The sequence below is a fragment of the Cryptomeria japonica genome, chromosome 11 (genome assembly GCF_030272615.1).
Source record: "Cryptomeria japonica chromosome 11, Sugi_1.0, whole genome shotgun sequence".
NCBI classification, from domain to species: Eukaryota; Viridiplantae; Streptophyta; class Pinopsida; order Cupressales; family Cupressaceae; genus Cryptomeria; species Cryptomeria japonica.
Window position 1 is genome coordinate 195,930,740 of NC_081415.1, and position 72,089 is coordinate 196,002,828.

At 35.4% G+C, this 72,089-nt stretch overlaps 2 protein-coding genes across 2 annotated transcripts; one reads left to right on the forward strand and one right to left on the reverse strand.

The window, feature by feature from the left end:
* Positions 1–29,016: 29,016 nt before the first annotated feature.
* Positions 29,017–30,562, forward strand: LOC131044011 (bark storage protein A-like). The gene is made up of 5 exons (XM_059214500.1): positions 29,017–29,084; positions 29,360–29,515; positions 29,613–29,855; positions 30,133–30,312; positions 30,407–30,562. The coding sequence occupies exons 1-5, from the start codon at positions 29,043–29,045 to the stop codon at positions 30,560–30,562; spliced, it is 777 nt and encodes a 258-aa protein (XP_059070483.1). The 5' UTR covers positions 29,017–29,042.
* An 18,414-nt stretch (positions 30,563–48,976) lies between these two features.
* Positions 48,977–49,916, reverse strand: LOC131860129 (uncharacterized). Its single transcript, XM_059214501.1, has 2 exons — positions 49,727–49,916; positions 48,977–49,257 (listed from the first exon to the last, which is right to left on the reverse strand). Exons 1-2 carry the CDS (start codon positions 49,914–49,916, stop codon positions 48,977–48,979), a joined length of 471 nt encoding a protein of 156 aa, XP_059070484.1.
* Positions 49,917–72,089: the final 22,173 nt, after the last annotated feature.

Genomic DNA, 72,089 nt, shown 5'->3' on the forward strand with positions numbered 1-72,089 from the left:
ATTATTTGCAATATTTCATCCAAGGCTAACCCCTAAACCAGGATTTGACTTAGGAAAACCCCTATTCCAAACCTATTTTCCCTTCTTTCTGTGTTCAATAAATAGGTCTAAAGTTGTACTCATCAGAATAGGATTTATTTGCTGAGACGAATCAACCCTTTTCAGTGTGCGAAAAAGTAGGAGGACCAAGGCGCCCACTACCATGGTCCTAACATTTTTAGATTTTTTTAGGGATCAAGTCCGAATCTACATGTACTACTCAGATTCAAGTGCATGTGACAATTTGACGACTATAGCTCACTGTTTCCTCATATTTACCTTTATTTTTAGCACTTTATTTTATTTCAGCATTTCAACTGACAAAAGAGGAAACCCCAAAATCAAATTAATCCAATCCATTCAGTATTCAATCCTTATATGATTTGTGATTGAATCTAGTGGACTCCCTTCCTCTTTTGAATGTAATGTCCCCAAGTGAAATTAATTTAGTGGTTTCTCCCTTATATGTTGCAAACCCTAATTCAATTTTCCACTTTGCACCTGCATATTGAAAGTTCTACTACACCAACCTTCCAAAAACACTTCAACATCTTCATCAGACCACTCAACAATACTAAAACACCCTCTTCCCAATCATCTGCAACACGTGGTGATATCAATAATAACACAAGACAAGTTGACATCAATGGCAACATAACACAACCATGAGAAATTTGAAGATGATGAAAACTAGCGATTTGTGACATTTTGTCTATATATTCTATTTTATTTTTAAAAAATATTGGAATAAAATTCCATTTCTTTTTTCATCTCCTTTGATAACTACTTTTTAATAGAAAACACCATTTTTAAAGAACGAGTTGCATGTTGTCACATATAACTCTTTCCTACAAGGGATAAAATTATGATCCTTTCAAATTTAGATTTGTAACACTGATATGTAATGTATTTATTTGGCTTCATAACATTTTGTTGCATATGGATTTTTAATTGAGTTTTGAAGTTTAACAAGTTATAATTTAGACATAGGTGTATGACATTGTACATAACTTGTTCTGTACGTATCAAAATTCATTTTTTTTTATTTTTGGTTGGAACAAGGACATCAATACCTATTGGTGTAAATAATTATTCATCTTGGATATTATTACATTATACTTAAGTTTACTTAGGAAATGCATTTCATAGTAGTTTGGGTATGAGACACTTGAGTGTTTGTGCCATATTGGGATAGTGTGTGTAGGAGAATTTCCACCTTTTGTGGAATTATCTTGTTGTTACATTCCACATTTAGTGGGTGATCCACTTCATGTGGAATATTTTATTGTTTCTCCTACCTACCCACACCTATTTCCTACCTACCCTTGTTTCTTATTGAGCCACATGTCATGTTTGTGTGCTCACATATCTATATAGCCTTGCCTATATGAGTAGGCTCATATTCATTGTATGATACGAACTATTGATGATCTAGTTGATCGGTATTTTCATCTTGATAGAATACAATTTATTTATATCATCTATTTTGTTCTCTCTTATTTGTGCTTTCCATTTCCTCTTGATCTTGGAAAAATATCACATGGTATCAGAGCCATTAGACTGTCATTGGTTTGCCAATTGAGAGAAATTTGATGTTATTTGGGGTTTGCATTTTGGATATTTCTATTGTAGGTTATTATGAAGCTTGATGGGTCAAATCTGAGGTCACCATTGGATTGAGGAGGTCCAAGAAAGTTAGTTTTGCCTTTGTTTCATCCAGATCAGACTTCAGAGGCCAAATCTAGAGGCATATGAAGTTTGAAGCCGCAGCAAAAATTTTCCAGAAATTATAATTTTGCAGGAAATTTTCAAATAGTGATATCTCACTCATCCGGACTCCTTTTTTTGAGCAATTTTTTTTGTTTTAGGGTAGAATTTTGTGATCTATATAATGGTGTAGGATTGTTTAGATTTTCAGATAAAGGTTTTTTGAAAATCGTGAAATCACAATTTTTACAACTTTGGAGGCTTCATTTGTGCTCATATGGACTCCTTTTCAGGTGCATAATTTTTCATCTACTTTCATAATCTGCTATCAGTTTTCAGCAATTTTGGGTAGAAATTGTACTTTGATCATATGGTCTTATTTGGCCAATTTGGCATTTGTATTGCATAGATCTATCTTTCTAATCTTTTTCTTTGTAGTTCTCAGTCTATTGGGGCAGTTGTAAAACAAAATCAGAAGTCCACCTTGCCATTTTTTGCAAGTGGCATATTGTACACGCACTACATATAAAGTGCCAAAATCATCATTTTGGGGGGGGTACTTTGATTGAGTGAATTTGGGCGGTGTCTCTTGTGCTTTTGTGCTCTTGTGTTCCTTCCTTTTTGCTACTATGGGTTCTTCTAAGTTTCCTCTATTAACTCCTCATAATTATGCTACTTGTAAAATTGATGCATGGAGTAAACTTATGGAAAAAGGACTAACTCATTATGTTGATGGAACTATTGTTGCTCTCGTTGATCCTAAGATTGATCCAGTTGGTCACTTGGATTGTCTCACTAAAAATATCATGGAAATTGGTACCTTAAGAAAGTATGTATCAAAGGATCTCATTTTTCATATTGAGAAGTGTACTCTAATCAAGGATGCTTGGCAAAAGTTTCAAGACTTGTATGGTCAAGTTGATGAGATTAGGGGATATCAAATTGATAGTGATCTCACCATGTTAGATCCCAAGAACTTTGATACTATACAAGATTATGTCACTAAGCCAAATGAGTTGAGGGAACAACTCAAGGATTGTGGCATTGATAAGAAGGATACTCAATTGATCTTCAACTTGATGGGCAAGCTTCCACAAGAATATGCAGCATTTGTTTCTAGTTTCCAAACCCATAGGATGGCAATGGCTTCAAGCTACACAATGCCTACATTTGATGCTTTCACTAAAATGTTGATGATGGAACAAACTAAGTTGATAAGAATGGGCATTCTTAAGGCTTCTATGTCTCAAGCATTAGTGGCAAATCAAGGGAACAAAGGAAATCAAGGAAAGGACAACTCAAACAGGAAGAAATGGCAATCAAAGCCTAAGGAAAAAGCCTCACCCTCTCCACAACAAGGAGATTCATCCTCTTCCAAGAGGGATAACTCACCAAATAGGGAGAGACCTACTTGTGCCTATTGTAAAAATTTTGGTCATGAGGAGTGTCGTTGCCATTCTAAGAAGATTGATTAGCTCATACATACCCTCAAAAAGCATAACATTGATTTGCCTAATGTCTACAAGAAGGATGATTCTTCTTCTTCTTCTTCTTTTGATTTGTGCTTTCCATTGCCTCTTGATCTTGGCAAAATCTCACAATACCTAGTGTGTTCATATTTTTAGAAAAAATTAATTAATTTAGTATTTTTCCTCTTGTATAGGACAAAGAAGTTGATATTCTATTAAAAACCTATGTTTAGTAGAACTAAAAGAAATCAAATATAAATCAAGTATATTAAAACTATACTTGTTGGAAACTCGTTTTGAGGACTATAATCCTACAACTAGGTTTGTCCAATTGATTCCATTTTGATCTTTAACCTAAGCCTTAAAACCAAAATATCTTCAGAAAATTATAGATGAAGGGGGGAAAGTGCAAAATAAAGGGGTTCAAATGAAGGGGGTTTGAATGAACCCCCTTAAATACCTTTGAATGAAGAGGGGTTCAAATGAACCCCCCTAGAATGATCATTTTTTTTGTTGAAAGGGCCTTCAAATGAACCCCTCCATGTTGACGTGTTCATTTAAACGGGGTTGTTCGAGCAAACACAAAATAAACCTTCAAGCAAAAATTTCCCTTTTTTCAAAGGGGCTTAATTTTTTTTTGGCAACCAACAAGTTTTCTTCATGACAAAAAGTGTAACCCACTATTGTGCACTCATTATACTCATATTTGCTCTTCAAGAATAATAATTGCTCTTGAATTGTATGAATGAGATGATGAAATGAATTAGGAATGATGCCTTATATAGGGTTCTCATGGGTTCTCATGGTATATTTTAATTTTGGCCAACTTACAATAGTCATATCCAAACTTCAAGGATATACATGGAAATGTCAAGGCCAACACATTACTCTCCCAAAATTTCAGCCAATAAGCATCAAATTATGTGGCTAAGCCAAATAGTGCAATCAAAATAGACCCAAAATTTAAGGGAAGCAAGATGATAGGGCATTGATACTAAATATATAATTTATATTAGGAATGACAACATTTAAGTGAGAAAAAAAGTGTTTTAAACCTTAAAATAGGATAAAACCCAAATAATCTTGAAATGATATGAGAGAAAGGTCACAATTAAAGTAAGGGACTAGATAAGAATGTGTTGAAGTTTTAAAGTAAGATAGAACTCATATATATTTAAATTGAGGATTAATTCAAGGAAAAAAAATCTCCCAAAATGTTTAGAGGAATGGAAAAACTAAAATGATAATTAGGAGAGAGAAAAATTGGACTTAATAACTAAAGGTGTACAATTTACAACACTATGATAGATTACTTTTGGAGATAGTCATTCATGATTTGGTGTATCTTGGACCTAAGCATTTTGATTCCTCACTCTTGGTCTACTTGACAAATAATTACTTAAGATTTCCCATATTTTATTTTAGAGACTTTTTTTTTAATGTTTTTTGTTCTCATGGATATGGATGTTGAGCTATGATTATTAAGTTCTAGAGTGTTTATTTAAGGACTATTTGACAAGTTTATCTCCTTATGAATATGAGTTTATTTATGATTTTGTTCATTGATGAGGAGTTTAGGATATGTTATTGGGCTTATTACTTTTTAAAATGGATGAGTTTGATCTTCCTTAGTTAGAGAGGCTTACATCTATCTTGGTGATATGAGATGTATATATTTTGTTTGGCCTTGGAGGATGGACGGTTTAGAGTTTTTGAGGCTATTCATTTGGGGCTAAGAGGGAGATAACAGTTGATAAAATTTATCATTTAGAGGTGTATGTAGAAGGGCATGCTACATGCTTTGATTTATAGCAAATGTTTATATTCACATGACATTGGATTTAAGGTTTCTATGGAGATAAGGTGATCACGATTTTTATGGTATTGCTTCGTTGATTTTTTATTGATGACCATATGAGGGTAACTTGATCTCTTTCTTTTTTGAGTGTGGAGATCATGAGGGCATTGTGGAGACTAGTATTGAGAGTTGTATTGCAACATTTAACTTATTTACAAATTTTACATTTCTTTGTTGATGTTCCTTCGTACTACATGATATTGGTTATGCCTTCTATGCAATGCTATTGGTAAACTTAGTATTCTTCAATATTTTTAAAATTTTACATAAACAATATATTAGGAGTTCTTGAATGTGTATGTTCTTCATTGATATGTTTCACACATGGATTTTATGATTATGGTTTATGGGTTAGATACGTTGTTGGCATAATTTCTAATGATGTTTAAAGATACCTTTGAGATATGTATGATTGGATGGATTAGTATTTTTTGTGGTTTCTATTTTTGTCATGTGAGTTTTTTTCATTTTACAACAACTTGAAGCCTTTTTTTATCACTTGGATTTAATGCTTATGTTCTTTGGATTGGTGCATATTCACCTTGACTTGCCCATTTTCTTCTGTCGATGGCATGTTGGAGGATGACATGGTTTTTTTCTTGATATGGTGGACATATTTGATACAATTATAAATATTTTGATGCAGCATGAGAGCATTTTGGAGATTCATTTAATTTCATGTATGATCATGATGACATATTTTATTCATTAACCCTCATACAATGTATATAACAAGTGAGAGAATCTTAGGAATAGGTGTTTTACATCTTGCACAACATGAACTAATTTAATTATGTAAAATAAATATTTGTTTGAGGTGCATCTTAGGTGATCTTTTTAACGACACTAATTTTTTTCAAGTCACTTATAAAGTCATATACATACCATTGGGTTATATATGTTATATGTGGATTGCAAATAAGAAACCTATTTAATATTTGAGAAATTTAATATAAATAAATAAATTGCTAGCTTAAATTTGAGTATTACATTGCATAAACCAATTGCAATTTCTATAATTGTCAGTTGGTATTCCTGGTTGGTTTTGTAGTTTTTAACTGCCTCCTTTGCATCGTATTAATTTTCTCTAAACCATAATGTAATCATAAGATCATCAATAAAACATTATTCTTCTCCTTCATATGGTATGAGCGCAGTTCTTTTCTATCGTTGCGGAGTAGAGAAGAGATCAATGGGCAATAGAGAAGAGGAATGCAACGATAGCAATAGTTAACCAACTTCGTCAAGCAAAACATTGTCTTAGTTGTGTTTTTGATGTGCCTGCTAACAACAACTACTTTGCATATGTTGATTCCCTAGTGGAGAAACTAGAAATTCAGAAGAGATTCTCTTTGAAGGTTAACATTATTGTCATTCTGTGTTGAATTGAAGATGGTTGAAGAGTGAAAGTGATTGCAACCTTTTCAAATTCTTTGTCAATATCTTCTTCATCCTCATCTTAACTCGTCTCTTGCATTATCGATGCTCTCCATGGTGTTATCGAATCCTGATGTTATTAATTCTGTTGAACCTCTCTCATTCCCAGTCGTGTAAGGGAATGTAGCGGTGAACATTTTGTTGTTTAAGCCAGCTTCCTTGACATGGGTAACCCTTTGATTTGCACATTTCCTTTTAATTTTCTCATGGGATTGCGACAGTAAGACATGGCATAGAATTGTGGAGTGTGCCTGCATGAAAAGACTATGTTACATGTACAGACAATACTAGCAGTGCGTAGAAGGAAATCTGTAGATCAAACTCGTGATTAACAATTTAACCCTAAATCTCTATGTTGGAAAGATCATGTGAACAGGGTCTTATGTTCCGTTGAAGAGATCTTTAGTCCATTGTAGTATCTGAATTGATGGTGTATTCTTGTCATCGGTCGTCATAAATTTATTATTTTATATAGTTTGATTTGGTTTACCTTTCTTTTGGATTTCAGATATTAAGGTGTTAGTGTCATTGCTTATTTGCAAAGAATTTACATATTGTTTATATCAACCCTACCCTTGTTTTAAACCCTTGTTTATTCACTACTTGGAAGATGTTATGAGAGCATGATTGGATAGTTCGGTGTTGGTTTTTTTATTAAGTTGATTTGGTTGCATGTTACTTCCAAGCACAATAATGATGGAGTCCATCAAATCAAAGGAGTTCCTTGTTCATATTACAAGACAAATGTTTTTGTAGCTTCTATTTTTGAGGTAGATCTTCGATGGTGTGAACAAAGAAAAAATAAATATTTTGCATCAATTTGATTCATATAAGACCATTGGATCATCTAGAAGTGTAGTGTAGTCACTGGTTAGGAGGGACCTCAAAGAGATCAATCTAGACCAAGCAGCAAGAGTAAACACAACGGAAACAAGAGGATATGATGGAGGCAATGCAAAACTAAATGAATTAGATCATGAAAACTGATTACAGATAATCGGTAACATCTGGGATACAAGATTCAGCTCACTTGCCTGCTACATACATGCTCAATTACAGAATCGATCAACTTCGGACCTCTAATTCTTAAGATCTATCTTATAAATTTCCTGGAATTAAATTCTAATGCTCAATTACAATGATTTATATGATCTAGGGAGATCTGGTTGGCCCAAAAGGGATCAAATGCCGAAGAACAAGATCAAACGTGTAAAACCAACAAGTCAGCCTCCACCAAAGAGATTCCTTCAAAAAATCCAAAGGCTGAAGTGTGGATCAAAGGGAAGGTCGACCACATGCCAAGGAACATTGGAATCGGCGAACTGGGGCTCCGCAAGCTATGGAAAGGATCCGTAAGATTCACCAATATAGGTCCAAGCACCCAAAAAATAGTCTTGGAATCCGGAAATGATAACTTGTCGAAAAATGATCCAAATACTTCATGGTTTAGGAATAAGGAAGATGATCATATCCTCAAGAAAAATCTATCTTCGCAAGATCCGGTCAGCCAATGTAAGAAAATGCAAAAAGAAATGTTGAAAGTACAAGACAAAAAACAAACTGGAAAGGAAATGTTTTTGGTTGATGCAAGATTGCCAAGAACCAAGGATATTCCTGCATCAGACATCTAAGGTTGTTGAAAAAAAGAGTCTCTCACTTCGCTGGGGTCAAAGGAAAACCAAGGCGGTCTACCTCTGCCCTGAGAAATCCAAGATGAATCTTCAACTGATTTGTCCTTCCATTTCATAAGATACTCGATGTACTAACTGCTTCAGGTACTAGGCCCAATCCTACTATCTAAAATGTCTTCAATTTGCTATGGTTCCTTCCAGGGCAACTATTTCTCCAAGTCTGCAATACTATCTTCATTGAATTCTGATTCATGATATTGATTTAGATTTGCAATGTTGAATATAGGTGAAATACTCAAACTATCTAGTAATTCTACTTCATATGCATTTCCAGAATTGAATTTCCTAAAGATTTTGCAAGGTCCAAACTTCCTCATCTGCAACTTGTTATATGTTCCAATTGGAAATCTTCCTTTTCTCCCATCTTTTCATCGCCAACTTCAAATTCCTTATGTCTTCTTTTCTTATTTTCTTTCTCCTTATACTTGGTGTTCATATCCTCCAAATGTTGCTTAACCTAAATATGTAAGGCCGCCATGTGATCTGCAAATTCTTCTGCTTCTGCACTCCTTGTGTCTTCATTACTGATATCTCTCAATTCTAATATACCTCTAGGGTGTGCTCCGGTAACAAACTCAAAAAGTGTTCTTTTGATACTCCTATTCACTGAATTATTGTAGGAAAACTCTGCTTGTGCAAGAATCAAATCCCAATTTTTGGTTTTCTCTCCAACTAAGATTCTCAACAAATTTCCCAAGCTCATGTTTACTACCTTTGTCTGTCCATCAGTCTGTGGATGAAAAGTAGAACTAAACTTCAAATCTGTCTTCATCTTTTTCCAAAGTGTTCTCCAAAAATAACCAACAAACTCAGTGGCTTTGTCTAAAACTATGCTCTTAGGTAATCCATGCAATCTCACTACCTCTTTGAAAAATAAGTCAGCTATATGCATTGTGTCTGATGTCTTCTTACAAGGTATGAAATGAGCCATCTTCAAGAATCTATCCACCACCACAAATATAGAATCATTTCTTCTCTGTGTCTTAGGCAAAGGCAATCTAAGTATGAAATTCATGCTTATGTCTTCCCAAGGTCTCTCTAGTACTGTCAAAGGTTTATACAATCCCACATTCTAACTACTACCTTTTGCAACTTGACAAACTCTACATCTCCGCACAAATTTCCTAACATCCTTATGAACCTAAGGCCAAAGCTAATGGTCACTCACAAATGCTACTGTTTTGTCAACACCAAAGTGTCTGGCTAATCCTCCACTATGATTCTCCTTTATTAGATTCTGCCTCAAAGAACTCTTAGGTAAACACAACTAGACTCCTCTGAATAACATCCTATCCTGAATGAAATAATCTAACCATTTTCTTCTATCTACCATAGTCGGTGCTCTACATGCTTTCCAAGGTTCTACAAAATCTATCTAATCATCATACAAGGTCTTCAACTCTTCAAAACCTAATAGGGTCACTCTCATCTCTGTCAAAAAATTCCTCCTTCTACTTAATGTATCAACAACTACGTTTGACTTCCCACTCTTATCCTTCAACACAAAGGTGTAACTCTACAAGAACTCTACCCATCTCATATGTCTCCGATTCAACTTACTCTAACTATTCAAATACTGCAAGGCTTGATGATAAGTATGCAACACAAACTCCTTAGGTAACAAGTAATGTCTCCATTTCTTCAAGGCTTGAACTATGGCATAAAATTCTTGATCATACACTGAATATCTCCTCCTGGCATCATTCAACTTTTCACTGAAATAAGCTATTGCTCTCCCTTCTTGACTCAATATTTCTCCAATTGCATTGTCGCTTGCATCACAATCCACTTGAAATACTTTGTTGTAGTCTAGTAAAGCTAACATAGGCTATTCAATGACCTTCTACTTCAGCAATTCAAATCTTTTTTTTTTCCTTCGGTTGTCCACTTGAATTCCTTCCTATCTCCTCTCATTGTCTTAGTCATAGGGCTACAAACTGAACTGAAATTTTTGATAAACTTTCGATTGAAACTAGCCAATCCATGAAATGATCTAACCTCTCCAATTCTTTTTGGTGTATGTTGACCATTTGGAGGAATTGATAATGTGTTGCATTGATGTTTTGGCATTGATGTCAACACTAGCTATTTTGGATGCTTTACCGGTATCCTTCTGGACCTGGTAAGTTGTTTGGTTTCTGGTTGGATTAGATCATGATGATCCGGTAGACTGGTATGTTTTGGATTATGGAATTGGCTTAGATATGCTACTCAGATTCATGATCAGTTAGTTGGTTTTGATCTGGTGATTGGATGCTATCATGTATGCTAGTAAGCTTGGTTTGGTATGTTTTGGATTATGGAATTGTCTTAGATATGCTACTCAAATTCATGATCAGTCAGTTGGTTTTGATTTGGTGATTGGATGCTATCATGTATGCTAGTAAGCTTGGTTTGGTGGTTTGAAGATCTTTGATGTTATGCATAAGTGGTGTTGGTGCAGCTTCTAGTAGAGATTCACAATGCTGATTGTGTTCGAGACTTGGTTAATTGGGATCATTACTTTAGCGTGCGTGGACCTAAATTGGGTCCCCGTTTATCTAGGTTATAGACTGACTTAATGTAATGTATTGATTAGACCTCTTGATGTGTTTTCGAGATGTCTTATGGGCTGGATGTTATTTGTTTGGTCTCAAGCCGACATGTTCTATAATTATATAATTGTTTTATTGTCTGGTGGCCGACCTTATTGTTTGTGGTCAAGGGTTTGTATATATATGATGTAATATCTCATTGTAGATCATATGTAAGGATGAAAAGGATGTATAGGAGCGAATAATGTAATAATCATTCATGCAGAGGATTTGGTTGGTCATTGGTGATTGAGTTGGGTTTAGTCCTCTAGTATTGAGCTTAACCAGATTGTACTCAGGCATAGGAGATGTTATCATTTCAGTTTATTCTTTCTTCCAGATTGTAGTTTGGATTTTTATATAGTCAGTGAGACTCCTTTTGTGATGAGCAGTGTGCTCTAGCCTATTGGCCTTCCTGCAAGTGCAAGCCCCTAAATTTGTATTCACATACTTATTGCAAAAGTATATTCTGACTGTGGGTAGGCTTCCCACCATGGTTTTTCCCTTTACCGGGTTTTCCACATACAAATCTGTGTGTCATGTGGATGGTATTTATTCTCTAATTGTTTCTTGTACTTAATTGATATATCTTCTATCTCGATAATTGGTTTATGCATTCTGGTATTGATCTTTTGGGTTCTGGCATTAAAGTTTTAATTGCTTAAGGTTCTAGTAATCTGGTGACAACTGATTCACCCCACCCCCCCACCTCTCAGTCTGCTACTATCTTTCAGAGAGAAATTCCTAGGCTTGATGGAAAAAATTACAGAGTATGGAAAATTCAGATGGAGACTCATTTGAGTTGTCTTGGTAAGGAAATTTGGAAAATAACAGAGAATGGAGTTACTCCTTTTAATTCAGCATCTAGCAATCTTCCTCCGGAAAACTCGGATAAGGAGCTTGAGAATGATTGTAGAGCTAGAGAAGCCCTCTTGTGTGCACTTCCTAATTAGTAAATAATCGGATTAATTGACAAATCAACAACAAAGGCTATATGGGACAAGTTGGAGACTCTTAATAAAGGTGCCCCTATTGTTAAGATTGCTAAACTTGATGCTTACCGAGTGAGATATGAAAACCTGAATATGGAAGAAGATGAAAGGATTATTGCATTCATGGAAAAGGTAAATGAAATTGTTATGGGAATTCAATGTTGTGGTTGATCTCTGAGTGAAGATGAAATAGTTTCTAAAGTTTTGAGACCTTTACCACCAGCTTATAAGATGAAGGCTACTGCAATTAATGAATTGATAACAATGGCTAATACTTCTATCAATAGAGATACCTTGGTTGGGAAATTATTTGCTTTTGAGCTTGAATAATTTGGACCTTCTGGAGTTGTGAAGTCTGAACCTACTTTTCATGCATCTACATCATCAACTGACAAACAAGATTGGAAAGCTTTGTATGAAAATAGATTGGATGATATGAAGAGAGAAGATGAAGAATTTGAGCAACTTGAAGCCCTATTTTCTAGAAGAGTACCTAAAGGACCGGTAGGAAGTAAGTATGAAGGAAAAGCACCTTTTAAATGTTTTGCATGTAATAAGATAGGTTATTTTGCATCTAGATGTCCTGAAAGAAATTCAAGATTTGAAGAAAGAGCTAGAAGGCCTTTTAAGCCGAACCCTAGATATCAAAACAAGTATAAGTATAGGAAAAATAGAGATAAATCATGCTAAATTGTGGATGAGGAAGGTGTGATTGATTTTGATGATGAACCGACACAAGACTCTGCTAGTGGTTCTAGCAATGGAAAGGAATGGGTGTTCCTAGCTATCAAGGAAGATGTTCTGGCACTAGAAGAGAATGTACTTGAAGAGAAGGCACTTGCTGTTAAAGTTGAAGATAAGGATGAATGGGTAATTGATAGTGGATGTTCACATCATATGACTGGAGATAAAAGGAAGTTTCTATCTTTGCAAGAATTTGATGGCGAACTAGTTAGTTTCTATCTTTGCAATAATTTAGCATGTATGATGGCGAACTATATCATTAGATGGTAGGCACTATACTGATAATGTTTATTATGTTGAAGGTTTGAGGAATAATATTTTTAGTGTAGGACAATTGGTGGATAAGGGATTTAAATTGCATTTCAAGGATGGAAAATGCAAAATCATTAATAGATCTAGTTTGGAGATTGCAACCAGCACTCAGACAAAGGTAATATATTTCATTTGAATTCCGGTGAGAAGACATGTTTGATTGCACAAATTGATGAGAGTTGGCTATGGCATAAAAGGCTATGTCATGTGAATTTTGATTGCATGGTAAAGATCAGTTCAATTAAGGCAATTAGAGATATACCTAAGATTGTTAAGCCCTATAATCTGGAATGTAAGGAATGTCAAATGAGAAAACAGGTCAGAACCTCTTTTAAGAGTATACAAGACAAATCTAATGATATTCTTGATCTTATTCATACTAATTTGTGTGACCCTGCTAGAATTAAAAGTTTTCAAGGTGATAGATATTTTATGCTAATCATTGATGATTATTCTAGAATGATGTGGGTTACTTTTCTAAGGGAGAAATATGAGGATTTTGAAAAGTCTAAAATCTTTAAAGATAAAGTTGAAACTGAGATAGGATTGAAGATTAAATGTTTAAGGTCAAATCATGGTGGAGAACTCACATCTAGTGAGTTTAATAACTTTTTTGAGAAGCATGGCATAAGGAGACAATTTTCTGCTCCCTGACACCTCGGCAGAATGGAGTTGTGGAAAGGAAGAAAATAACTATCATGGATGTTGCTAGAACAATGATGATGGAAGCTAATCTACCTCATATCTACTGGAGAGAAGCAGTAAGCACAACAGTTTATACATTCAACAAAGTACATATCAAAGGAGAAATCGGTAAGACACCTTATGAATTATGGTTTGGCAATACACGGGTTAGTGCAGGATCAAGGGGGGCCAAAAAGTGGCGATGTGAAAAAAATAGCCTTGTTCACTTGCCTAAAAATGCAAAAATCCATGTTGACTTTTTGCTTGACCTGGGTGTCAGTACACCTTGGCTTGGTAATTACGTATGCAAATCGAATATCCTATTTTTATTTGTAATTTTAATTTAAAAAATATATTGTATAATATATAATATATAATATATTATTATATTATATAATATATTATTATATTATATAATATATATAATGTAATAATATATTATATAATATAATAATATATTATATAATATAATAATATAATAATATATTATATTATATATATTATATATATTATATAATATAATAATATATTATATTATACGTATTATATAATATATTATTATATTATACGTATTATATTATATAATATATAATATAATATAATATAATATTATATATTATATAATACGTATTATATAATATTATATTATATTATATTATATATTATATAATATAATACGTATAATATAATATAATACGTTTTATATAATATAATTGTAGACACCCAAAATTGTCCAGTCTAATTAAATAAATATTTTATTTATTTAATTATCTAAGTTTAATTCTTCTATTAATTAAATAAATCTTTATTTATTTAATTAATTCATTTATCCTCTTCTAGCCTTATTTCTCATTTAAATAAATACATTTATTTATTTAAATTATCCTTTTCCTAAATTAAATAAATAACTTATTTATTTAATTATCCCACTTCTTCTATTAGTTAAATAAATCTTTATTTATTTAATTAATTCATTAACCTTTTCTACCCATGACACATGTCATTCATCTCTTAATTCATACACTACCTACCCCTTTCATTATTTTATTATTTCTTTTACCTACCCTCTAATCATAGCCGACCTCCTTTTACACCTCTCAATCTGATCCCTCCATTTCATATAGTGTCTTCTATATAAGGAGATGCTTCCTTCATTATCAAACCCCCCATTGACTGCTTGACTACACTACGCTTTTGAACATAGGCGATCCTACTTGCAACCACATTTTGTTCTTTGTTGAGCTCTTGTGCACATAAAATCTGAGAGCAAATATATCAAGCAAAATCAATGGAGATAGGAAGAACGGAGATCCAAACCCTATTGGACATGTGATGGTATAATCTTTGTGATTTCATTTGATTTGCATTGTCTTAAGTAATCTTCATATGTTATGGTAGATCTTTGTTGTTGTTAGGCTAGGGTTTTGTGGTTGAATTCATTTAGCCTTTCAATATCGTTATTATTGTTATCCATTTTCACTATAAACATTTTGGCATGCCCTGTGGGACATGGATTTTTGTTAGATCTGTGTTTTTTGTAGATTTTTCTAACCCTATATTGGTGTTTTGTAAAACAATTTGGAGAATAACCTTGTGCAGCTAGGGTTTTGGACATAAAATCAAGATCTTAGAGAGATTTGATCATATCTCACAAATGGCTTGGAAATTTTGCACCAAATTCTTTTTTCAGGTTGAAGAAATATCAGGAGCTCTCAATACAAAATTCAAAATTTTTGGAGCACACTTTCATTTTCTATGAATTTTTTATGATTTTTCATAAAAAATTAATTTTGAGAGCAAATGAGAGAATTTTTTGGATTTTCTTACATTTTTGGAAATCTCTCACAATTATACAGAGGATCTATTCTTTGTGATTTTAATTTTGATGCAAAATATTTCCCTAAAAATCGGATCTTTAAAAATTAGGGTTTTTTCTTATTTTGATTAGATCTCACAAATAGCTTCGAATTTTGACATCAAATTTTTTGTGCAGGACAAGAAAAGTATTAGAAGGATTCAAAAAAATTTAGATTTTTTGGATTATTTTGTCAATTTATCTGAATTTGTTATGAGTTTTCATAAAAAATTAATTTTGAGAGCAAATTAGCGAATTTTTTGGATTTTCTTACATTTTTGGAAATATCTCAGAATTATACATAGGATCTATTCTTTGTGATTTTAAATTTGATGCAAAATTATTCCTCAAAAATCAGATCTTTGAAAATTAGAGTTTTGCATTATTTTACTCATATCTCACAAACTGCTTGGATTTGTTGCAGAAATTTTTTCATGCAGGTTTGGAAAACCATCAAGACTCTCCAGTAAAAATTTTAGATTTTTTGGATCAATTTTGCATTTTATATGAATTTTTTATGATTTTTCATAAAAAATTAATTTTTGGAGCAAATTAGCAAATTTTTTGGATTTTCTTACATTTCTGGAAATCTCTTGAAATTTTACAGGTGGTATTTTTTTATGATGCATCAGATCTTTGAATTGGTCAACAAAATGCATTGTTGAAGGCCCCTATTTCACAAAGTCTTTTGGATCTAAAATTTACCTAACTTGTGTGCTTGCAGGAAGGGGTGATTATTTCAAACAATCCAAACTACTAATAAATCTTTGTTGCAGGTCCTTGGCAAGGGTTTTTGGATTTTTATTGTGTGCTTTGTTTTCATAAACTAGCAAACACTTCAATTGGTGCACTAAAATTGAATCATTGTCTTTTGTGTCTTGAGCAATAGGCTCTTTTTGTTTAATCTTTAAAGGGCCTGTCTTCCCGTGTGGTCATTAGGACTACTAGTGAGAAGAGAACGACCCAAGTGGTAGCGAGGAAAACCCACCTCTTCCGAACCACTATAAACAATTGTATTCATGGTGAAAACTATGGATAACATGTGCTGATTAGTTCATACCGACACTATGTCTCCCCATAAACCCGTTTGATCAAATTTATTTGATCAGTTGTAGAGCGTAACCCCTACCGGCTGGGAGCCTTCTGTATTTATAGAGCTGAAAGTGCCACATGTATGGCCACACGAGTGGATGCCCTTACTAGCACTTTTTTTTTTTAAAAGCCAAAATCCTTCTAGTTGTTGAGGCAAGAGGTCGGACCTCTGGTAGTGGCCCACACACATACGGTTCTTAGTATAGATACAAAGTTTGCCACGGGGAGTTTTCGTGGGGACTGATGCTTGGCTGAACCGAGAAGTGAGTGCTGAGGGTGGAGCCAGTGAGGTCAAGCATCTAAGTATCCACTCTGAATAGTGTAGCCTCGGGGATAAAACCTCATGTGGGATCAACAACTATTGTCTTGGCCAACCATAAGAATTGTGCTTGAGTTATTTTAAACATTCAAAACATTCAAGACCAAACAGCAAAACATTGTGTCTTTTGTGTCTTCAAGTGTATGCAAAACATTTTTTACATCAAACAACACACTTTTCTTGGATTCATTTTGAGTCTAAACACTTGCAAACATTGAGTCCTCATCAACATTGTATCCTCTTGTCATGAAAAACAGTCAAACATTCAGATTTGGTCACAACCAACAACTTCACAAATTGGAAAAATTTTACAGTCCAGCAAACAAGAGCAATCAATTTCAAAATTCTTGAGCTTCCTAGGTTGTTTCTCCAGGTTTTCATCTAGCATTCAACTTGTCTTTGGGTCTCACAAAGTTCATCATTGCTTTACATCTTGCATTAAATTTACATTTGTCTAAACTTGAGTCAAAAGGTCACTTGCTTGTCCTCATCATACTTTGTCAACACACTACATACAACAACATTTTGCTAAGTGGTCCCTCATCAAGGTCTATCACCTTTGGGTCTCATTTGGTCTTACTTAGAGTCAAGGTCAACTTACCTCATCAAGAGAAATTATCCTCTCTTTGGAAGTCGCACCTACTCTACTACATACATACTTGGTCTTACACTTTAGACATTGCAAGTACACTTCAGATTCATTTACATTCCATCCAACCCTTGGTCTTCCATACTTTTTCCATTTTCATCTAGTCTCACACATCTCGATCAATACCTAGTTCATGGTTGAAACCCATCTTCAAAAATCTAGGAGACAAACTAAAGAGGCTCAAGAGTCCACAAACATGAGTTCTTATGAGTATGACAATGATATATTTTTCAATTCTTATCATACTACATTACCTGACATGGATGCCTATAGAAACATTCCAAATGTTGAGAACATGGACACTGCAAACAACAATGATACACACAATGATGATATGGACAACTTTTCAGTACATTCAGTAGATGTGGAAGAATCCATTATGGATCCCCGTTTCAATCGATTGGTTAAGGAAATAATGAGGAGGGATAGACAATACTTCTTACAAATGATGGCACAAAGTGGAGCCAAGATACCTCATGATTTTGACATGTCTCAAATAATGGAAAATCGACCTTTGCAACAACCTCACTCCAACATGGATCAAAGGAGGCCTAATAGTGGAGGAAATAGAAGACCACATCTTTTGCCTGAATCACCATCATCTTTGTTTCAAAAACCAGAGGTCCCACATACACATGGTCAAGCATATGATACTCACCTTCGCAGACCATTATGGAAGTCTTATGCAGAGAAATATGCTCAATCACATATCAATGCTAAGGATCAACTACCAAAGCAATTGGATATTCAAAAGCATGCTCAAAATTTGGACACAAGGAAACCCCGTGTCAAATTTGGGGGCAACACATTAGAACATGGCATGCCTGTAGAGTATGGTATACATGGACAAAATAGATATTTTGTTCCTCAACATGAATCTACACCAAGTGGTCCATATATGCAGCATCACTATAGACCTCCTCCATATGAACATGTGTATGATCAATATCATCCATATATGCAACATGTTTCTCCTCCAATTGGTGCCTCCAGCATGGGGTATGGTCCAAGAAGTTGATCTCCACCTAAGAGCAATTTGGAGCAACAAATCAGGGACTTACAAAGGAAAATGGAGGACATAAATACACCGAAGCCAACATACACAATGAGAGACATATGTCCTTATCCATTTGACAAGAGCATTCCAATGCCTCCTTTTCCTACACACTTTGTGACGCCTAAATTTGATAAGTATAGAGGAAAAGGGGATCCTAAGGCACACATAAGACAGTTTTTCACAGATTGCATTGAGATAGTAGTAGAAGAGACATATTTGATGAGATTATTCTCATAGAGCCTAGGCGATCAAGCTATGGAATGGTTCTCCCAACTTCCACCTGGAATTAAGTCATGGGGTGACTTAGCAGAGGCATTTATTCAACATTTCTCCTACAATATAGAGACAAACATATCAGTCACTACTTTGTGCAACACCAAGCAAAAGGATGGAGAGTCTTTTTCATCATTTTTACAAAGATGGAGGAATCTAGCTAGCAGATGCTCTTGTGAAATTCCACAAAAACAAATGGTAGAAATGTTCACCCAAAATGTTAACAAATACATTGGCTATGATCTAAGGAAATCTTGTTTGTCCACCTTCAAGGACGTCATTGAAAAAGGCTTAGCAACAGAAAAGGTCCTAATTGAGCAAGGAGTCATTAAGATATTCAAAGAAAACAAAGATGACTTTAAAGGAAAAGATAAGCCAAGATTTTGGAACAAAAACAAGAACACAGTCAATGATGGTGTTGTTGATGCCAATACAATGCGACCCAAAAAAATTTTTTTGGGACCAAACTCTACAAACAATCAAGTGAATACTCAAAAAACTTCCAGATCATGAAGGAAGTACACTCCATTGGGAGAACCACTTGAGTCAGTTTTCAAAAAGCTAGTGACAAACAAGGTAATCACAATTCTAGATCTACCTCCATATGAGCCAAAGGTCAAACCAAATTGGTGGAATGATGATGAATATTGTGAATTTCACAAGAGCAAGGGTCATAAAATAGGAAATTGTCATCGACTGAAGAACATCATGCAAGATCTCATTGATAGAAGTGACATTGAGATTGAAGGACACTCATCCAATCAAGAACATGAAATGTTTAAGGAACCATTCCCAAAGCATGACAAGGGAAAAGTTGCAGCCACAGATGACCAAACCAACTATACCAGAGCATCTTATAACTATGATTCAACCATCAATCACATCTCGATGGACAATTATGTCTCTAACATTATCATCAAGGACAAAACCCCTGAGAATTCTACCCAAAGACCCAAGATCATTCTGAAAGGCATTGGATCTTCTTCCGAACCTACCTCTGAATGTCATGTTAAAACTTGCCAAGGTAAATTCACTTTGCAAGGTGCTCCAACTAAAGACACCGCTTCCTCATCAACCAAACCTGAGTATGACCTTGTAGAATAGTTAGGGAAGACACCCGCGCTCATCTCCATTCTTGAGCTCCTACGCATATCCCCTGCACATAAATCCATTCTTGATAAAATCTTGAGAGAAACTGTCATTCCTACTGATCTGAATGTGGACTAGTTTCAAGCCATGGTGGGATACCTTTCCATTCCACACTCCCTTACATTCACAGAAGCCGATGACGCCTCTGTAAGTCAGCCACATAATGCACCATTACACATTGAAGCCTTCATACAAAAACATAGAATCAAACGAGTCCTGATAGATGGAGGAGAAGGTCTAAACATTTGTACATTGAGCACTATTAAGAAATTGGGATAGTCTGAAAAAACTGTGAATTCTACAAACAAAATTACCATCAAGGCACATGATGATGAAGAGCGTTCATCCAAAGGCACAGTCACCTTGCCTCTCAGAGTTGGGCCAGTTACAAAAGATGTGGTTTGTCAAGTCCTAGACCTGGATCTCACATACAACATATTGCTAGGACGTCCATGGATTCATGAAATGAGAGCTATTCCATCTACATATCATCGATGTATCAAGTTCCCTCACAATGGAGTTGAAGTGACCATCAAAGCTGACCCAAATCCATTCATATATTGCAATAATTTGCGCCCTAGATCAGAAATAACAATTCCATCTAATCGAGAGGCTATTCCATCTTCATTATATGTGGATCCAGAATCCTTGAAACCTTCTTCATCAAAACAAGAAGAGCACAAAGAAAATTTCAAGTTTAAAAACATGGGATGTGGTGAGTATATCTTTCATGTTGATCAACTCCCACTATCTCCTAAGATATTCAGTCAACAAGAACAATCTACAAACAATTTGCAATGCCAAGGAATTGGGTGTGAACCACCTATTGTTGTGGCTACTAAATCTGAATGCAAATATCCTCTAGTGGTGCAAGCATCTCTTGATACCAATAGTCCTAAGAGTGGTTCCAGTGAAGAATCTATTGAGAGTATCACTAGCCCTCTTGAGAACTCACATAGCTCTACCTTTTCATCCACTCATTCCATTTCCACTCCACTTCCAAACTTGGATCAACAAGAATTATAAAAGCCCTTACTCATTGGGGATCAAAAATCAAGCTTTGAAAAGAAAAATCTACAAGTCAAAAATAAAGAAAAGTCCTTTAGTTCAAATCAAAATCAAAAGCTATTGGACTCTGCAAAATCAAGGTCAAGGATAAAAATCCTATGAAAGAAAAAGAACAAGAGTTGATCTCCCCTAATATCAAAATAACTAGGGGCAAAAGCTCTAAAGTTTCAAGTCAAAAAGCATACTTGTTGATCCTAAGTCTCCATCATGCTATCGTACTTTCACTTCTTTTCGCAATCATAAGCCTTCATCACTCATCCACTTGTTCCACACATCCTTTCCCTTCTGGCGATACATCATGGACCTTTAATGGAGCTTCCTTGAAGGAATTTGTTATCAAGGATGCCCAAACTTCTTTAGGTGACATGCATACGGGCCTGTGTAGTCCACACGCTAGTAATTCTATCTCAATTACTTTATCAAGGAAGACAGTCACTCGAGATACACATCATTCAGTCAAGGAACAATGCAGCTACAATCATAAAGTAAAGCCTCGCACATTTGAGGTAGGGGACTTAGTTCTCAGAGAAAATCCCAAAAATCAACAAGAGAGAGAGAAGAAGGGCAAGTTCGAACCAAATTGGCTTGGTCCTTACATCATTACAACAGCATATGGATCTGGGGCATATCAGCTCTCAACTACAGAAGGTGAACCTTTGGAGGATCCTCTCAACAGCATGCACCTTCGCAGGTTTTACACATAGCTCTTTAGAGTATCCTAATTCAAAAAATACAAAAAAATTCAAAAATTTCAAAAATACAAAAAAAATTATAAAACAAAAAAATCATTACTTGGTGAAAACCTGACAAACAGGTGCCTTGTGACACAAAAAAAAAAAACATTGAAAAGTCAAAAAAAGTAAAGAAAAATAATTTCGTCCAATGGTGAAAACCACTTCGGTGGCACCCTGGGCAAGTACCATGGTGAAAACTGGGTCACCAGCGCCATGCGTAGAGACATTGCTCCTCCCTCCTTCAGGATTCACTTTCATCCTTTCACTTTGCACACACTCACAACCTATTTGTTCATAATAAACTTACCCATTCCCATCATGGCTTGTTATTGATCTACCCAAGATTGGTTAGCCATTCATAATAAACCTCCCTTTCCATCCATAATAAATCAGATCCTATCTATGGCTAAGGCAAATCCTACGTCTAGTGATGAGTGTGGAACTAAGAACATCACATGTTTCGAGGAGTACAATTTCTTCCAGCTTCCTTCAGTCTATCCGCGCACAATCTGCAATAAAGCAACATTTGCATCACAGATCCGTAATAAAATTTCATCTTCTCCACAATAAAGTATCAGTTTCATGGATTCAGTCAATTTCAGATGAGACACAGCAGCAACAATGGGCTTCAACAAAATCAAATCTTTCAACAGACTCAGACAACATATGGTTCCATGCTATCTATCCTTTTTGTGAAAGTAAACATTGTGACCACAATCAAATAAGACTTATACAAGTGACAAGAGACACTAAACTTGAGGACTAGAGATTTTATCTCCAGGATGTCTTTGACTAGAAAAGCGAGGATGGGGTATCGTCACCTATTTGTATTTGTTGTCTATGGATTGTCTTTTAGTAATGCTATGACTTGTCCAAGGATATGAGGACACTGTGAGTCTAGTGTGAACTGGGGCGTTCCTTGTTTGTGACTGTCTTATCTCCATGCAAACAGGTACAATGACTTTCTAGGTTGAATATATGCCTCGATTGTCATAACCTACTTGCCATAATAAAGCTCAATGATGATAACGCACAAGAAGCTATTTCACTTTCATATCTTCTATCTTCCATCCCCCTTTCTTGATTGACTTCCATCGTCCTTTTTGAGTCCACATAGCCTGCTATCACATGACTGAGTATAATGACACACCAAAAACATTTGCATTTCATGTAGTTGCACCTGCATTACCACATATAAGCATTTCATACATACATATAGATATCACAACTGCATCACATCCTGCACACAACACATATTAGCACATTTTACATTTGCATTATCATATTCATCTGCATTTCATACATTCACATTTGCATTGGTATAACATATAAAAAACATAAAAAAATTAAAAATATTGAATTCATTATGTACATATTTGCATCCATATCATAACCATCACATAGAAACATACATCATGAAACAGCTCATCACATAGGTACACATGCATATAGCTTCCGCAAATAATCATCTCATATATATAATCAAAAGTTTCATAATACAATGATGTCAAAATCATATGGCTACAATCACCCGAAGGTGTCTACATCATCATACAAAATGGTACAAAACTGATACATAAGAGCCCACTGATAACTCCTGCTAGTGCTACTAGTAGTGCTAATCTAGTCCATGTCATGGTATCCCATGCCACATGTCCCACCCTCATCTCTAGTCCCGGATCCTAGAGCACTCGTCTAAGGGCATCCCTGTCTCCATCTCGATCATATGGAATCAGCTCCCTATCGATCGGTATCCGTAGAATCCTGTATACATCCTCTAAGGTGATTGTCATCTCACCTATCAGCAAATGGAATGTGCATGTCTCAGAGTGCCATCTCTTAGCTAGCGCAGTCAGCAATCCCATGTTCACCGAAAACTTAGGCACATACAGAATGAATCGCAGACCCATAACTTCAATGGGCGCTCTGTCCTCAAATGTCAGCTCTGGTCGTAATCTCTGAGTCGACAAGAATCTCTCTCGCGACTCCAGCATAGGCAAGTACTCCTGCAATCAAGCAAAGCAATCATGTTAGTCAAAATGACACTCACTGTTCATCACAAAGTGTTGCTATCTATCCTAGTGACACTCACTGTTCATCACAAAGTGTTGTTATTTATCCTAGTGGTACTCACTGTTCATCACAAAGTACTACGTGTTTCTCACTCCCTATTCATCACAAAGTGCTGCTCATATTAGTATTCCCTATTCATCACAAAGTACTATGTCTTGGTACTCCCTGTTCATCACAAAGTGCCTCTATCTATCCTAGTCTTCCCTAGAGGACCTGCTTGAGTGTATCCTCTCAGCAGCTTATCCAATCGACAGCATATGTTCATCACAGAACTGCCGATTCGGCCTAGAAGACATAAAAATGTATTTATTGCACTACCTAAGATGCATTAATGACAACATTTATTGCAAAAAAAGTACAAGAAGGTTTTCTGGTACTTACTGGCTCTCCTGCCTCTGCTGGCCTCTGGAATCAGCGAACATGGTCGAATCTGTGAACCAAAGCCATCACTGCTGACTGTTGCTGCTCTTTTCTCTCTCTGCACTATAATCTCTTGGAGGTGTATATGACAATGAGGATGTATTTCCCTCATGGTCTATCTTATAGACTGCCCTAGCCCTTGTTTCCCGAGTCAGTCTTCATTATCTTGTGACTCTGTCACTTTATCCGATCAGTCCATTCTAGCCTTTCTTTCTTATCGAGAGATTGTTTGCGATATTTTCAGACATTTTTTCATCCAATCTCTCGAGGGGGCATATCATTCTCATCTTGGGGCAACTCTGTATCAGTTCATCTTATCTTCTTTGAAACAACGCGACAAGCCGCATTGTCTCAAAGAGGGGCAAAATGTAGACACCCAAAATTGTTCAGTCTAATTAAATAAATATTTTATTTATTTAATTATCTAAGTTTAATTCTTCTATTAATTAAATAAATCTTTATTTATTTAATTAATTCATTTATCCTCTTCTAGCCTTATTTCTCATTTAAATAAATACATTTATTTATTTAAATTATCCTTTTCCTAAATTAAATAAATATCTTATTTATTTAATTATCCCACTTCTTCTATTAATTAAATAAATCTTTATTTATTTAATTAATTCATTAATCTTTTCTACCCATGACACATGTCATTCATCTCTTAATTCATACACTACCTACCCCTTTTATTATTTAATTATTTCTTTTACCTACCCTCTAATCATAGCCGACCTCCTTTTACACCTCTCAATCTTATCCCTTCATTTCATATAGTGTCTTCTATATAAGGAGATGCTTCCTTCATTATCAAACCCCCCATTGACTGCTTGACTACACTACGCTTTTGAACATAGGCGATCCTACTTGCAACCACATTCTGTTCTTTGTTGAGCTCTTGTGCACATAAAATCTGAGAGCAAATATATCAAGCAAGATCAATGGAGATAGGAAGAATGGAGATCCAAACCCTATTGTTGGACATGTGATGGTATAATCTTTGTGATTTCATTTGATTTGCATTGTCTTAGGTAATCTTCATATGTTATGGTGGATCTTTGTTGTTGTTAGGCTAGGGTTTTGTGGTTGAATTCATTTAGCCTGTCAATATCGTTATTATTGTTATCCATTTTCACCATAAACAATAATAATATATTATATAATATATTATTATATTATATATGTTATTTTAAAAAAATTTAAGTATAAAAATCAGATATCCGATTTTCTGAGACAAATATATTTCGAGAGTGACAGCTCGTGAGTCATTTTTAACTCGTGGACTACATGATTTTATTAAAATCTGATATCCAGTGCACCCGATATCCGGTGTTTTGGCAAAAAATTGCTAAAAAATAGATTGAAAAGTAAGAATTTTATTGTTTTCAATTATTTTCATTCATTTTTTGTATTTTTTGTTAATGTTTATTTGATTTTTCATTGAAAATATGGTGAGATACCATTTCATAAACCATATTTGAATTGGCCAAAGAAAGAGCAGGAGGATATAGTCTGGCAGTTATAGTCTTTTGGATGGAAAGTACGAACTGATTTCAGTGAATATAGGAGGGTCATCACCATATTAGATAAGATTGCAGAACAAGCTGAAAACCACGAACAATGTTTGCGAGACAAGCTTGCGTAGGAAGAAACCCAAATAATTAACTTCGGTGAAATGGTGCTCCAAGCTAGAAAAGGTCTCGTAATGCAACCTAATGTCAACCCAGTGCAGGGACATATTCTTTTGAATTTGTCTGACTTTTTCCAAGCTATTGTTTTTTATTGAGAAAAATTCAAAGATATCATGTTGACGCTAATCGAAGAAGAAGAGAAAGCATATGAGATTGATAGATGAATTGCGGAGCAGAGCCCGATACCTGATGATGTAGCCTGATCCTAGTGATCTTGTAGCCATATCTATTGTGAAGTAGTTTATATTTTGATTTTGCTCTATAGAATTTTTTTTTTGAAACTATCATGTTCCAGACCATTATCTTTAGTAACTATTTCTTGGAAACGAAAAAGACTAGAGGATAGTAGCTATAAATAGGTAGATTAGTTAATTTCAGAGGATCTTTTGGGAAAACTTTGTTTTTTCTCATAAGAACAAAAACTTTTATGCATGTGGTGATCTACTATTTTAATATAGAAGAACTACTAGTGGCTTTCATATATTTGTAATCTTTGAATTATGGTGTGTGAATGCTTTTCTATTCTTTGAAATGGATGCCAGTTGGTGAATTTATATTGAAGTGGTGGATGATTTAAAATTTTAGCTACTATAGAATATTATCTGTTAGTTAAAAGCTCTTTCTTTATTTTCTTTCTGGTTAAAAGCATATGAGTTGTTTATTTATTCATTGAAAATCATTAGAAGGTAGCTGCCACCTTGTAAAATAAGCAAAGAATCAATCAATTAATAGTTTGTTAGACTGGTTCAACTATGATTACATTTATCATCTTCGTAGGCGTGAGAATATAGAGTTAGGTGACAAATATGTTAACCAACACATCACAAGGAGCTTTCACCTATAACAATACATGGAAATTAAACAAGAGAGAATGTAATAGTCTCCCATCATGAAAATGCCTCCAAAATGAGTGTGCAAAACTAGATTCCACATAAAGCATGTGAATGCAAATGAAAATCTAATTTAGCTATTAACTTATACATGATTAAGATGAATGTATCAAATACCCTTAAATACAAAAACATAAAAAAAAAACACATAAATTTATGTTTAGTCAACCCTACAAAATAATTATTTACATTTATTTCTAATTCATTTATTTATTTTTTAAATCATATGATCTCCTCATAAATATTTCATTATATCTATCTATTCTAAATATTTTTTATTTTTTAGGGGTTCTAAGACAATAAATATCTACTATAAATGTTAAAAAAAGGTATACCATACAAGTATTCATTAAATATACAAATACTGTAACTGATTAATTAGTTGTAGTCTCGGTAATATTAGAGAAGCGAGATATGATAACTCCCATGATCAAGAGCACAAAATTCCTCTTCACTTAGTCCACTAAACACTTAAGCATTAAAGAAAGACAAATAATAACGCTGTGAGTCTGGTATTCAATTCTCTGGTTCATCATTCGGGTCACAAGGTGGTCTTGGGTTCGAGCCCTACAAAAGATTTTTTGGAGCATAGAGATGAATTAAATGAGCACGTGATCTCCCGTGGAGCGACATGATTACCCAGATGAAAAGCATGGAAAATCGTAGCTCGATACAATTCCAATGGAAATTGTCTGAATACACAGATAAAATATAATAAAAATAAATAAAATAAACTAGCACTTGCAATGTCTTAATAGAAAATGTACCCACGCGACAGAAAAACAACTCAGCATCTCATAGGGATTTTTTTGTTGGGAATCATTCACTATAATAATTGTACGGAGTTTATTGTCCCTTCTTTCAACCTGTCTATTTGGAAAGTGTAAGAAATAATAAATAATATAACTGATCTTTCTTATTGATTACTGCAGCATTCAGGAAAAGTATGGACTGGTTATGAAAAGCACGTGCTTAGGTTACATTTTGTCTCCATAATTGCAATATAGAAGCCATTCAGTCGTGATTGAAAATTGAAATGAATATAAACGTTTTGATTATGCAGAAAGAAACAATCTTTGAGACAAGAGAGAATCCCTCATCCCTCATCCCTCATCCCTCATCCCTCATCTCTTTTAATACTGGAGGAGCAAGTGCAATTTGTGTACATTGCAATCCACCATGGCCATGGCTTTAAGCAGCATCTCTTCCATTCTTGTTAGCGTTTTTGTATTGCTATTGTTACCAAAATCAGAAGCTTTTCTTTCTACCCAGCTGAAGCGCAAAATCTGTACCATAAACAGAGGTGGCCAGTATTTTGGTTTAGTTATTCCCAACACCTTCGAAATGAATCCTCTTCTCCAGCCTCCTACTTTCTTGGCCAACGATCATCATCCTTATGTCGATATTTCTGGTAAATCATCAGCCAGATTGTTGTGTTTTTTTTTCTCTATATATGTGTTTTCTCTGAAGTTTAAATGATGTTATAGTCGACTGTTGAAAGAAACTTTGAGCCATACTATTACGATTTACAAATATAGATGGTCGTCCAATATACCCATTATAGTTATACCACAACTTAGTCATATATCTATTGTAGCTGTACATTATCTCATCAGAGTGATGGATTTGAATCTAAAATTGGCTGTTACTTCATGCCAATATAATACCAACTTTAATATGCTCTGTTGAACATGTTAAATAAGTGTAGCATTGATTAATATGATTTTTATGTGCATATTTGATTTAAATTGTATTTTTTATTTTTTATTTTTTATTTTTGTTTGACAGATCTTACATTCAATAATCTTTTGTTTTAATGATATCATATTTCCACAATTTATAGTAAATTAATGTAGTATTTTTGGATTCGATTGTGTTAGAGAGTTTTTACCATCAACATTTCGGATCACACTCTATGATCCATCATAAGGATGTTAAAGAGCTCAAGGAAATAAAATGATTATTGCAGACCAAAAAAATACACCATCATTTGGTCTGCAACAATCATTTTATCTCCTTGAACTCTCGACATCCTGATAATGGATCACAGAATGCGATCCAAAACATTGATGATAAAAACTCTCTAACACAATCGAATCCAGAAACACTACATTAAATCTTTTGTTTTTTTACAATGATAAATCATTGAATGTAATAATCAAAATATTATACATTATACCTGAACTGGATAACTCATACCAGCTAACATGGTATTGTAAACATTGCATTGTTCTTTGCTGGTCGAAGGTTTCACATTGGGAAAGTTATGAACCGCGGCGTCATTGTGGTCATGACAGGACTAGGAATGGTAATCCATGGGTCAACGGGTTCATGATTGAAATCAAAACTGTGATCTGAAGTTCTTTGGATTTTTTTAAACGCATTTTTCATAGTTGTAGTAGCTAATAAATTCAATCTGAATGATTGGACCAGGGTTTAACGTTCAATGTGGGTGGGCAATTTTCTGTTTTAACAGCTATATTTTATAGCCCACATTTAAGTGGTTCTAAGGTGTCTTGAGAGGGTCGGTTTACCAGTTTGATTGTGTGGTTACTGTTCTGACTTTGTTCTGTATTGATACAGACCAATGCAGGAATAACCACACAGTTGCTGCTCACTTTGTTTCGTGTGAAAGGAGTTGTACATTATGGAATTGCAGGAAATGGAAATTCTGACTACCACATTGGGGATGTAACTATTCCACGCCAATGGGCTCATACTGGCCTCTGGAACTGGCAGGTTGTAATATTTTAAGCTTGTGTAGATTTATTTAAATCTATCTTACCCCTATTATTGCGCAGACTTTAATATAGTATTTTGATTTGCATATTATCAGAGATATGGACAAGGAGAGAATGATGAGCTTCCTCTGGAAGCCAATGGAGACTATACTCGTGAGCTTGGGTACCTTAAATTTTCCAACTACAACACTCCTACAGGAGGATCTCATAATCTGTTGAATAATGCATGGTACCAACCTGATGAGTTCTTCCCTGTGCATGGTACCCCGGAGGTTCGAGAACATGCATTTTGGGTTAATGTTTCTGATTCCTATTATCAGCTTGCGCAGAAGCTTGAGGTATTTGTTTTGAAATGATTTTATTTCTGAAAAATTTAGGCTGGCCTTATGGGATCTATTGAATCACGGGTTCATGAAAGTCATACTTTTTGCTAGATTAACAGTTGTTAAAATTCTTAGCTTTCTGCAGTCGTAGTATTATTGTTGATGCTAATGTTTAAGCAGCACTTTATTATTATAGACACCATTATAGTATTGTCCAACAAACAGTATATATAAGGCTGGTATTTACACAATTTCTGTTTTGCCATGATCATGGTGGTTTCTGTAAATTCAGAATCTGAAGCTAGAATCCTGCTTGAACACGAGCAACTGCCTGTTTCACAAGCCAAAGGTTGTAAGAGTAGAGAGAGGTTGCAGTGCCAACGTTTATGTGGATAATGCTGCTTACAGAAACTATCTCCACCAAAAATTCAATGTCACCCCCATCGATATGGAGAGTGCAGGAGTGGCTCTGGTAAATTCTATTTCAATAAAGCCATCATTGCACTTATGTTTACGTTGCACTTCAATTTTCTTACATCATGTGGGTATTTATAATCTGTGTATAGGTGTGCCTGAGCGAAAGCAAGCCATTCATAATTATCAGAGCTCTGTCTGATTTAGCAGGAGGATCCAGTGAAGAAAATGAAGCTGCTACCTTTACTGATTTGGCAGCCAAAAATGCAGTAATAGTAGTCACCACTTTGTTAAAATTGCTGCCATGATGCCACCTTGGTTGTGGTCAAAATAAATAAATAAATTATTGTCACTGCCATCCATTGGATGGGAAGAAATGTTTCACCAGTAACCTGGCATCTATTAAATGTGGAGTGCATATACATCTACATACAATAGATTGACTGCTACTGCAACCACGTACTAAACAAAATATGTGCCATATGCACCATGAGTATCTGAATTGTTATATCTCTAAAGTATCAGAACTATATTATCTATAGGATGTGGATTTATTTTTATTTTTTAAATATTGATACAAAGCAGATTTACAATGAATGAAATTTAAGCAGCAACCAGGGCTGCAATATAACAGTCCAGAATCAGAGACATACAGAGAAGACAGAAACAAATATTTAGAAAACATAAGCCTGAAAAGGCTGCAACCAGCAAAGCAATATTACAAAATAAGACAGCTCAGTGAATGCAGCAATACAAAATAATTGAAATTCAAATTATATCACTTATTTTTCTAATCTATTCAAATCCTAGTTCCACATATCCGCAAGAGATAATTCCAGCCCAAAAGGGATACCAAAATAATGAGTGATTTCACTGTGTTTGATTCATCTTCAATCTTTTGATATCCAATGTGGGGTTGACAACACCCTGTCATTACGAACTTTATCTTGTGATGGGCAATCAAATGACTTCGGAATAGGGCGATAGAGATTCAATATATTATGGTTGTTGCTCAATTATTTTTTGGAGGCGGTTAATAAAAAACTGCTGATATCAACAAAAGGGGAGTTGGTAACCACAAAAATTGAAGGAATGGAAATACCTTGAATAAGACAAAGTTGATTGTCTTTTTTTGACAGTTATTTTTTAATGGATAAACAATAAGTACATAAATAATAACAATGTTAAAGGACATCTTTTTATGATTCATTTAATGAGTGTTTGACATGTTTATCTTTTTATTCATGTGATTTTATGTATGATGTCATTAATTGATGAGGATTATAGGAGATCTTATTGGGCTTGTCCTTATTTTAAAAATGGATGAGTTTGACCCTCTTTGGTTAAAGAGGGTTACATATGTAAATGTTTTGTTTGATCTTGGAGATTAGACGGTTGGGAGTTGTTGAGGCTATTCATTTGGGGCTATAAAGGAGATCATATTTGTTACAATTTAGCATTTAGAGGTGTGAAGGACATGCTACATTCTTTGATTTGTAGGCTCTTTCTTTGGTCTTGTTCTTCTTCCTACATGTTTATATTCACATGGCATTGGATTTGAGGTTTGTGTTGAGCTATGGTGATCACTATGCTTGTAGTCATGTATTGGTCATTGTTCATTAGTGACAACATGAAGGTGAACTTTCTTTTGTTGAGTGTGAAGCACATGGGAGAGATATGGGGACTAGTAGTGAGAATTGTATTATAGTATTTAACTTATTTACAAATTTATCAAAACTTTTTGGATGATCCTATGCACTAGATGATATTAGTTACACCTTCTATACAATGCTATTGGTAGACTTGGTGTTATTTGATTATTTTAAAATTTTACATTACCCATATAGTAGGAGTTCTTGGATGTGTATGTTCTCCATTGACATGTTTGACACATGGAACTTATTGTTATCTTTTATGGGTTGGATTTGTTGTTGGGGTGATTTCTAATGATGTTTAAAGATAACTTTGAGATATGTATGATTGGATAGATTAGTGTTTTTATGATTACTATTTTTAGTCATATGTGTAATAACCCACTTAACTTAACCCAAAATTTCGACTGATTATTTTTTTATATAAAAATATTGATTTCTTATTCTTACTTATTCTTAATTGCGTTTGATTCAATCACATACTTAGGTACATCTATCCAAATGGGATAGGCATCCATCCAACCGGGGTGGGCATCTAACCATACAGGTTAGGCATCTATCCATATGGGACAGGAGGTTTCATCTCTCCAATCCAAGATAGGCAATCTACTCAAATGGGGTAGGCATCTATTCATAAGGATAGGATATGCTCTGGTCAGAGACTTTAGACTCATCGGGACCATCCAGGTCCTGAGCCACTCTCTAAAGATTACACTCCCCTACTAGGAGTGCACCGAGGTCACCATCCTTTGGAGTATAAAAATAATTACTTAAACAAGCTTGATTTTTGCCTTGGAATTCAACCTAAAGTCTCAAGAAGTCAAGCAAATCCATATAGGATTCCTTCTGAGTATGCATTGAATTAATTTTAACCTTTCAATTAGTATTTGCACCATTTGATTAAAATACCAAGGAGCTTTGAGAAGCAACTACTCACCCATAACCAAATCCTAATCCCCATCCCCAAACACCTGAGTACAAGGGACAACTTCATCCCTAGACTGCCTACATACCCGTTTCGGCACGAGATCAAGGCGTAAAGTATGTAGTTCTAGTTTTTAACTATGGTTTAATGTAATTTGTTTGGTGGGTATGCAACCCTTTCTAGGGTCAATGTCCCAGATAGTTTCTCTGCGGTTGCTACCCTTGATGGTAGCTCTATAGCAAAAAGGCTCAAGATGGCCTTCGGCTTGTGGCCTAAAACAACTAAGTTCTATTTCCTATTAAATACATCACCCTTAATCTATTATCATTCATTGAAATCATCAAGATAAAATAAATTTCCAAATTCATAACACACAACCAAACCCTAATGGGGTTTTCTAAGGTTTAACTGAGAGGATATAAATTCATTTAATATTTATCTTTTTTAGATTATCAATCCAAGGGGGATTACCCGCCCCTTGGATTTTAACTTCCAAATTACCCTTATTTTGCCCCGGCGATTTAGAGGGACAATGCCACAAACGGGGTTCTTACAACTTTATTAGGCATTAAGTGCATTAGTTCAACACGACGGAATTACCTATAAGTGTGACCTAGAGGCACCATAGATACCGAACGTTCCTAAGGTTTTTGGTTTCAACTCCTCTTGTTTAGTTGTCTATCTAAGAATCTAACTTGAATTCATGAAAACTTAAGCAAAGTGATATACTAATACAACTTTAAAAAGAAACTATTATATACAAGGAATTATCACTCAAGATTAAAAATGAAAGGAACATAACAAATGAACTACTTTGGAATAGTATTTTCTTTGAAGGAAAAAATATGATAATAATTAAAACTTTGAAACTTGAACTAAATACATGAAGTACTAATTGCTTGGAAACTATGATACTTTTAAAGATAACTTATGAAAATGACTTGATTTACTTGCTAGGTATAATTGTTTTGGAACAAACCATTACACATTAAGTATGAATCCTAGTACTAATTTCCTTGAAAGAAAATTAAATGTTTTAATAGCAAGACTTTGGAAATGAATTTTAACACCTGCTTGTTTGAAGTGAAAAGTATTTAATTATAAGCCCAACTAATTCTTCCATATGAAGTAACATAAATTTCATCTACAAATGATAACAATGTGAATCCTAATACTTGAAAGGTACTAAATTGCTTGAAATAAAATTTAAATTATCAAATAATAATATTTGAAAATGAATTTAATACTCACTTGTTGAAGAGAAAAAAAAAAACTATTCAAGAATAAGCTTTAAAATAACCACATTATTCTTAATTACTAATTGTTTGAAAAAGATATTAGTAAAGAGTCTAAACACTTGCTAGTTAACCAAAGTAAATAATACTAAGTCTCCTAATAAATAATTCTAATCAATCTACTTCTAGTTGCTTTGAACTAATACCTTTGCAAGATTATAAAGTAATAACTAACTACTCCTTCCACTTGAAGTAACGTTAACTTTATCGTTGGATACTTTCTACAAACAATAGCTTTATCAATTTCAAATACTTCGAAGAGAGCTAATGTTTGCTCCTTAAATTACCCTCAATCAAAATTGTAATTTAATTTTCTAAGTGATCACGGAAATAGGTTTCTTGAACTCATTTGCTAAAACAATTCATGTTTTGAATACACTCTATTTTAATACTAATACCATATGAATATTTAACTATGCAATTTACCTCTAAATTTAACGTTAATTAAATTTATCCTTACTAATTACTTGTATTTTTAAGTGCAACTTTTCCTTTTTACTAGTCTTATGTTTCTTTTTAGCTAGAAGGTAAATGTTTTGAACTATTAAAAGAATTGACTATTCTCAATGCCTTGTATACTCATATCTTGAAATATAACTTTTGTGAAAATATATTCAACTTCTTGAATTGAGGAAATCCTTAACTAACATTGATTCATATTTCTTGGAATGCACAAAGGGTATCTCTAGATCTAGACACAATATACTTGAGAGGTCAATTCTTTTAACTTTTAATACTTGCACTAACTTGAAGTATACAATAAGCTATTTTGATGGGTAATAAATAAGGAACTTCAATGTTTGAAATGTATTGAATTCTTTGAAGGGAATCTATTTACTACTAAAATTTATTTGAGATTATCTAGTGATACTCAATGATAAAGAACTAATACTTGGATTAATTACATTTATTTCAACTTGTGCAAAAGTTTTCCAAAGTTCCTCATGTATGCAATATCCTTTCTCATTCTTTTGTTCTCTTAAATCAAACTAATTTATCCATTTAAAACCCCAAGAGGCTCTTTCTCCATCATTAAAGAGAAAATATCACTTTAGAAAAAGATACTTGCTAAAGAAAAAGTCCAAATTTGCAACTTAATTAAACTCCAATAAGAAGACCTTTAACATGAGTTAGATTCATTATTAAATAAACTAATTTTCTATTCACTAAGAATAAATCCCCTGTTATTAAATTTAATAACCTTAAAAAAAATTAATAATGTAATTAATTCTATCTATATAATAAATTTAATTATCAAATGTATAAATTAATTTTTAATAAATCACTTTAACTTAAAATATAAATTTATTCAATTATTTAAATAAACAATATTTTTAAATAAAACAATTTATAATTAATAACTCCAAATTATAAATAAATTATTTTTTTATAATATAATAAATTTTGATTTTATTTTATTTTGAACTAAAATAAATAATTAACCAAAATTGGGAAGAGTCTCGCGGACCCCACACCCCTCGCAGTGGTCCGCGTGAAATAAAGTGGTTGGGTTTGGTCGGGGTCGGATCCCTAACGACCAACTTTCCTCTCCACCGACATGCCACACGCCCTCTTTGCTATTTTCAAGGAGCTTAATTTTATTTAGAGAATTGGGTGGCGGCCACCGTTCAGTCCTCAATAATTGCAAGAACCGCCAAATTAATTTGAACTGCCTAAAATTTTAAAATTGAATTTGAAATTTAACATATTAATTAATATTAATATTACAATGACTTTATTTAATATAATTTTTTATCATTAAGAAAAACAATAAAAATTAATTTAATCTTAAATAAACAAGTTTAATTTGATAAACAAGAATATAATTCAAATTTTATTTATTATTGTTATTATTTTATTTATTTATACTTAATATTTATTCTAATTTATTTATTAATACTATTTTTATTTGTTTATATATATATATTTGTTTCCCTTACTCTAATTTTTAAATTATGTTGGCAATAATATTTGGTGCATATTATTTTATTTTAATATATATTTCATTTTATTAATCTTTTTTTTTTTTTAAGATAGGATTGGTGTAATCAAGGAGAAGGGTTTACAAAATAAAGAACTTAAATCTGTATACATTCTTTGAAGGAAAACCACTAACTTATTAAACCAAAATGAAAGTAAGATATACTCATTTAAATCATAGATGCACATATATTCATTTTATCAAAAATATGAAACAAGGAGACATGCATACATAACTCCTCTACCAAAATCTAAAACAAAGAAACAATACATGCATATGTATCTCCTCTATTAAAATCTGAGATCATGCAAAATATATTTCCTTTATCATATCCAAACAAAGAAGGGTATAAGCAATTATATTTACTTTATCAAAACTGAAAACAATGAAGAATGAGAATGTAATTCCTATATTATTTAATCCTTCCTCTTTTGATTTAATCAAAATATCAAAATCTTCCTCCTTTAAACTACATAATTTTCAAAGAAAACAACATGCATAAATATCCTCATTCTTTTCCATTTAGAAAGAAAACATGAAGGTACAAGTATTTTAGAAAGATTAGAAGAGAGAGGATCCTAGATCTGCATGATAAATGAAAACCTTGTAGTTGAATCGACTCCCGTTTCCAGCGAACCTTCTTCATTCCTCTTCCTATAATCTGGTAAAAGAAATCTTCTCCAAAACCTCTAAAATCATATCTCATTCTATGCAATATGTCTACAAAATTCATCCTATGACTAACATTATTTGAAATCAATTTTAAGAATTCAAAGACTAATTTTCACAAAACAATGAACTCCCCCTTTTCGAAAATCTAGAACTCAATATACAGAAAAGAGAGTCATTTTTCCACTACAAAAGAATTAATTGATTATGAGATTCTTTTCCAAAATTAATTGCATGCAAAAATGATTATAGTCATAGTGGCATAGTGGGGTTACTTGCAAAAATTTGAATTTGAGATTATCTTCTAGAACCTTCTCATTTCCTCCTACAACATGTGCTAAATAAAATATTGAGAAAATAAACAATTTCTAAATTAATTTCATGCAAAAATGATTGTTGTCATAGTGGGGGTGACATTTGACCATGCATTCAAAATTCGAATTTGAACTCTCTTCTATTTTATCAAAACGCATTTTGTAACTTCTTTGTCATAAAAATGCCATGAATAGAATTATTCTTGTCATAGAATAATTTTGTAACTCCCATGTCATATATTTGCTAAATATAACATTTATTCCTTAATATTATGAATTTAAAATTTCTTTTCTAGAATATTCTTATTTATCCGACACCATGTGCTCAATTAAGATATTGAGAAAATAAGTAATTCTCAAATAAATTATGACCTCATGTGTGTGTCACCACTTAAATTCTTTTTTATTTAAAAACTTCAACCTCATTTCAATTTATCTTTTATATTTAACATTACTCATAAAGTTAATATAATAATAATAATAATAATAATAATAAGTCATATCAAGGTCCAAAAAGAGGGTTATGACAATATTAATTTTTTTTTCCATTTGACAATGGTTTGAAAAAAAATTATCACTTTTATTTGATGCTTATTTTCTTTAGAAAGGTGCATATATACCTTGTATTGTTCATTTTGTTCCATAGATAGCATGTTGGAGGATGACATGATTTTTTTCTTGATACGGTGGAAATGTTTTATATAGTTATAGATATTTTGATGGAGTGTGAGAGCATGTTAGAGATTCATTTAATTTCATCTATGACTATGATTATGTATTTCATTGATTGACCCTTATATAATGTATATAACAAGTGAGGAAATGTTAGGAATGGGTGTTTTACACCTTGCACAATGTGAATTAATATATTTATTTGCCACCTTAACTATTTTGGGGGGGGGCACTTGTAAATTTGTATGTAACATTGTGTTATATATATTTTATATGTGGGTTGCACATAGGAAAAATATTTAATATTTTGTAAAATTAGCAAAAATAATTAAATGTGGGTCAATGATTTTGTGGACTCATGGTTTTAAGGCACATGGTTTCACCTTATGACTTGGTTGTATTTGTGTAACTTTAACTTTAGAAAAGGAAGCACATATTTAGTGGTTGACGTTGGTTATTAGAGGTTTTGGATTGGTCATCATTTTATAGAGTCTTCTTTTGAGGAGTTCATATGTGAAGCATGACATGGAATGTGTGAGTATTTTCTTAGATACATGCAGGACGTATTAGAGGAGGTAGATGTTTCAAAATAATTCATGGAGACTTTGTAAGTGTGTAGTAATATTTTTATTGTTGAATAATACATTGAGTGTGGATACTTTTGAAGGTCAATTTTTTCCATTTTGAGAGTTTTAACAAGGCATATCTTGTGTTATCTTGTGCTATGTATTTGATTTTTTTGTATGGTTATTATGTAATCTTGTATGCATTCTTTTCTCTTGTGAAATTAGGTTTGATCAACATTTATGATTTTCCTAACACAAAATTATAAGAAATTGAAAAGAAAGAAGAAAATAAATTACATCATACATAATATGATTATCATTTGTTAAAATTTTCCTATTTTCTACAAACATCAAGAAAATAACTAAATTACATGTAAAGAACACAAACTCATATCTCATTAATTCTTCCTTAGTAAGGGTTTATTAGAGTTTCTTGATCTCTTGCCAAAGAATGAAAAATGTCTTTCCTAGTATATTATGCAATTGTCAAAATTAAAATTTAACATTGACATGTGCTTACCACTCTTAATACCCAATACCAAACTTAATAAATAGATCACAATGACCTTAATTTTTTATAAATAAAAAATTATACTATTGATATTCCTACAAGGTTTGTAAGCTCTAATTCATCAAAAAAGAGTTGTAAACACAGCTTATGAGGACTTTGAATATAACAAGTATTGCATATTGGTTAGTATCTACTTTTGAAATATATTATTTTTTACTAGTTACATGGGTTATTTAGTCTAGACCAATGACCAAATGTGTGATGTCCTTTGGCATGCACACTCAACAATCCATGCTCATGATCACAATAGCCTAATCGAGGCACAAGGCCCATGAGCACACCAACCCAATGAGGGTATGGAGAACATGTGAATATTTTGGTATGAACTCTAGTAATAGTACCAACAATAAGATATACCTTTGAAATATTTTTCTAATATAATTTATTTTATTTTGTTTGATGGATTAAAAAATCTATATTATTTTCATTGAAGAATATTTTTAATGTGTTTGAATTTACATTCTATTCATTCATAAATATTGAATTTAGAAAGTAGTAGTAGTAGATCATCATTGAAGTGTAACTCAAGTAATACTTGACAAATAATGTTAAATATTTTAGGCACTTTTGTATTAGGTTGAGTATACAAGAACTATTAATTATTGATACCAAGTGATTCTTTATTAAATCACCTTTGTAGATTGATGATTTTCTATTATAAATATTAATTGTAATGCCTTACATGAATTCATTCATCACAAGGAGCTTTAACCTAGATCAATACCTAGAAATCAAACAATGAGAGAATGTACTAGTCTCTAGTCTTGAAAATGCCTAAAAAATGAGTGTAAGATTCTAATAATAGTGTATACATGTGAATGATAATCTAATTTAGTTATCAAATCATACATGATTATGGTGAATATATTGAATACCTCTAAATATAAGAACATAAAAATAGATCACACAATTTATATTTAATCAACCCTACACAATATATATTTATATTTAATTCTAATTCATTTATTTTAAAAGATCATATGATCTTCTTACATATACTTCATTATATATGTGTGTGGGGAGGGGGTGGGGGGGTTTAATTAAAAAATAAAATATTCTACATCAATTATTTAAAAAAACATCTACTATAAAAAGTTTTGATATTTATTTAAATAAATATCTTCTATAAAAAAATTTGAAGTCATATCAATTGGAGGCCCTTACTCCACTTATCTTAAATAAAAAATTTACCATAAATAAAAAAAATTATAGCATACAAATATTATAATGCATTAAAAATAATATACAAGTAGTAACTGATTAGATAAAGAAAAGAACAAGTGCCACATAGTGGCCAGTACTTGCCTTTTTAGGATTGCAATAATAAAAAATTTGTTTAGAGGTAGGTTGGATAATAATTTGAGATAATATATTTTTCCAATTATATAATAGAGAGTGCTCAAAATTATAACATAGTTATAAATTTATAATAATATCTATAAATAATTAAAACCTTAACAATAATATTAATTCCAACCTTAACATAATTTGTATGCTAGCCCAAATTCTTAACCTGATTCTAACTATAAATCTAACATTAAATACAACCCTAATCTCTTTTTTTTTTAATTTTAACCCTAGTTCTGAATCTAACTCTAAGCCTAAATATAATCTTAATTTAGAAATAATTTGAACCTTATTTTTAACCCTAACCTTAACCCTTATTCTAACACTAAGTCTTATTAAGAAACCTAATTTTAATTCTAATCATTATTATAATGATTTTAGACTTTACTAAATTATTATATATCATTGACTTTACCAAATTATTATATATCATTTTATTATTCATTGATTATATATAATTAACATATTTAGTTTGTTTTTTTAATATAAAAAATATATTTAATCTTAATATAATAGTTTTAATTATATTATAGTATATATATAGACCTAAATATATTAATAATATTTATAATATTTAAATTATTTATTCATTTTATCTAATATTTAATTTAACTGTATCCTATATATAAAATATATATTAATGTATTTATCAAAGATATATTTTTATATTATCAAATTATCTAATATAAGATTTAAATACAGATTTTAAATAATTTGAAAACAAAATTAAAACATACTAAATATTATTTTATTGACCTAAAAATTTGAGTAAAAAAAATCATGTAGAAAGTGGATACGAGAAATCCGGTAATAAGATGCAAATTATTTGAGCCAATTAGATTGAAGGAAAACAATTTCTAGAATTTGAAAACGTAAAAGTCATGCATCTTAACTATTTAAAAATTAAAACAAAATGGTGAAAGAAAAAATTCATGGATATAATTGGTGGAAAACCAATTGAATAATAACGAGTTAATGAAAATCAAGTACAATCGATTGCAATAGTACTAGCCTAATGACGAGCACTAATAATTACATGGATCTCAGATTAAAAACAACTAAAACAAGTTATGAGCATTAGACTTACCCAGCTGCCAAAGACAAATTCGAGAACTAAAATAAGTACCATAAGCACTGTAATATCAGAGAAGGGGAATATGGTAACTAATTAAATAGTTGTAGTTACTGTAATATCAAAGAAGGGAGACATGATAACTCCCATTATCAAGAGCAAAAAATAATTTTTCATTTAGTCTGCTAAACACTTGAGCGTTACAGAAAGACAAATAACATCTCTGTATTTAATTCTCTGGTGCATTATTCAGGTCGAAAGGTGGTCTTGGGTTCAAGACCGACAAAAGTTTTATACTTTTGAGCACAGCGATGAATTAAATGAGCACATAATCTCCTGTGGAGAGACATGATTATAAAGCAAGTAAAATCGTACCTGGATACAACTCCAATGAAAAATGTCTGAATGTACAGGTAAAATATGTTGAATTTTGAAGTTTCCTTGTCTCCTTAGAGCCAACTGATTTAACAAATAAAATAGCAGAAAACAATCAACTACAGTAATAGACGAATTGTAGAAAAAAATCACAATTCAGAAAAAGAGTGCCCTATTCTCACGAAGAACACGCAATCTATATTATTATTTGCAGAAAAAAAAAAAAAAAAAGAGACACTGGCTATTTAATAAGTTCACAACCTTAAACAAAACAATGGTTACACCGTAAAAACTCTTGCATGTCATGTGTCTAAGTTTAGACTGTTGTTCACCAGATTCATACATAGTTATCAACATTACAAAAAAGATTAAAATTATGGTGGAACTAGAGCTACATGTCCCATTTTATTTGCGTTGTTTATAATCTAAAATCTAAACTAATCTTTATCACCGAACGAGCTAATTGGAAAAGCTTGCATGCATAGCATGCTTTATTTTCTAAACTAGAAAATATTAACTATTCTAAAATTATATTCAACCTTCCTAAATTCAGCTTGTTGCATGGTGGTGTTTGGCGGTGGATCTTGGATCATGCAGTGGTGCATTACGGTGAAGGTTAAAGAATCAAGCTTGCAGCTGCATGATTAGTGGATGCAAAAAAAATGGTAATGCATGGAGTTGCATGCTCGAGCAGCATCATTTCACCACATACTCCCCCTTGATGCTGAGAGGGTTCACAATCTTATCTCGTAGAGCTAAAAACTGAGCTTTTGCAACTGCCTTAGTGAATATATCTGCTAGCTAATCTTGGGTGTTGATGTGCTTCAATTCAACGTCCTTCTTCTGCACCAAATCTCGTATGAAGTGATATTTCATATCAAAATGCTTTGTTCTACTGTGATGAACCAGATTATTTGCTAACTTGATGGCACTCACATTGTCAATTTGCTTTTCTCCAATTTCTTCCAAAAAAATTCTGAGCCAAAGATCTTATGTACCTATTGAGGTAATTGCAACATACTTCACTTCTGTGGATGAGTGGGCAACAATTTTTTGCTTTTTCGAGCTCCATGTAATCAAACTAGAACCAAAAGAGAAACAATTTCTAGATGTGGACTTACGATCATCCATACTACCTCCCCAATCTGAATCACTAAATCCTACAAGATTGAACTTTTCAGACTTGAGTAGTAATGAATACCAAAATTTAAAGTCCCTTTCACATACCTCAAAATCCTCTTGGCTTCCTTCATATGTATTTCAGATGGATTTATCATATACCTTGAAACAAGTGAAACTGAATATGTAATATCAAGCCTTGTGTGGGTTAGAAACATAAAGATCCCCACAATACTTTTGTAAATTGTCTCATCAACTAAATCAGCACCATCATCTCTACATAACACAACTCCATGAGCACTTGGAGTGGCGGCAGGGTTACAATCAATCATATCAAATTTCTTCAGCATATCCTATGCATACTTTGTTTGACAAATGAAAATATCATCCTTACTTTGATAAACTTTCATTCCTTCTTGTTTGTAATAAAAGGTAGGATCACTCTTACTTCTATGGAAGCCATTCTCCTAAAAGTATCCATCAATCCTGACATACCACGCTCTTGGTGCTTTCTTGAGGCTATATAAAGCCTTCTTCAACCTGTAGACATGATTCTCTTTTCCTTCCACTTCAAAACCTTGTGGCTACTCCACATATACTTCCTCTTCTAAGTACCCATTCAAGAAGACACTTTTCACGTCCATATGATGTACGCTCCACTTCTTATGAGCAGCTAATGAAATCAGCATTCTAATGGTCTCTTGTCTTGCTATTGGTGCAAATGTCTCTTCATAATCAATTTCATACTTCTGTGTGAAGCCTTTAGCAACTAATCTTGCCTTGTATCTTTCAACACTCCCATCATTGTTAAACTTGGTCTTGTAGACCCATTTGGTGCCAATATTTTTCTTGTCATGTGGAAGCCCTTCCAACTCCCAAGTGTTATTCTTGTGAATGGAATCCATCTCTTCTTGCATTTCTTTCACCCAAACCTCATTAGTACACGCATCTTCAAAACATGATGGTTCAAAATCACCCTCTGCTAATAAAGAAAAATTCACTGTCTCACATATTGGGTTTTCTTCATGTACTTGATTTGCACTCCTCTGATAGATATCACTCAATCTCCTTACCTTCCTTGTAGAACTTGGAGAAGAAGTTGGACTTGAACTTGGTACTAAAGAAATTGATGAAGGGTTGTTTGGTGGAGTTAAACCACTGGATACAGAAACATTAATTGGCTGCTCATGATCAATATCGAGAATTATATCATCATTCAAAACAGGTTTTTTCTTCTCAACATGGCATTTTTTATTACCATAAACTCCCCCTTCATCAAAAATTACATCTCTTGAGACAATAATCTTATTAGTGATGGGATTATACAATCTATAAGCCTTGCTTTTCTCACTATACCCAATAAAAATACATGACTCACTCTTTGCATCTAACTTTTGTCTATCCTGATCACGTACATGCACATAAGACAAACAACCAAAAACTTTGAAATGATTAACATTAGGCCTTTTCCCATACCAAGCTTCATAAGGAGTCATCTTTTCTAGTGCACTAGTGGGGCTACGGTTTAGGATGTACACTGTTGTATCAACCGCATCTCCCCAGTAAGTATTGCTCAATCCTTTGGTTTGTAACATGCACCTTGCCATTTCTACCACAATACAATTATTTCTTCCAGCTACCCCATTCTATTGAGGTGTGGATGCAGTTGTGAGTTGCCTCTTGATGCCATTAAGATCACAATAACTCTAGAAAGCCTTTGAGAAAAATTCCCCTCCACGATCACTCCTTAAACATTTGATCTTGCACCCTTTCTCATTTTCTACAAGGGCTTTGAAATTCTTGAATGAATCCAAGGCTTCATCTTTGGCCTTCAAAAAATATACCCAACAATTTTGTAAGTAATCATCAATAAAAGTGATGAAATATGATGACTTACCCAAACTCTTAGTTTCAATAGGACCACATATGTCTAAATGAACAAGCTGAAGTGGGTGATGGGCCCTCCATGCATTTCCCTTTGGAAACTTTTCCCTTGCATGCTTTTCTTTAACACATCCTTCACAAACCTCCTTGTGTTCATCAAGCTTGGGCAAACTAGAAACTAATGAATTCAAGACCTTAGAAACTTTAAACTATGAAAAATTAAATGCCCATACCTAAGATGCCATAACCAACTTGAATCCTCATAAGCCATATTTGCAAGGTTGTTGTTATGTTCACCAAACCTCAAAGGGAACATCCTATTTCTTGTCATAGGTACAACAGTGATTACCCTATTGCCCTTATTCTTATCATAGATAGTACATGTCTTATTCTCAAAGACTACTTTATAATTTTTCTCACATAGCTGGCCAACACTTAACAAATTGTGCTTCAATTTTGGAGTATAATAAATATCATGAATACTCTTTACACCTTCTTTTGTTTGGACCTCCATAGCTCCTTTGGTAGTAACCTCCAATGATTTATCGTCACCAAGTTGGGTCTTGGATTTAAAACTTCCATCCTTTGTTGAAAACAACTTCTCATTCCCTATCATATGGTTAGAGCATCCAGAATCTAGGTACCAAACATCTTTACTAGTATTTTCACCTTTGGCATAAGATAAAAATAAGTGATATGGAGGATTCTCACTAGTTTCTTGAGCATAGTTAGCACTTTTACCTTCTTTCAATCTGCATTCTCTTTCAAAGTGGCCATACATGTTACAATGGTAACATTGAGCATTTCTCTTATCAAATTTGCCTTTACCTCTTCCTCTGGAACCACCTCTTCCTCTTGAGCCACCTCTGCCTCTACCTCTTGAAGAATTTTGGTTTTTCTCTTTACCTAGGCCTTGATTGCTTTTGGCACTACTTCTGCTTGCATCTTCATTTTTTATAATTTGCAATTTAGAGGAAAATGCTTTCTCTACACCTTCAAAAGAATCTTTCAATCTTTCTTCATGAGACATCAAGGATCCAACCAATTGATCAAACTATAGTTTTGTCAAATCCTTGCTCTCTTCTATGATTATGTCAACATGATTCCATCTGGGTGTCAAAGATCTCAATACCTTTTTTACAAAAACTTCATTGCTTACAGTTTCCCCAAGTGTAGCCATTTTATTGACCACATCTTTGACTCTGACATAATAATCACTTATAGTTTCAGCTTCTTGTATCTTCAAATTCTCGAACTCTCGCTTCAATGTCTGAAGCTTGACCACCTTGACTTGATCACTACCCTGGTAAGCTTCATGTAGATTCTTCCAGGAATCTTTGGTAGTTGTTGCTCTTGATATTCTTGGAAATAAGCTCTTATCAAGAGTTATCTGAATGTGAAACAAAGCTTGAGCATTCTTCTTCCTTGCTTCCTTTCTTGTAGTTCTTTCATTGGTTGTAAGGGCATTCCAATCAGCTAGCTCATCGTAACCTGATTCAATAGTCGCCCACAAATATTTTCTAATAAAAAAGGGTAGCATCTTAATGCACCAATAATCATAGTCATTCCCATCAAATTCTGGAACAAGCATGCTATTAGATTTCGACAAGATTATCTTTGGCAAAATTCTAACAATAAAACTTTAAACCAAAATAATTTTACCTATTCTAATACCACTTGTTGAATTTTGAAGTTGCCTTGTCTCCTTAGAGCCAACTGATTTAACAAATAAAATAGAAGAAAATAACCAACTACAATAATAGATGAATTGCAGAAAAAAATCACAATTCAGAAAAATAGTACCCTGTTCTCATGAAGAACACATAATCTATATTATTCCTTGCAAAAAAAAAAAGAGAGGCTGGCTATTTAATAAGTTCACAACCTTAAACAAAACAATAGTTACACTGTAAAAACTCTTGCATATCATGTGTCCAAATTTAGACTGTTGTTCACCAGATTGATGCATAGTTATCAGCATTACAAAAAAGATTAAAATTATAGTGGACCTAGAACTGTATGTCCCATTTTATTTGCATTGTTTAACATCTAAAATCTAAAGTAAGCTTTATCATCGAATGAGCTAATTGGAAAAACTTGCATGCATAGCATGCTTTATTTGCTAGACTAAAAAATATTAACTATTCTAAAATTATATTCAACCCTCCTAAATTTAGCTTGCTGCATGGTGGTGTTTAGCAGTGGATCTTGGATCATGCGGTGGTGCATTACGATGGAGGGTAAACAATCAAGCTTGCAGCTGCATGATCAGTGGATGCAATGAAAATGGTAATGCATGGAGCTACATGCTCAAGCAGCATCAGTTCACCACAAAATATAATAAACAATTGGATAAAATAATACTTTTCATTATTAATTACTATTTCATTTGTGTTAAGCAGGGATTTAATAAAAAATGTACCCATGTGACAGATAAACAACTCGGCATCTCTTAAGGATTTTTGTTTCGTTGGGAATCATTCAGTTTAATAATTGTCCCTTCTAATCTACCTATCTATTTGGAAAGTATAAGATAATAAATAATAACTAATTTTTATTATTGATTACTGCAGTATTCAAGATAAGTATCGCCTAATTATGAAAAGCAGGTGCTCGGGTTAATCTTTGTCTCAATAGGTGCAATAGAAGTCATTCAGTCGTGATTGAAAATTGAAATGAATATAAACGTTTTGAACATGTAGAAGGAAATAAACTTTGAGACAAGATAGTGTCCCTCATCCCTCAACCCATTTAAATAGGAGTAAGTGCAATTAGTGTGCATTGCAATCCACCATGGTCATGGCTTTAAGCAACATTTATTTCCTTCTTTTAGCTTTTTTGTATTGCTAATGTTACCAAAATCTGAAGCGTTTCTTTCTAACTGGTTTATGCACAGAATCTCTACTATAAATAGGGGTGGGCAGTATTTTGGTTTAGTTATTCCCAACACCTTCGAAATGAATCCTCTTCTCCAACCTCCTACTTTCTTGGCTAACGATCATCATCCTTATGTCGATATTTTTTGTAAATGATTAGCCAGATTGTTTTTTCTATCTTGTTCTCTATATTTTTTTTCCTAATGTTTAAATGAAGTTGACGAATGTGAAAATAAAATTTGAGCCATACTCTTATGATTTACAAATATAGATGGCCATCTAATATACCCATAATTATTATACCACAACTTAGACTTATATTTGTTGTAGTTGTGCATTATCTCATCAGAGTGATGGATTTGAATCTAAAATTGATTCTTACTTCTTATTGGGATTAAGGTGCTTCAACCTTAGGAGTCCCAAGGAAATTATTTAATTATTTTTAATGGTCTTATGTGTGATTGTATTTATTTAATGGAATATATTAAGTTTCCAAAGTGCAAAGCTTAATTGCAGGGCCCAATGGCAAGTTGGGTGCAACAAGTTTTGAGGTGAAAGGAAATTGTGACACTTGGCACAAGGAGGGAACTTTGTAGAGGTAAAATTATTAGGATATTCTCAAACCCCACTCCAAGTGATATGTGGTAATTGCATTCTTTAGCATGTTTTTGGAAAGATTTTCAGCGGGACCAAATCTTCCACTTAAATAGGCTTGGAGTAAAATGGAAAGCTTCAATTTAGCAAAAGGCTTGTTTAGAATTTCTAGAAGAGTTGTGAAGAGAGGAGTTATTTTTTAGAGGGGTTATTCTATCGGATTTTCTCTAGGATGGAGCAGGATGGAAATCTCCATGTAAAGGCTTAGAGCCTAAATATTGTATTGTAACTGTATTTTGTTGTTGAATGATACAATGCCTCTCTAGTTTTGGAGTGTGGGGTTTTTTACCCAAAATCTTTTTCTTATATTTTATAATTATGTGTAGTTGAATCTAAATGTATGCATGTTGGTGTAACTACTCTTTGCTCTAGCAAGATCTTAAATTGCAATCACTTTCCACTAAGGTTTAATGTGGGAAATAAATTGTTTGATTCCGCTTTATGGCATAGTAGTGTGCGTTTGTAATTGATGTTGGATACGCATACTAATCTCATATGGTTGTTTTGGGATGCCCAGTTTCCCTTCACTTCTTACCATTATACCAAATTTGATTTGTTCTTAAATTAATATGATGTTTATATACAAATGTATGCTTCAAATTGTGTGTTTTTTGTTTGACATTTTGGATCACTTTCAAGAGGAGTTATTCATAGAATTGAATGGTTTGTCAAAATTGATATTAAAATGTGGAAATCTCCCTTGGCTTTATATTTTTCATGTGTAAATTTCCATAAGGATCGGATTTTATGTTACCTTACGTTCCCTTTATTTGGTTCCTCTTGTTTTTCTTCTACCTTTTTCTCAGCCTCAACCGATCTGGTTTTGTCTTCTTTGGGTGACTCTTGTGCACCGGTATCACCACTTGGTGCAGCAACCTCTGCCTTAGCTGATTTAACATTCTCCTTAAAAGACTCAACCTCTATAGAATACAAAATTTGTTGCTCTGCAACATCCTGGGTGTCCTCCTCCTTATTTACATTATTCACTGAAGGATTCTTTGACTGAGTGGCTTCATCTTGTGAAATAGTTTCTACAAGTCAGTTCTCAATGAGAAAATTCTTCCAAATTGCACCGGTTTATCTCCTTATTTCCCCTACTCTGCCAACCATCATAATTTTGACTTTGTGCTTGCTCCTAAATTCCTTTTTATTAGCTAGCAAAATTAATCTATCAATTTCCTCAATAGTGATACTAGTTACTGATTGACCAAATCACTCCCCTTTATTTCTCTATCCATTTGACTAGCAGATTTTCTCCTAGCATCAATTAAACTGTACAAATATTTTGGAAGATATTTTTCTAATTCAATCAATGCTTTACTAAATACATCCACGTAAAAAATTACAGCTTCCTCAATTTGTCTCTTATCCTTATCATCTATATTTTCATAATATACAGAAATGTTCTTCAAATTTCCATCTTTAATAATTCATCTATTAATTCTTGAATAGACAAAGGAGGAATAATATGATACTCTATTTGGGTGTTCTTCATCTTACCGAATTCCATTGCCTCATCCAGGTCATCTTTAATCTTCTTTCCTCGTTTAGGCTTGCTTACCAGTACAGGATCATTCTTTGCCTTCTTCTCCTTCATCCCTTTCTTCATAGCACTGGCTTGAGGTTTCTTGATTATTCTTGCAAACTCTATTTTCTTTGGTGCCTTGGGAATGTCTGCATCTGACTCCATTTTAGATGCCACCAGAGAAACTACCGCATACTCCCTTTGGGGTTTCTACTACTTCCTTAGAACACCTTTCTTCTTTGTAGATGAACCAGAGGTTTTTGATTCAGTCGGAGGTGTCATCACTGGAGCGGGAGAATACCCTGTCACCTTCACTTTGAATTCAATGGGTTTAATCTTTTGTTTCTTCACCTTTTCAACTGCATCCCTTGAAGCTCTTCCAGCTCTAACTTTTTCTCAAGGGTGACCTTCCTCAACAAGGATTTCCTCTACTATCTTAGCAACTTTTGTTTTCCTAGCTAGTTCGGTGAACTTGGTGTGCAACTCCATTGAATTTTCCTTGCAAGTTTCGAACCTTCTTCTTTAGTATCCACCAGAGCATTAAGCAAGTGTTGTGCAAAATAATCCAAATTCCCTACATCAACCTCATAGCCCATAGGCATTATCCACACTGGTTGAGGCTGAACCACTTCCATTGGTCATTCATCTTTGTTTACCATGAAGCAGATTGTCCCCTCATATTTCTTCACAATTTCCTTGGGGATTCTAACCCTCTGTTTCATCTCATCTTGAAAGGTCTTGAAGAATACCCACAATGCAGCATTTTGATTATCTCTATTGCCAAGTTTGTCAAGACCTTACTTTATTTGTTGGGCCACCAATTTATCAAAATCCAGCTGCACTCTACCAGTTTCTGAGATCTGATTCATGAAGTAAAGTTCCAGACAAATAACCAAGGAACCAAATTTGAAGACATGCTTCTTATCTTGCTTAATTTTCTTCAAATTTATCTTCAATTCCTCCAATAGAACAACACACAGATCATAATGAGCATTTTCCTTAACCATCTGGTAGGCCGCATGGATGGCAATGTTGGATACATAATTCAATCGATTAGATTGATATACTTTGTAACCAATTACCATCACAACAAACTTAATATCATCTTCCTTGATTGTGTTGATCTTCATTGAGCATCCATCAAACTCTACACTGGTTAACTTGTTGACAGTAGGGTTTGTGACTTTACGTAGCCCTGACTTGTCACTGGTTTGATCCAAACAAGTTACCTCCCTAATTGCTTATGAAGTGATTTTATAAGGATGGTCTATCCATATAAATTCTGCATGAATTCTGCTCAATACATACCTCACCCATTTATTTTCATCAAATGATAAAAAGTTCACAAATTGAGTGAAACCCTTTCTTTGCAACTATACAAATTTCAACTTGGGGTTGTCGATTTCATCCATGATGCTATCATTATAAAGGTCCAAAATGTCTTCATTATCAATTTCCTCAATCTCACAGTGGATATAGGCCTATACATCATCTATATGCAAAACTTTGTGCCGAATGGAAGAGAATGCTCCAATCGGGTCAACCTCTATGGATTTGTAGGGGTGCTTCTTGAACACAGGATGGGGTCTATCCTTGACCTCAACAACCAGTAGAGTAGCAATGGAGGATAAGGATGCCATTTCAAATTTTCAAAAAACCAAACTCAATAAAACTCTTTGAAAAATACCTCAACTAACTGTTGAATGCCCTAGATCACTCACTGGATCGCTTTTAGCTCATTAGTCACCTGAAAGCCTTGATCGCCTTGTTCTGCAACTCAAAAATTCTATTCACAAAGTGAATAATAACTCTCATATTTTCCCTTTTAACTTTGAAAACCCTAATTTCACTTATAAATAAATGCACCTCAAATATCCAACCAGATACCCTGCGCAACTACCGGATGTCAAAATCAGTCATTTGAATCCTGGAAATCAATTGAAATTTGATTCCTTCCATATTTAATCCATTGACTACATATCTCATCAAGGGGCATTGCAATATTTGCATGAGTTGTCTCCCCCTAAGGCCAAAATCCCTAGTTACCGGATGAAGGTTCTGCACCGGATTCAGATACAGATCCATTATCTGTCTTAGATTCATCCTTCTTACTCACATCTTCTTATGTTGATCTTTGACCTCATCTACCTTTTCCTTTCCCCTTTCATTTTATTTGTTCTTTTCTACCGGAGTACTATTTTTTCTTCTGCAGTACTTTCCAATGTGACTGGTTTTGTTGCATGCTCTGCAAACAACATTATTTTGCATTGGTCTGAAGTTCATTTGATTTGGTCTTGTCCTACACTGAATAGAGATATGTCCAAAAATTCCACAAAAATATCATCTTTTGTTTGAAATTTATTTATTACTTCTCTACACATATTTGACTTGTGTCCAAAGTTATTACATATGAAACACTGACCGGTAAAGGTAGGAACATTATTCATATTGTTCATCATATTGTTAATGTTCATCATTTCATTATTCATCCTACTTCTTCATTGACTTTCCATATGACCAAACTTATTACAAGTAAAACATCTACCATTGAATTTATGAGCATTAGGTTGTCTTACCAGAGGATTCTTGCTCTCCTTCTGATCAGGTTTTGTATTTCCTTGTCCATATCCGAAGGATTCACCTTTCTCAAATCCTAAACCTCGCATTTCCTTTCCATTTCTCTGAATTTCTAGCATCTCATCAAGCCTTGTTGAGCTAACTATGAATTTTTCTTTGTACTCATTAGCTGAAGCAAGTTCATCTCTCAAGTTAGAAATCTATCTTTCAAGTTCTTGACCATTATTCCTTGATTGTGTCAACTCAAGCTTCAACTAATCATTCTCATAGGTAAGCCTGAAGTATTCATTATCTCTTTGCTTCAATTATTGTACCAAATTCTATTCATTCTTCTTTCGGTCCTCAATTTCCTTGGTCAGCCTCATCACAATGGATTGCATCTCATTATTCAAGGAAGCATTTTCTCTGTCAAGCTTGTTAACTTCATCAGCTTCGTCCTGATATTCCATGATCTGGTCTTCTTTCTCCTTCAACTTGTCCATCAATTACTTCCTCTTCTCTCTACAGACAATTTCTTGATCCTTCAAATCACTAATGAATTCATCAACAACATTTAGGTTCTTCTTTGGGGTACAGATCTCATTTCTAGCTGCATCAAGATCCTTAAGTGCCACATTGAGTTGTCTTTGAAAACAAGAATCCATTGAATCAATCTCCCAGATCTTCCTCAAGCGGTTAAGATTCCTCAGAGGAACTAGACTCTAATAACAATTGTTAGAATCAAATATCACTGAGAGGGGGGGTGAATCAGTTATTTGCTAGAAATCAAATCCATAAACTTATTCTTTATCCATTGGTTAGCAATGCATAACAGAAAAGAACATAAACTTGCAATAAATAAACCATAGATCCACAACACCAAAAATTTTATGTGGAAACCTAGAAAGGGAAAAACCATAGTGGGGCTGGAACACACAATATTTATATACTATGGCCAAGAGTACATAAATATTACATAGATGGGGAATGCACTTGCATTTAGGCTCACTGCCTAGGGCTCACTTCTCAATTACAATGACCTAGAAGGATACAACCTTCAGGGAAGTCTCACTAACTTATAATTTGATTACAATGATAAAATATAATGAAATAAACTCTGAGATAGCATCTGACAATGCAAGAATGAGTTATGGTTAAGCACTAGATCTCTGACTATACTCGCTCTGCAAATACTCTATTCCTGTCTCAGTCAGCTACCAAATTATCTGTAAACCAAATGTGCACGTAAAATTGTGCTCAATCACACCAAAATAGATCACCATAGTAGTATTACACCAAAAAATAATCACCAAAATAATCTTATATATCCAAGCTTAACACAAAAATAATTTCCTTCAAGTCGGCTTCAAGAAGTTTAATGTGTAGCTCCAAGTCGACTTCAATCTTGAACAAAAAATAGCACCAGACCAAAAGAGTATTTTCACACGCTTCCTAAGGATCTTCCCATTCACCAAAAACACAAGATCAATGACCAAAATCACAGCAATCATCGGAAGTCATTCCAGACCAAAACATTGTTGAGATAGCCCTATTTTACCGGTTAACTCCTTCCAGATAAGATGAATCACAATCAAATCACCAAGAAGGGTTGCCATCAATGATAACCCTAGACCAATAAGCAACTACTGAAATTCATCAGATGAATGTCATGTTAGGCCCAATATGGAAAGCTAATGTACTGAGAGGGGAGAGGTGAATCAGTACTCCAAAAATTTTCTTGAATAATAACTTTACTGTTATGCATATACCAAATAGTGCAGTAACATAAAATAAAATTAAAACAAATAGATAAAAATCATACATGATTCACTCCATAACACATATATTTTGGTTACACAGAAACTCTTGGTTAGAGAAAAAAAATGCGGTGGGGATGGCACCCACAACTTCACTACTGCAATAATAAAGAGTGCTTAGTTAGAGCTACATATTAGCTATTTCTGATAGCTTACCCTGTTAGGAATAACAAGATCTGTTAGATCTACCTTGTTAAAGGATTTTACAACACTTAATCTAAATGTTGCACCTGGTTAGAGGCTTTACAATTTATAGACTTGATTAGAGTCTTTTACCCTTTTAAAGGTTTCTCTTTCAACTTCACAATATTACAATAAAATCATTACAAATATCTGCAACTTTACATCTGAAATGTTATAGCAGATTCTATATGCTCATAATAGATTACCTTGCTTATAGCATACCTTGGTAACCCATATAGTAACTCAGTAAACCCTTTGGTTTACTCTGTTCTTCGACTGTTCTCTGAAAACCTTCTCGATGACCTTTGTGTCTCTGTAACAGTCTTCTTACACACATGCATACACCCTTAACTCATGCTGTATAAATAGATCTCTTAAGACGGTGATCCAATTCATTGTTTCGATCTTACAAACATGATTTATCAAATGAATAACTATACAAAATATTTCATTGGTTAGATGACCTCGAAAACATACACAATCTTCTAGTGCAATTTCCAATGTGATAACGGCTAGATGTGCCTCGATCTTGTATCACATTTTCATATGCATGTCCAGGTTCAATGAATCTACTAACACGTTTCACTCGTTGTATATCAACTCGATGTGTCATCTTTGCTGCTTGGTAGACATAAAAAGATACTTGATAGACAGCTCTGTGTATACTGCGTTCTGTGACTGCTTTCTTCTGTAACCGACTAGACTATGCATACCGACTTCTTTGTGTATGCCAACTACATGATTCGGTAGTGTTAACCGACTAGAGTATATAGTATGACTTTGAATATAAAAACTAATGGCAACTTGATAAGTAGTAACAATCTCCCCTTTTGACATTAGTTGAGATGTTTGACAAAAACTACTTTCAAAGTCATAACTCAAAAATTTATATACTTTGCAAAATGACTATACTTGACAGTATATACTGTAGTCACATAAATCTGTCCATTTTAATTAAATGAATATTTCGTATTTATTTGATTAAAAATCCACTAGCCACCAATTAATTAAATAAATATTTAATTAATTCATCTCCAAACATTCTTCTATTAATTAAATAAATTATTCAATTTATTTTAATTAATTCATTAAACCAAATACAAATCAATTAAATAAATAAAATCTATTTATTTAATTAAATCCCCCTATTCCTCTTTTAAATAAATTAAATAAAACATTTATTTAAATCATTATCCCCACCCCACTTGCATTTTCCTACAAATGCAACTTGCACACATTTTGAAATAAATGAATTTTTATTTTAAATAAAATCCTATTTTCCCTCACCCACCAAATCCACTTGCAAAATCTAATCCCCTTCTAGATTCTTCTAAACCCTTCCTAATTAGCCTAAACCATTTCCTAAATATTGTCACATTCCTAAGCAAAATGGAGTCACTTCTCAAATGGCCCAAAGTCTTTGAAAACCATTAAAGGCTTCCAACTTTCAACCACTTAATCCCCAAAGTCTCCAATAACCATTAATGGTTAATTCAACTCTCCCACATGGTTAAAACATTTGTTTGACTCAACCTCTATCCAACCACAAAGGTCTCATCAAGCATTTAATACTTTGACCATGATTATCTCTTAATCATTTGCACAAAGGTTTATCCTTGGATTAACTCCTAATCCAGTGGGTAATCCTAATTTAGGCTTGACCCTTAGCCTTTAGATAACCATGAAGTCTTCTCAGGCATTCAATGCCTCCAACCTCTTCTCTCAACCCAATCCTGTGTTGACACTTGTCACTATTTTATTGGTGCAAATTGTGCACATGGATCCCCAACTTTCAAGCTTGACCCTTGATTAAACCTTTCAATCCTGGCCATCCATTGCTCCATTTTTCCTATAAATAGAGCCCATTCCTTCATAATCCAGATCCTGAAAACTTGTATGCATTTAGACTATAGACATTTTAGAGAGCATTTTAGCATAAACAATCTAAATCTTGTCTTTTTGGTAAAATACTTCATTTTAGCATTAAAATAGCTTTTTATTTCACATTTAGAGCTATTCTACAATCTCAATCCTCCATAAGCATCCATAGTGCAAAAAGCTGCTGAGAGCTACACTATTTTGGAACTTGGAGAGGAGAGGAACAAGGGAGACGGAGCTAATCTCATGCTAAGAGATAGTTGGAGATGTCTCTTTGTCTTTACTTCTTTAGTTAGATTCATTAGCATGTGTTTTTAGTATCTCTCTTGGAATGCCTTCATGTTTTGGTTTTTTTTGATTGATTAACTCTAACATCTTGTGTGTTTTATGTTGTTTGATCTTAAACTAACGATCTTTGTGCCATTTAGGAGGGCATCATTTGGTGAACCCGACGTGAATCGAACACGCAACCTTCTGATCTTTGTTTTTAAAAATTAACATTTTTGCTTGTTGAAACTGCCACACAGGTCGCGCTTCGGCGCTATTGAACGCGTTCTAGCGCTATTGCAACATTTTCTTTTAGCGCTATTGTCCATATAATAGCGCTAATGAAAAAGTTTTAGCGCTATTGATTCCATTCTGGCGCCTTTGTCACAGTTCTAGCGCTATTGCAACTGTTTTAGCGCTTTTGACTTTCCGGATTTTTCTATTATTTCAGCGCTACTGTGTAAAATAGCGCTTCTGCGACCGCAGACTAGCGCTATTGTATTAATTAGCGCTTTTGTAAAAAAAAGGCAGAATAGCGCTATTGCGACAGAGTGTTGTCCAATTCGCTTTGTAACCCAAAATCAGCATTTAGGCTTGTGTAAGCCCACACTAACGCTTTGACTATTGACCAGGTGCAGGTTCTAATCTTTTTGTGTGCAGGGAAAGGAGTTAGTAGATGCTCTAAAAAAAAATCTTTCTTTTTACTTTCTTTAAAAAAAATTGGCTAAAAAGAATTCATTTTTCCCTTATTGCATAAGTTAAAATAAACCTCACATCTCATTTTGGAGTGCATAAAATGAACCTCAAATTTGTTTTTGGTGCTTAAAACAAATTCATCTTTCTTTATTTGCAAGGTAAAAAGAACAACAAAATTCAAACATTTGTTTTCTTGCAAGTTAGGAAACACACTTTATTTGGTGCTTAAAACCAAACAATTCCATTTTCTTGCATCAAATCTAAAAATCACAAGCCACACTTCAAATTTTGGTGCAAATAAAATACACAATCCACTTGTCTTCATTTTGGCAAAAACAAATTTTCCTTCATGCAATCGTGTTTTTCATTAAGTTGACCAGGACTTTCAACTTCTAGATTACAAAACATATTGCTTTGAAGTTAAAAAGAACACCATGGCTGTTGGAGCAACATCTCCAAATAGTTAGATCACATTTGCAAATGCTGGATTAAAAGGAACAAGTGTTTTACGTGTTTGGCACGCTTGTGCACAAAAAGTCAGTCGAGTGGTCCTACTTCTAACACACACTATCCTCTCCCTTGGCTCTCGTGGTCCTAGGTGCAAGAGAAAAGTGTTAGTAACGCTCAAAATTTTATCTTTTTAAGAGAGGCCTGCCAAGGGATCGATACTCTTGGGAACGACCTCGAGCGGTAAATCCTTCAAGCCGCTATAGAAATCAGGTGAGAGCGAAAGCTGTAGCCTTGGGTATAGCTATTCCTACAGTGTAACTGGCCGAAAGGACAAATGGGCCCCACCACCAGTTACAAGGCTCTTAAGTGAGTCACTGCAGAATGAACTTATGTCCAAAGCCATCGAACATGACTAAACACTTTTAAGTAGTAGCCCACCTGTTCTATTGATTGAGGATATTTGAGGTATAATTTAGTGCAAGAGCATAGAAGGTTTTGCTCCCAAGATACTCACCATACATATTTCCTTGAGTAGAAACATAGCTTTTTGAAAAGTCACTTGTGGCTTGATAAAAGTGGTGACTCCCCCATCATAGGGATCATCTATTTGTTATGCTCGTGCAAGACTTAGTATATCACATCCTTACCTGCCACGGCGGGATTCATAAGGTATGTAGTACCAAAGTCGAAGAAATATCAAGATGTGGGCTAAATTTATCACAACTGGCCATTTGACCTTAGGGATAAAGAGTGTTTGAAGTGTGTTCGTTTTACAGACCTAGAGCAAATTGAGCCGACTTCAGGCTTTGGAATTACACCTTAAAATACATCTAAAGGAAGGGTCAAAAACAAAGTCCAAGGATTGGGTTGATCTAGACCCATACTCATTTGTGCCTTTAAGGCTACAATCTTGTGTTGGTGTGCTTGCTTTGTTTTCTTGTCAAGGAAAAATCAGAAAATCACTTTCAAAAACAAAGTACTCATCCAACATCTGTCAACACAACCAAAAATACCAAAAACAAAGTGCAAACAAACAAAGAGTCAAAAATTTATGACCATTCTTCACATCTTGCGAAAGAAGAAGTGTCATCAGAGTATCACCTTGAAAAAGAGACCATTAAGCTCAAAAGCTTTAATCAAAAGGAGGAAATTCTTCTATCTCAATAGACAAATCTTTGTCTCACATAGAGTCTTTCTACATCGCATGCGTCTATACCTTCAAGGTAAAACAAACGAGTTTGATTCAGAATCATTGAACCGCAGAGCTTTTATGCAATATAGAGCTCTGAGTTATCACAAAAATCAAGGAGGAAAGATTAACCCCAAATTCTTCCCAAATATTTGTATCACCTACAACACAGCTCGAGAAGTGCCACCAACACCCGAAAGGGAAGAGATAGAGTTTGTCCCATTTGTGACACAGAGTTTTTATTGAAAGTTGACAACATTTTCATCCATCATCCCACTCATACATCATCACTTCATCATCAATCCATCCCAACTCTCAAAACATTAAAAGGTTCTTGTCCCAAGTTCTCTTTTAGATATTGCTTGAAATCAAAAACACATCACATCACTTTTAGATTGTTTCTACATCTAGGATAAGCTCATCCTAAGAGACACATCTACGCAGGTTAAAACTAGTTCATGAGTGAATCCTCTCATTGCTAGGTAGTCAAAATCTGTAACACATCTCAGATTTCTCTACACCTTATCACATCCAAAATCATCAAAACAAGCAAGCAATTCAAAGAAGGAATTTTGGTTACATCTACCTTAGAGTGCTAGAGACCTACATACCACCAATCCACTAAAAACATCCATCCTTCATCACCAACTCATCATCATCTTCAATCAACTTCAAAAACAAATTTGCAAACAAAATGGCTCAAACCCGATCACGATCAAGGCAACGAGAAATGGAAATTGAGGAAGAAGAGGACAACCTCAATGAATTTCAAGAAGCACTTGGAGGAACTGGGAATGATGAAAACCCAAGTACACCCACTCCTTCAACAATCGAAAGGGTTCAGCATAACCCTCATTTTAACAGATTATTCGATGAAATACTAAGGAGCAATGCGGATGCTCACTTTTTAAGACTCGCTCAAGAAGGAGCCAAACTCCCCTCAGACTTTGATCTTGCCCAATTAAGACAAGCATCAGAAAGACAAAGTCGCCATGAGGAGGAAAGGCGTAGAGATCCCATCAGATATAACATCCCTCGAGGTAACCCACCACCTCCTCCTCCTAATGAAATAGAGATGTTGCGGCAACAAGTTGAGAATCTCGCCCAACAACTTCATAGTGGTGTTAAGACCAGTCAATTCTCACTTAACGACATCTGTCCCTATCCGTTTGATAGGAATCTTTATATGCCACCTTTTCCACGCGGGTTCGAAACACCAAAATTTGAAAAATATAGAGGAAAGGGAGATCCCCGCGATCATGTCCGAGAATTTCATTCCGCTTGTCTTGAAGTGGCTTATGAGGACACATACCTAATGCGCCTTTTTCCCCAAAGCTTGGGAGGAACAACCACATCATGGTTTTCTCGACTACCAGGTGGCATTAGAACATTTGAGGAACTCATCCAGAAGTTCCTATCTCATTACTCTTATAATATTGAACGCGACATCACCATGGCTGATCTATGCAACACCAAACAAAAACCAGGTGAATTATTCTCAGTATTCCTGCAACGATGGCGCCAAATGTCTAGCAGACGTTCTCTTCAGTTACCTGAACGAGAACTAGTGGAAATTTTCATTTCCAACTTAAACGAAGAAATGGAATTTCACCTGGATGTCAAAGATACTGATTCTTTTAACGATATGATCACTTGTGAAAGGGCACTCATCAAAAAAGGACTCATCAAAATCTTTAATGAACCCAAAGATGGTCCTCGCCCGCGCTTCAATAGCGATAAACCGAACTTCTGGAACAAGAATAAGAATATCGTCAACGATGGAGTTGTGGATGCTCGAACTGTCCAAAATGCACAACCTGTGGTTCGGTTTGCAGGACAAAATCCTCCACCTCAAAATAACACAAATGTTCTTCCTAATCAAGGTCGCATCACATCTCAGGATGAACCAAGACCTCGTCCACAAAAACAAAAACGCACATACACTCCCTTAGGGGAACCCATTGAAACAGTGATGCGACAACTCATTTCTCAGAATTTGATCACGCTACCTAAGTTATCAAATTATGAGCCTCAAGTCAAACCGGCATGGTGGAGAGATACTGAACATTGTGAATTCCATCAAGGAAGAGGACACAAGACAAGTAATTGTCATCGATTGAAAGATCTCATTCAAGATCTTATTGATCGAGGAGAAATTGAAATTGAAGGGCATGACCCAAAAATGACCAATAATGATCATCAGATGTTCAAGAATCCACTTCCATCGCAAGATCAAAGGGGTCCTTCCACGTCCAGACGAGGTCCTGATACCACTGATTATACGCAAGCTGCGTATAACTACACTGTCAATCACCTGTATGATGCCAGTGAACAAATTGCAACTATCACCTTCAAAAATCCCACCTCAAATTGCAATGTTGTTACACGTCGTGGCAAGGTCACCATAAAGGCAGCTCCACAAGGCACCACCTCCATCCCAAAGCAGTACAATCTTGTGGAACAATTAGACAAAACCCCTGCACTTATATCCATCTTGGAACTATTGCGTCTGTCACCCTCTCATAAAACTATCTTGGATCAAGCACTCCAAGAGGCGTCAGTCCCTGCAAACCTGAACACGGACCAATTTCAAGCCATGGTTGGAAGTCTAAAGTCATCACCTTGTCTCACTTTTTCCGAAAGTGATAACTCGTCCTTCCAGCAACCTCATAACGCCTCACTCCACATTGAAGGCTTTGTCAACCAACACAGGATCAAGCGAGTCTTGATCGATAATGGAGCAGGCCTAAACATTTGTACACTACAGTTGGTCACAGCATTGGGCTATGCAGTAGAATCAGTGGATCCTCGCAAGAAGATCACCATCAAGGCCTATGATGATGCAGAGCGTTCATCCAAAGGAGCTGTGGTACTACCAATCCGAGTGGGCCCTGTGGTAAAGCACATCATTTGTCAGGTTCTGGACCTTCCTCTGCCATATAATCTATTATTAGGGAGACCTTGGATACATGCCATGCAAGCCGTTCCATCTACCTATCATCAATGTATCAAGTTCCCACATAACGGTGCAGAGATCACAATCCTGGGCGATGCAAATCCCTTTGCATTTTGCCATAATATCAGCCATCAACCAGAGATTACTGTTCCTAATAATAGGGAAGCCATTTCCTCCACATCATATGTAAATCCCGCCTCTCTTGCCAGTTCAAACACTCCTATACCCAAGCAAGAAAAGCTTAAAATGAAAGTCACAGAGGAAGGTCCCGGGGAATATAACTTGAGTCAGCTCTTTTGTGTGGGACAAATGCCCACTTCTCCTAGAACGCATGGTAAACCCCAGCAGTTGCTCCAGCAACCACTAATCACGCCAGCATGTGCCTTAACGCCTTTCATCCTTGGAAAGAGTCAAGAGGAAGAAACACAAGATGAGGACCTAGCGGACTGGATCTATAAGGATCCCATCACCACTGATAAACCGCAAGTTACACTTCCTACGGAACAGTATGGTAAAGGCCTCCTCATTATGCAAAGAATGGGGTATGATGGTCAGAGTGCTTTGGGATACTGCAAACAAGGACGACATGAACCACTGCTGCCAGAGTTCAAGCCCAAAGGTAATACAGGCCTAGGCTTTGAAAAAGAGATCCTTCCTAAACTCAGATTTAAAGGAAAACCTAGCAAACCATTTTGCCCACCTACTGTAAAGAGGACACCTTTCATAATCAAAGCACCATCAAGCAATATTGCCATTGCCCCATCGAGGCTCACAACCCCACCGCAACCATCACCAGTGCCAAACATACCACCAATCGAACCAGTAATCCCGTCAATAACACCAATAGCAGCAGCAACTGTATCAGAACCCGCAGCAACATCTATGGCGCCAGTAGTTCTAGCAGAAGCCACTGAGTCACCATTACCAATACTTCCAGTAACAAATCCTTTAAACCCCATCACGGTTCCTGCAGCATTGATCACCACAAAAGTACATAAACCAATCACGCCTGCAGTATTTAACTCCAAAGACATCCCAGTATGGTATAGCAATCGGATGCTGGAGAGTGATTCAGAGACCGACTCACATGAATGGGAATTTGATTCAGTGCAACTTAACACTTCAGATGAGGAAGACACATCACCACCTCCGCCACGCAAAGACATCCCTGTTTACGGAGAGGCACAGATAAAAACCACTTGGGTACCTGAGCTGGAAACATCTTCCACAGACCCTACGTCTCATCCTACGCCTGATTCTGACAGGGAGAGTACCATCAACAACCTTCACCATAACGTCTTAACCCTCACTGATACATCTCCCGCACTTAACCTAATCGATGACGTAATGCCCCTTATCCACCCTGAACTTATCGAATGGAACCAACCAAATCCCCCATGTCTTGACCTCTTCCAAAACGATGAGGCTATCATTGACTTTTTGGAATTAAGGGATAATCTACCAAGCGGGGATCACAAAGCTGGATTCGCCATTGAACTTAATAGCGCAGCATACTTCGGGGCGGATGCCGAACCCTTCAGCTGCAAAAATATAACAATAAAACATGGATCTTCTAGTGAAAACCACACTGTAGCACTGTTTGATCCGACAAAAGTAAAAAGAAAGAGCGTATCCAATGGTGAAAACCTCTCTGAGGCGCCTGAGGATGAAGGGTTTGACATTCTCCCTGCTAGTACACAACAGGAACGATCGACGATTCTCATTGAGGAGACTAAAGAATACAATGTGGGGACTCCTGAAAACCCTCATATCATACATCTGGCATCTCTTCTCACTCCAGAGGAATAGCCTCAATTTATAGAGTTCTTCCAGAAGCGTCAGATCAACTTTGCATGGTCATATGCAGACATGCCTGGGCTCGATCCTGATTTAGTCATGCATCATCTCACAGTAGCAAAAGGAGCCAAACCTATCAAGCAGAAGCTTCGTAAGATGCATCCCCAGATTGCAGTGCTAGTCAAAACCGAACTCAAGAAACTCCTGGATGTTGGTTTCATTAGACCAATTGATTATGCAGAATGGATCTCCAACATTGTACCAGTTGGCAAACCAAAAGGGGGCATCCGCATTTGTACAGACTTCCGAGATCTAAATAAGGCATGTCCTAAGGATGACTTCCCTCTACCAAATATCGACATCATAGTGGATCTGACAGCAGGACATGCCATGCTTTCACTCATGGATGGCTTTTCAGGATACAATCAAATAAAGATCGCACCAGAAGATCAACATAAGACAGCCTTCACATGTCCATGGGGCACATACTGCTGGAATGTAATGCCTTTTGGTCTAAAGAATGCAGGAGCGACCTATCAAAGAGCAATGACCACCATCTTCCATGACATGATGCATACTATGATGGAAGACTATGTGGATGATTTACTAGCAAAATCACTCACAAGAGAAGGACATCTCCATATCTTAGATCAAATCTTTGATAGACTGGAACAATATCATGTTCGACTCAACCCAAAGAAATGTGTCTTTGGAGTGACCTCCGGGAAACTTCTAGGATACATTGTCTCAAGCAAAGGTATTGAGGTCGACCCAGCAAAGGTTAAGGCAATAATGGACATGCCACCTCCACGGAATATCAGTCAGCTAAGGACACTACAAGGGCGGCTTCAATCCATCCGCAGGTTCATTGCACAATTAGCCGATAAGTGTCACCCCTTCACACACCTGCTACACAAGAACATACGCTTTCAATGGGATGACAGATGCCAGCAAGCATTTCAGGCACTTAAAGACTATCTCATGAATCCACCATTGTTGATGCCACCAGATCCAAGTAGACCGTTGTTACTCTATATTTCAGCAACAAGTACAGCATTGGGTGTACTACTGGCACAACATAATGCAGAAGGAAAAGAGTGTGCTATTTACTACATCTCTCGCACACTGGTTGGCTATGAACTCAATTACACACCTATTGAGCGAGCTTGCTTAGCAGTAATCTTGGCAGCCACTAAATTGCGGCACTATCTATTGACACACAAGGTACAACTCATCGCAAAGATTGATCCACTCAAGTACTTACTCAGCAAAGCAGCATTGACAGGTCGTTTGGCCAAATGGGTAATGATTCTAAGTGAATTTGACATTGAGTATGTGGACCGTAAAGCTATCAAAGGGCAGGTCATTGCAGATCAGTTGGCCGATGCACCTCTCATAGGTGATCATCCCCTCATTTCCAATTTTCCAGACGAAGAGATATTCATGATCACAGAAGTACAACCATGGAAATTATATTTTGATGGTTCATACACTAGGCACGGCTCGGGGGCAGGCATTTTGTTTATCACACCTCAAGGTGATAGCATCCCGAAGTCTTACAGGCTCACATTTCCATGCACAAACAACATAGCAGAATATGAGGCTTTGATCACAGGACTCAGGATAGCCATACAATGGAAATTAAAAGAACTTCAAGTATATGGCGACTCACAACTGGTCATTCGACAAGCAACTGATGAATATCAGACCAAAGATGATAAACTCATGCCATACAAGCAAATGGTGGACACTCTAAAGACATCATTTACTACTATCACTTTTGAGCAGATACCAAGAGATCAGAATCGAGCTGCTGACGCTATGGCTACTATCGCATCTCTCCTAGATCTTCCACAGAATTCAACACGCTACGAGTTCTTGGTAGAACAGCTTTGGATTCCTGCTTATGATATCCCTGAATCCGAAATGATATGTCGCCTTGTTGGCTCCGAATCCCCATGGTACGGTGAGTTCTACGCCTATCTTCGTGATCACACCCTTCCTCCCAACCAATCAAATAACCAACGAAAAACCTTCATTCGCCAAACTGCTCGATATACCATTATTGCCGAAACCCTATACCGACGTAGTCTTGATGGTACTCTCCTTCGATGTCTGGAACAAGATGAGATAACAAAGGCTTTGGAAGAGGTACATGAAGGAATTTGCGGGACTCACTCAAGTGGTCCGTCACTCGCCAAGAAACTCTTGCGAGCTGGATACTATTGGCCATCTATGGAAAAGGATTCCTACTACTTTGTCAGGAAATGCAAGAAATGTCAAGTTCATGGCGACCTGATACATGCACCGGCCCAGGAACTGCAACCAATCACAACACCATGGCCTTTTTGTCAATGGGGCCTTGACCTTGTGGGTAAGATTCATCCATCTTCATCCAATGGCCATAAATTCATTATTACCGCCACCGAATATTTCACCAAGTGGATCGAAGCTGTTCCACTTACCCAAGTTACCGGCAAGCAGATCGCCTCATTCATCCTCAATTACATCATCTGTCGGTATGGTGTACCCATGTCTATTGTCACAGATAACGGTCTCCCTTTCAAAAATCAGGATGTCCGTGAACTTTGTGAGAAATTTCATATCCAACACCGCTTTTCCACTCCCTATTACCCACAAGGCAATGGTCAGGCCGAAGCATCCAATAAAAACATATTGAGAATCCTAAAGAAGACAGTCAATGATGTCGGCCGTGATTGGCATGTTCAATTGAATCCAGCATTATGGGCATATCGAACTAGCATTCAAACCCCTACAGGTGCAACTCCTTATTCATTGGTCTATGGTGCAGAAGCTATCTTACCTATTGAGGTCGAGATACCGTCACTACGGGTTTCCTTGCACAATCTCATCGATGATGAAGCATACAGAGTCTCACGCCTTCAGGACTTAGAGTTACTTGATGAGAAAAGACAAGCTGCATACAATCACCTCAAAGCCTATCAGCAGCGCATGAGTAGAAGCTACAATCAACGAGTTAGATCTCGTACATTTGAGGTAGGTGATCTTGTTCTTCGAGAGAATCCTCGCAACCAACCAAACAGAGAACATCAAGGCAAATTTGAATCAAATTGGCTCGGCCCATATGTTGTCACTGCTGTATTCGGGTCCGGGGCATATCAGTTGGCTACATCAGATGGAGAACCACTCGCAGACCCAATCAATAGCATGCACCTCAAACGGTTTTATACCTAAGGTATACAGAGCATCAGGTTCCCCTACATATCAAGAAAAATACCAAAAACATTCAGAAAATGTCCTGAAGAAAATACAAAAACATTCAAAAAAGTAAAGAAAAATCATGCATCCAAACGGTGAACAACCACTCCGGTGGCACCTTGGGTAAGTGCGATGGTGAAAACCTGGCAAACAGGTGCCACTCGTAAAAGCAATAGCTCCATTATCTTTCAAAGCTTATTGCGATCACATTCATGCACACATACATCCATCCATCCCAACCATGGCTTGTTATTTGATCTGCAATTAAGAAAGTACTCCATGCGTCTAGCATCCCACCTTTTCATAGTCAGGTCTACAAACTGGGGGCAATACCCTTACCCTCGTAATGGAAGTGGATTCTACATTTTCTTATATATCATTACGCTCTTCATTCAAGCAATCATCAGGAAATATCAAAAACATTCAAAAATGTCTCGTAAAATCCAAAAACATTCAAAAATGTCTCGCAAAATCCAAAAACATTCAAAAATGTCTCGTAAAATCCAAAAACATTCAAAAATGTCTCAACAAAATCCACAAACATTCAAAAATTGTTTCACAAAATACAAAAAACATCAGAAAACATTGAAAATCACACAAAAACATGACAAAACTTTGTACATACCCATCTATGCAGATACCCAAACAAGCATTGACAAACTACTCACACACTGACCATTTACCAATCAACCACACAATCAACATCAACAAACCAAACTGTCTTTAACACAAGGATGCATCCTTCCTTATCAAAAACAAAGACAAGATGACGTTTTCTTTGACAAGAAAATTCCGTTAAGCTATCAAATGCTTGGTTGATGCGTGAGTAATTCATTTGTTTATCTGTATCGGGATCTTTCAGCATTGTTTTGTATCATTTGCGCATCATTTCCGATGAAGTTCTGGGGCATGTACTAATGGTGTCTACGTGGGAAGTTCACTAAGCTACGTAATCTTATGCAAAATGTAGTCATAGATCACTACGGCTTGCTGACTACAGCGTATACCTCGACTATATGCACATGAACCATTACCAAGGATCCATATTCTTTATTCTTTATGTATATATACTGTTTGGTTGCAGGTACAATGCTCATCCTTTGATTCCTCTTCCTCCAAATTGGCTAAAGGTTTTATTTTCTTAGTACGGTATGCACTTGTCTCAGGATCTGATCAACCTAAGATCAAGGAGGACGATCCAAGTCATGCACGAAAGGAGATAATCCTTGTCTGTTCCGCAAGCAATACTCTGGTCGACTTGACCCTTATATCAAGTCGTTTGTATTAACTTGCTATATTAAAATCCATGAAAGAAATACTCAGGTCATCTTGAATCATTGTGTCAAGATGCTTGTATTCTCTTCCAACATTTTAAAGCTCAATGATGAAAATAGAGCACTATGGATCGTCATTTCACCTCATCTGTTTATATCTTGCATTCCGTTGCATATCACCCATCCATTCATTTGTAGGCTTTTACATGTAAAAATGATTAATAAAAGCTGGTCTTGGATACAATCACGACCGAGTACTCTGATACATCATCAATGCATTATGCAAAGTCTTAAAACAACCTTGCATAATCATATCATCCTTGCATATAGGTGCATCTTGCATTGCGACCATTCATGTCATTTTTAAACTTAAACATTGCATATAGTTCATTGTGGCCATTAGTTTTCATTAAACAAAATCATTTTCATCATTGCACCAATCATCAATAATTAGATTCATTCATGGGATCAAATTGTCTTTGATTGTTTTAAATCATTTACTAAACATTTCATCCAGTATAAATTATCCATTATCATCTTATCAACTTATTATTACACACATCCATTTATCCATTTAGATACACAGTGCATTCATTCATTCATTAATAATAAGCATCTTATTATGTTCATTTTTTTTCATTCACATTGCATTTATTATCATTACATTAAGGTGCAGTTATTATCCCCATTAGTTATCATATCATCCCATTATCATTTGCACTTCCCAACATATTTACAAAAGCATTTATAAACATTCATTTAGGCATTATCATATAAACATTTGTACTTTACATTTGTTTATTCATCTACATTCATTTTAACATCATCATATCAACATTTGAACTTAACCTTTTGTTTATCCATATTACATTCATCTAAACACATCTAGATGCATATCCATACATAAAATCATTCATCTAACCATTGCATTCACATCATCACATAAATCAGCTCATCATTACATCGCAAAAGGAAACATCATACAATCTTGTTCATCCATCAAAAACATAAGCATATATCATCCTAGTATATTTATACATAATATCATTTATTCAACCATTGCAACAAATCAGCTCATCATTACATTGCAATAGGAAACATCATCAAATCCTGTTCATACATCAAAGCATGAGCACATATCATCCTGCATTCATATGTCAGTATCTCACATCATAACTCATCATAAAATCATATCAAACCTGCATTCATATGTCAGTATCTCACATCATAAATCATCATAAAAACATGCATGAAAGAAACATCTCATCAAATGCATACATGTACACATATACATCTAAGTAATAAATCATCATCATGCATAAACATCCATACATCATCACATGCATATCATCACAAAATGGGATCTCCTCATATATATCAACTCATATATCAGAGTACAATGAAGTCTACAAAATCGGCTACCAAGAGCCATCCAAGATACAGTCCAAAACATAGACAATGATACAAAACATGTATGCAAAAATGCTCTCTCAGATGCCGCTCTAGCCAGATGCTGTACCTGCCCCACCCCTACCTGCTCCACCGTTGGTACCAGCACCACCTGATCCATCCCTCCGTGGAGGCCTCATCGAACCCCCACTCCCTCCTGCATCTCCTGATCTATCCTGCCGTAAAGGACCCATCACTCCCCCACTGCTCTGCATCCTCTGTGATCGCTCGGATCTGGCCTGCCGCATCTGGGTATAGCTGAGAGCTCGCTGGCTAATCGGTACCACCTGGTCATATAACCCACGCCAGTACTCTATCTCCGCCTGTGCTCGCCGTATCTCTCTCATAATCTCCCCTGACGGCCCCTGCGCACCAGTCCGGACTCTCTCCTGCAGCTCCGCTAAACTCTCCACCGCAGTATCTCTCTCCCGCAGCACCACTGTCAGCTCTGCCTCACGTGCAAATAGCTGCACATCTCTAGCTGCTATCTCCGCCTCTAATCTCTCTACCCGGGTCTGCAAATAACCTATCATGTGCTCCCGCAGATCCCCAGTAGCTCCCTCCCCTATATCCATGGCTGCTGCACCTGTATCACCCCCTCCACTAGGTCCCTCCCCTGCACCACCCTCTCCTGCACCTGTATCCATTGGGATCTCTCTCTCCATCCCCCTCCCACTCAGCTGCACTCCTCCCTGCATCAATGGTCCCTGTGATATCTGCAGAGGTAGTCCCCCTCTCCCTCTCCGCTGCCTCGGCATCCCCAAACCTCCTCCACCACCTCCTCCTCCTCCTCCTCCTCCACCTCCTCCTCCTCCTCCACCACCTCCACCTCCTCCTCCTCCTCCATCCCCTCCTCCTCGCCCTCCTCTCCGTCCTCGTCCCCTCTCATCCTCAAACGCTGGGATCGGCTCCGCTGGATCTGATATCCGTCGGATCGGGTGCGCCGCCCGATACTGGGTATACTCTGCTGTAACCCCTGCATCAACGACCCTCGGTCGTAGATCCCATGGCCTCGCCTGCAATGTCCGGAACTCTGCCAATGCCTGATCATATGGTAGCACTGGACCCCATGCATACCGCTCTCGAATCACTCGAGCATACTCTCCCGATCCGCTCGGTAGTCCCTGCTGCCGTCCAAACTGCCTCATAACCCGTCCTGGCACCTGTCTCTCTACGTGATAAGAGGTCCTCCCAATGAGGAATCGGGTCATGAAGACATAAGGTAGTGCCTCCGCATCATCCTCCCATGGCTCACACTCCAAGTATGGCCGCCAGATCACTGCATCTAGGTCATCTAATGCTCGCCTCCACCACTCTAGCTTCCCCAAGTGGGGCTGGCTCATCATACCACTATACATGAACATATAGGGCTGGTCTACGGCTCGGAATCTCAGACTCACTGGTCGAGTCACTGGTAGATGCTCCCATGCCCACACATGCAGCAGTGTCATGCCTACTGCAAGCGAACCTCTCCCCCGGTACACTACCTCGTGCAGCTCCTGGTACATGTGCGCTAGCACGCACGGCCCCCAGGCATATCGGGTCCCCTCTGTCACCATCATCTCAATCACCTGTCCCCATCCGACCGCCAATCCATGTGACCGCCTGTCTGGACACAGAAGTCCTCCCACGATCCCTGACAAAACTGCTGGAAGGAGCTCATATAGTGCCGCTATATCCTCCCAGGCAATCGACCCATCATCAATGAATACGTCCTCGTCAAAAATCCTCTGGCAAGACACTGTCCCCCAGGATCGATCATACGTCACCAGCTGCCCTCGAATCGGAATCCGAAGAATACGCCACACGTCCTCCAAAGTCACCGTCATCTCGCCCTGCGCCAGATGGAACGTGCATGTCTCACTGTGCCATCGCTCTGCTAAAGCTGTAATCAGGCCGTGATTCATCTGAATCACGGGCATATGCATCACCTCATAGAGTCCAGTAGCCGCAATACAATCTATCTCGATCTGAGTCAAACGATCTCGCAACCCCTGTGTCGCGGGGTGGCGCTCGCGTAACTGCAACACGCGTAGATCCTCCTGCACATAGACATTCATCAAACCACCATCAGTTGTTTTGTTATCAAACTTTCTTAAGTTTAAACCTAGACTATCATCAGATACTTTGATCAAGTATCTTCGAGTCTCAACATGTAAGCAATCATGGCCGCCTAGACTTCAACAGGCATTTCTCCTAACAAATGACCTAAGTCTCATCGGGCTGCTATGGTTCAAAACAACTCCCACTTCACCTCACCATCCATCAATCGTTAGACATCCGGAGTCTTATTTTGTCCGAAACTGGGGCATCTTGTATCCTAAAGCCATAGCGTTACAACAATATCAATAGCGCTCAAAAAGCCCTACAATAGCGCTACAAAAACAAAAGCGCTAAAACCACTCTACAATAGCGCTATTAAAATGCAATAGCGCTCAATTAACTACACCACAGCGCTCTTTAATCAAAAGCGCTAAAACCTCTATGCAATAGCGCTATTAAAAATCAATAGCGCTCAATTAACCCTACAGTAGCGCTAATTTATCAAAAGCGCTCAAACTTGCTTGCAAAAGCGCTAAATTAATG

What these genes read in the sequence shown, in the direction of transcription:
- LOC131860129 (XM_059214501.1), bottom strand. Translation starts at nt 49,916, where the DNA reads ATGGAGTCAGATGCAGACATTCCCAAGGCACCAAAGAAAATAGAGTTT. An exon ending in GGATGAGGCAATGGAATTCG is followed by an intron (nt 49,258 to 49,726) that starts GTAAGATGAAGA and finishes ACTGACTTGTAG; the next exon opens with AAACTATTTCACAAGATGAA.
- LOC131044011 (XM_059214500.1), top strand. Translation starts at nt 29,043, where the DNA reads ATGAACCGCGGCGTCATTGTGGTCATGACAGGACTAGGAATG. An exon ending in CTGGCCTCTGGAACTGGCAG is followed by an intron (nt 29,516 to 29,612) that starts GTTGTAATATTT and finishes GCATATTATCAG; the next exon opens with AGATATGGACAAGGAGAGAA. An exon ending in AGCTTGCGCAGAAGCTTGAG is followed by an intron (nt 29,856 to 30,132) that starts GTATTTGTTTTG and finishes CTGTAAATTCAG; the next exon opens with AATCTGAAGCTAGAATCCTG.